At 39.4% G+C, this 72,089-nt stretch overlaps 1 protein-coding gene across 10 annotated transcripts; it reads right to left on the bottom strand.

Moving 5' to 3' along the window:
- Positions 1–16,345: 16,345 nt before the first annotated feature.
- On the bottom strand, positions 16,346–63,364 carry TRIM36 (tripartite motif containing 36). 10 transcript variants are annotated; one of them, XM_070569527.1, is made up of 11 exons: positions 63,063–63,201; positions 50,211–50,445; positions 41,991–42,011; positions 40,890–41,215; positions 38,526–38,672; positions 34,565–34,660; positions 31,329–31,582; positions 30,979–31,103; positions 27,430–27,720; positions 18,234–18,531; positions 16,346–16,791 (listed from the first exon to the last, which is right to left on the bottom strand). In XM_070569527.1, exons 1-11 carry the CDS (start codon positions 63,123–63,125, stop codon positions 16,437–16,439), a joined length of 2,211 nt encoding a protein of 736 aa, XP_070425628.1. In that variant the 5' UTR covers positions 63,126–63,201; the 3' UTR covers positions 16,346–16,436. The 10 variants fall into 10 exon arrangements, with proteins under 10 accessions (XP_070425628.1, XP_070425630.1, XP_008512119.1 ...); XM_070569529.1 differs by lacking the exon at positions 63,063–63,201 and adding an exon at positions 52,492–52,836; XM_008513897.2 differs by lacking the exon at positions 41,991–42,011 and having other exon boundaries at positions 63,063–63,364.
- Between the last annotated feature and the right edge of the window lie 8,725 nt (positions 63,365–72,089).

Raw genomic sequence — 72,089 nt, 5'->3', positions numbered from 1 at the left:
TCTCCTTATTCCTTACTAGTCAATTCCCTGTTACTCCAATCCCTGGAAACATTAATATTTATACTTAACTTTTTCTTTTCAAATTACTGTGTGATTTTTGTCTCCTGGTTGGACCCTGACCAATACAGATGGTCAGAAGGAGGAGCCATTTTAACACACTTGCTCTCCATGGTAACAAAACCCAGATAAGCCTTTTGCCTGGCTTGTTTGCTGAATTAAAAAACTGAATATGATATCCTGACATTGTATACAGAATTTAACACCAGTGATATTTAATACAAGGTACATAAAAGATATAAGAAGATTGTCTTCCATGAAAGACAATAGGTTCCATATGCTAGTGGCAAGATTCATACAGTAAAGTAAGCAACCACTTACCATAAATGTGAAAAAACATTTTAAGCCAAAACTCATGACTGAAATGAGCCGCTGCTTCTAAAGGTGCCACCATCTCTACCTTATACTTACATAAGGTCGCAGTCCACACCTGTTTTTCAACCAATATCCAAAAGCACAATAGTTAGTTACAGATTTCTCTCACACTGTAATTATCATTAATTCTTTTGAGCACCCACAAATAAATGAAAATCAGGGCAATAATCTGGGTCTTTTGGGCAGCATGAAAAGCTCAAAAGTTCTCAGCTGTGGTTTGAGTTGGGGGGGGGGGTGCTTGTGGCTGGGCTGCATCTCAGCACTAGGGGGCGATATCTTCATTTAGAATCTGCTCTCCACTTGCGCGCACACACAATAAATTTTTGTTGTTACTTTATCTCTTCCTATTAGGGGATTTGTCTGATTGAAGGGGAGAATCCAAAGAGAACATAAAAGAAAATAAAATGCCATCCAGAATTCACTTGGGTACTGTAAAAGATTTGCTCTCCAACTATTTTGAAAACTCTCGAGAGTAGTTGCTTAATTCTGATTTTTACCTGGGCAGCTAGAACTTGTGATTTCCGGTGCAAATGTCTCTGTAAGCAAAACCCAAAGTCCTTATCAGCCACCGCTGTCATTTGCCTATCAACCAGTGATCAAAACAAAACTTTAATTTTTTTCAAGAATAAATTTCACCCAGCCGCTGTGAATTTAAAGGCAGGGACGTAAAGTTATGTAAAATTTCTCCCAGATTTAGTTAAACGGAATGGTTCTGTAGTAGGGAAGGAGTGAGGACAGGGAATTTGTTAATTAAGCGTCATTACAGGAACCACAGGAAAACAGAGTCTTCCTACTCCCCCGGAGCTTGGAGAACATATTCCCATTTTTCCGGGGTAGTGAGCCCTCCTCCATGTCTAAAATTGCATAAAATACAGGGCACCCAGCTCACCACTGAATGAGGCCAGGTTGCTCTTTAGGAAAGCTCTATCTAGAGAGAGTAATTATGAGACCTACGGAAAAGTTAAAATTTATGATACAGTGATCTATCCACTTGTCAATTAAAATTGTTAACATTTTTTGGGCATTTATTTTTCTCCTAAACATATTACTCATTTTACCTTCACAGCAACTCTCAATTCCAGGATTTAATGACTTGCTCACATCATTCAATTTGAGTGGAGAGAGTCCGACACCAAAACTGATGTGTTAATCTCTGTATTACGCTGCCATCCAGACATCTAAGGGTCAGAAAATGCTAAGTAAGAGGGGCCTCAGAGGGTCATCCAGTCCAGTGAAACTTTGTCTTCAAATGAATTCTTATGCAGAATTTCAAATTTAAAAAAAATTAGAAGGTGACATCTTTAGTTAGATGGTGTGAGGGAGGGGACTTCAGGCCTCACCCATTCAGCATGGCCCCCACCCTCATCAGCTCTTGTTCTGCGGACCGTGAAGCACCCTTGGTTCCCACCCAGCAAGGTACATGAACCATAGTTGCAGCTCAACTCCCACTTCGAAGATGAGGGAACTGAAACTTTGAGAGTTACTATTTAGATCTTCCAGATCCAGCTCTGAGGCCAGAAACAGGGGTCTGCAAGATTCCCCAAACATTGCTCTTTCCAGTGAAGTTGTATTTAGAAACACAACAGAAGCAACAGAAAATGATTCCTCTGGGTGGTATAAAAAAGAAACTTCTCCAACAGGAAGAGGTGAGGCTCTGTTTCCCCGAGGGAAGCTCAGCTGATTCCTGGTACACAGCTCACCTCTGAGGGGATTGCAATTTACATCTACGTCATGGCAGTTACACTGAACATTCACCGTATGCCAAGGGCCAGGGCGGCTGCAGAGGCTTCTAGAGTTATTTACCGCACGGCAGTACTCAGCTCAGGGCTTGAGGAGGGGCCCCAAAACTCGGCCACTCCCCCTGCCAGGAAGGAGTGGCTTTTCCTAAGTGACACAATGGTGTCATCTGTACCCCCCAGGCAGTATCTGTGAGGAGGAGGCAGCCTTTTCTAACTCACACAAAAGCACCACGTGGGCTAGCTGAGGCCCTGACAGTGAAAATGCCTTACGTGGTTTGTCTTTTTGTTGCTGTTGTTGAGGAAGATTCGCTCTGAGCCAACCTCTGCTGCCAGTCTTCCTCTTGTTTTCCTTGAGGAAGATCAGCCCTGAGCTAAGGTCTTCCTCTAGTTTGTATGTAGGTCACAGCCACAGCATGGCTTAGCAAGTGGTGTGAGTCTGTGCCCGAGACCCAAACCCACGAACCCAGGCTGCCAGACTTGACCACTATGCCACAGGACCGACCTCCTGGATTATCTTGTTTAATCCTCATTTAGTCACTACAACTTATGGGGTGGCTCCTAGTATCCCTATTTCACAGCTGAAGAAGTTGCCTTTTCTAGGTTTCCCATGTTACACAACCAGTGAGTGGGAAAGCAGGAATTGAACCCAGGTCTCTAGTGCCTAAGCTACTACCAAGATGTCCTGGTGCAAGCAAATGAAAGCTCTACGGTCACCAGTGTCAATCTGACCCCATCATAGTCACATACAGTCCCAGTGAGAACAAGTGCCATGTGATATTTCCAAAGGCCCCATATGCACCTTCTTCTCACCTATGCTCCAAAATAAGTATATAAAAATGAAACCAAATAAATTGGTAGGCTGGTGCATTAGCTATTTCATTGTGAAATATTACATGTAAGAAAGCACATAAAACTGTAGACAAAAATAATCCATAACCAAGCTATAAATGAAAATTTGGGTGAGTTTATTCTGAGCTAAAATGTGAGGACCATGGCCCAGGGCCTTTCTTCCCAAAGGAAGAAAGTGCACCAAAGAAGTGGGGTGTACAGAGTGGTTATATATGCCCAAATAGGATGTTTCACATATGATTGAAATGTCCCTTTTACAATAGTCGCAAGACTGCTCTGTTGGCACAGCGATTGATGGAAACAGCAGGTAGGTCTGCTATCTTGGTGGACACAGCAGGGTGGCAGGTCTGTTGTCTCAAGCTGGGTGGTCGCAGGTGAGCTGGGTGGTCAAAGGTGAGCACAGCAATCAGTTCCTAGCCTAAGGAAAGGTGCTAACCCTTAAGGAAATGCCAATGTTGGGGGAAGTTGCACACCTTTATCTTAAGGCCATTTGTTCTTGCCATAGTAAATGTTTAAAGCAGATATACAATGCATGCTCAATAGCCACAGTCAGGCCCTTTTGGGAAAAACAAAGTCAGGCCGAATTAGGTTTACACCAAATGGCTTCCTCATATACTCCAATATATCCTATTGCTTGCCATCTCTATTTGTCAAAACAAATGTATAGTTTAAAGAATAAATTAAAGTGAACACTGCTGTGATCACCACCCAAGTCAAGAAATTACCAGCACGTCAGAAGACACCTCCCCACCAGCTCCTTCCCAGTCATAACTTCGCCCCTCCTCCCTAGAGGGAATCCTACGCTGACCTCTACAGTAATGGTTTGTCTTTATAATTAGATACCCACATATACATCCCCAAACAATATGGTTGTCATTCAGTAGATATTCCTTGAGCATCTGATATGGGCCAGGCTCTGTTCTAGGCACTTGAAATAATAATAATAAAGATCCTTCCCATCATGGGGCTTATGTTCTAGCAAACTTAAGTTGTCTGTTTTTGAACTTGATATATCATGCCAACATATAGCACCTTATATCTTCTGCACAATATTGTGAGATTCATTCATTTTGTTGTATGTAGTTGTTCGTTTTCATTGGTTTCTAGAGTATCCCATGTACAAGTGTTTCATAATTTATTTCTTCATTCTATTGTTGATGGACATCTGGGTTGCCAAGCAAACCACAGAGGAAACTCACCTTGAAAGGTTATTCAAAGATCATTGTTCATAGAAACCATACAACAACCAAAGGGCAACATTTTATCACCTAATCCAAGATATCGGTCTAGCTCAAAAAACAAAATTGTTAAATTATCAGACAAAGCCCTTTTTTCCCTTGAACATACGCTGCATTAACAGGACACTTAGCACCAGAGAACAAAAGATAGAAAACAGATGAAAAGAAATCTTCCTTCTTCAATCTAACAAGATCAAAGGAGGTGCTCATGTAATTGAGGGAGCCAACAAGTCAATTCTACTGGGTGAGAGAATTGTAAAGTAACCCAAGGGCTCTGAGGCAAAGTGGGACTTTGTAACATTTGTTCCCAGTTTGTGATGGTAGGAGGAAATTAATATTCATTGAGTACTAATATGCTAGGCATACATTACTTCATCTAATCCTCAAAACCCTACAATACAGGTATTTTTTTCACTTTACCAGATGAGGAAACTATGGCTCTGAGAGGTTATGCAACTGCCAAAGTTACTCCCTAGTAAGTAGGAGATGTGCAATTTAAACCCAAGTCTACCTCATTCCACAGTTCTTTACATTGTACCACAATCCCTAGGCAGTGGATTCAAAAAGCACACCAAACGAGAATATTGTTGGCAAAATCCAGGAGAGCAACTGAGTCAAAATTTAAGTGACACTGACAGGAGTTGGGGAGGTGGGGAGGATTAACCATGGAAGCCATTATTCTTTATAACTTATGTTTTCAGAAGTGGTATCGTAAATTGCTAACATGATTTTCTGGTACATTTTGATGAACCATTGAGGATACCAAAAGAGTCTGCTATCTAAATTCCCTCTCTGACCCACTATTCTATCTTTTAAAATATTTTTAATAGCTCTTCTCTTAAAATGAATTTCCTAGTTGGGGCGAGCAAGAGTCAAGGGTTCTGGGAAATTGCAGCTTAGTTTGGAGGTACCATTGATACATCAAGTGTCCACTCCAAGCAGGCAGTTGTATACATGGGTTTGGGACTCAGGAGAAGGCTAGGCTGGAGACAAGAAACTGTAGAACCACCGGCAGATCAGTGGTTACTGAAGCCATATGCAAAGCACCTAAGGGTTAGGATAATGTGAGAGTTAGGGCTCTACTATGTCTATAGTGTTAGCCAATTAAGAGACTGGAATTACGAAATCCTAAAACCCCAAAAGCAAATACAGATGATCTAAAATGACTCAAAATCCTCTCCCAGATGTCATCTGAGAAAAATGAGTGATCTAGATTCTCTATTCTGCCTCTAAAGATTTAATTCATCTGTTTATAAGAGATCTGATCTGTAACTAGTTAACTCACATTCGTAATCATATCTCTTAGTAAAGGAGACCAGGATAGCCACCCTAATTGCAGTTGATATTTTAATAGTACCTATAAGAACCTAATCCTTCAGCCTGAGTTTGTTTGTCACACTGCACCCATCTTTTCTATTAAGGCAAGTGTGGATTCCGCAGATGTCTAAATCCAAGTCAAAAGTCATCTAAAGGAGAACAGCTTAGTGATTACCAGAGAAGGGAGTGGGGGGAGGGTGAAAGGGGTAAAGGGGCATATGTATGGTGATGGATAAAAACTAGGCTATTGGTGGTGAACACAATGCAGTCTATACAGAAACTGAAATATAATAATGTACACCTGATATTTACACAGTTATAAGTTAATATGACCTCAATTTCAAAAAAAGGTGAAAAAAAAGTTATCTAAATGCCAAAAGTTGTCTAATGTTCTTATTTACAGGGAATCTAGACTGGAAAGAGTTAGAAACATCCTTAGAAAAATGGCCAATTGGGGACAAAAGTGTCAAACTTACAGGTCTCTATAATCTAAGAATATTAAGGTCCATAAATTAAGTATAGGTTAGTCAATTATGTTCCTAGATTAATTAGGAACTGACATAATTGATTCAAATAATTGAACTTTATTTCATCTATCTCCACCATCAAAATATTTTGGACCATGCTCAATGTGATTATTTCTTTTAAATCAATGCTTCCTTCATTTCGATTGCCTCTAAGTCGAACCATACGTAAGTAGAATGCTGAGACATGGAAAGGAGGAGGTTCATATAGACTGGAAGCCTTTCGAGTTCCACAAGTGACCTTTTAAAGTAGAAAATAATTTTGTTCTCAAACTACATACAAATGAACTGTGAGCAGGTTGAAAAACTGGAGAGAGGTTATTGTGGTTCTTGGTTGAATTAAAATAATTAAACAAAAATCTTTGGGGAAGTTAGGGAAATTATCTCAAATAGAACTCAAATGAGGGTATGATGGACTAAGCGAATAATGAATTAAGACAGATTTGGGGGCACTATCACCAAAGGACACACATCTCTACTAATGACTGGACAAGGTGCTCCCTAGAATAATGCTACACTTTGTAGACAATGGGATTTTCGTTGTACGTCCATCTTAGAATCAATCACCCAAATCTGAAAATTGCCTATAAACGTTACTTCTTACCACCACAATCCTTGTCAAACCATTTGCATTACCTAATTCACAGGAATGAAGAAAATATTTAAAAGCTTTGAAAATATTTAAAAATTGAGTCTACCAAAGATATTTAAAAGATTGAGAATTTCTCATCTTCCCAATTCACTATAATCTCTTCAAAACTATGTGAGCCTTGAAAAACTCAAAGGCTTTCAGAGGCAAGGAGAGTAACAAAGGTGTGAAGTGACCCCATAATGGAAGAGCACACACCTGCCTCAAAGAAGAAAGGCATTCAAACTCGAGTTTGTTTTTTGTTTTTGTTTTTTTTACAAGATAGATATTTTTCCCATTTACAGATGAAGAAACAAAACATGTACAGGCACATTCCTCCGGGAGTGGCCACTTTGAAACCCCTGTACCAAGGACATTCTTTGAAGCATTATCTATAAAAGCAAAGACTAGAAAATCTATCCAATATGAAATTCTATACAGTCATTAAAAACTTGTTTTCTAAGAGTTGATAGAATCTATTTTTTCAATTATTGTCATCATTTTATTTCGCAAACGTTCCTCAATATTTAAATGAATTTAATAAGGAAAGTTGGATAATGGTTCAATGTTTAAATTTTTGGCTAAGTTTTGAGTTCAAATCCCAGGTCTGCCACTGATAAGCTTTGCGACCCTCGGCAGGTTATTTAGTCTCTTTCTCAGTTTCCTCATCTGGAAAATGGGTAAAATGATACACTCCTAGGAAGGTTATGAGAATTAAAATAAGATCTACATAAAGCAATTAGCACAGTTCCTGGAATACACCAGTCAACAAATGGTAAACTTTGGAAATAATTCTTTCTAACAAATCTTTTAGCTCATTGTGGATATATTTTGCAATTAACTCAATATAGTATTATCAAAGGCCAAGGGTCAGGATCAAGCAAATTCTACTCAAAACACATTCTGGAAAATCCATGCTGAGATTGGTTGGTTTGTTTTCAATGGTTAAGGCGCCCTATAACCCCTGCAATTAATTTGGGAAGCTCAAACTCTCTCTCTTACAGTGTATGACACAGTATTTTGAGAGTTTCCATGAAATGTGTGTCCAAGCTGATTCGAAGATTCTGTAAGAGAGAATTTTGGCCTTACTTGTAAATTTCATGAGGGTTACCTCAGTCGATAGTTCCCATTTCAGTTGCACCTGGTAAATTTTCACTGAAAACTAATTTTATGCTCTTATATCTCCTATCCCAGCTCCCCAGCCATCCGTGCACAGAGGAATCTCTGTTCTCCAAAGCCCAGCTAGTCATACTGTGATCTGTGGCTCAGCAGCATGGGCTTCACCTGGAGCTGATTAGAAATGCAGACGCTCAAGCCCCATCTCAGTGCTACTGAATCAAAATCTGCATTTTAACAAGATCCCCAGGTGCCCCTTATGCATGTTAACACTTGAGAAGCACTGCTCCACAATGCATGCTGCTTTTTAATTAACAAGACCATCAGCAGGTTCCAGGAGCCACAGAGGAATCTATCATGAACTGAGTTTACCTGGACACTGATCCTTGCCACAGACACATAAGTCCTTTTCTTTTATGTTTTATGAGCTCTTGCTCATTATTATGTAATAACAAACAAACACACCTGGACCATATTATCTTGATCTCACAGAAAACTGGATTTACTTCTTATCTGACTGGCTGAATTATACCTCAAGTTAATTATTCATATACCTCTCCAGTTTGGTTTTGGGCATTATAAGCAAGTAATAGCAGTTGAATATACTACTTACGATTCCCCTAGTACAATTTCATATTCAAATATATTCTCATCATTTGTAGAAGATCTCTTATGAGGTTAAGTACTGTTTTCAGAAATGCTGTTTAAAAGCAGAATGTCATGTGACGCCACCCAGCGTGAGTACTTACTACACACCAGGCACAGTGTTAAGTACTTTGCATACATTATCTAATTTACCTAAAGTACACAGCACTAGAGCTATTTTACAGATGAGATGAAGCTCACAGGTTAGTAACTTGTCTAAGATCACACAGCTATTAAATCACAAACCTCAGATAGAAATCCACACCAGAACTCCACACTCACCCCTACAACTATGTACACACGTTCCACAGAACACTCTCTCCATGAGATTCAAAGTCGATGGGCACTAATGCTGCGAGAATTCCTGCAGTCAAAAATAAAAACAAATATCTAACTTTACTTACAGAGTTTACCCAGACTTATTTGCTCATGGAGTCCTCTCCTTTCCCCTAAACCTATCAACTATCAGATCGCCCTGTAGACACGTACTGCAAAGCACCAACATTTACAACATTCTTAAAATGTTTTTAGAATTCCCTGTCACACAACAATTTTAAGGCATATTAGGCATGCTCCAAGAAGGAACTTAAATGCTTACATGTCAAGATTCGGGCTGAACTAGTAACCCAAGAAATTTTACCAGGAAAATAATTTCTGGACTACAACTATTTCCATATGGTCAGATGTGCTTTGCTTGAAAAATAGAGGAATCATTTACGGTACAAAGAATCTAAATGGGGCAAATAAATTAAGGTGTTATACAGCACTTTGAAACTCTCAGATTTTATCAAATATTGAATCCATTCACTAAATACATAAAAATTCAATTTGTGATTTTCCAAGAAGTTATCTTCTGCCAAACATAGGTACATCTACACACTATGCTATAGTTTCATCATTAAAAAACAAACAGAAAAACAAAACCTTTGTTTTTGCTTAAGAGTCAAGGAGTTATTTCCCAGGGTGTTATAAAATGAAGATCCAGAAAAGATACTAATTATTATGGATCTACCATTCAAAAAATAAGATTTTCTAGTTTCAAGATGGCAAAGTCCTATCCAACTCTTCCTCTTGAAAGTCACCCCAAAACAGAAATGAACAAGAAACCAAAAAGCAGACTCCAACTACAGTGCAACTAGGAGACGTCTATCTGGGACATTTATCAGCTGAGAGACACTGCAAACTATGTTGAAAAGAGAGCAGATGGAGGAATGGGCAAGTGACTTAGAGAAGGAAGGTCAAATGTACAAGCCTGCAGAGGGAGAAACTGGGGAGAAGAAAGCCAGTTTACCCACACAGATCCCCAGACAGCCTCAAGAATTGCAGGGACTATGTACCCCAAAGGCAGAGGTGAGTCACAGGGCTGAAAACCAATGGAGATTCAAGGAGCCGGGATCCAGCAGTGATGAAAACTGGGTAAAAACCCTGCCCTTGTGCAGCTTAGAATTTAGAGGATGCAGACAAAAGTGAAATTTATAAGTGCTTTGGAAAACAGATAAAGCAGGACATGAGGAGTATAGTGTTGTGGTGGTGGGGGTGGGGCACGATTTAAGTAAAATGGTTAGTGATTCTCATTGAGAAGATATCTGAGAAAAGACAAAGGTGAGGAATATCTGGAATAGGTGTGCACATTTTTAAAAGGCTCACTCCAATTTTTTAATTGAGAAAAAGCAACAGTGCAAGGGCTTGAGGTAGAAATTGTTGGTGCCCAGCCATATCTGGTTCTCTTCTTCCTGGGCACTCAGAAGGTAATAGTTCCATGCCTGCCAATTTAGCACCATGCAATTAGTCTAGCTGATGAAACATGATTGGAAATGATGTACAGAGGCATGAGTAGCTGCTGGGACTCCTCCATGCTCTTTTTCTGCTCTTGTAAATTTAGAAACAATGTGCTAAGAAGTTGGCATCACAATGTAAAGAGCCTGATCCCTGTATCACCAGTAGAGGAGAGACTTTACTGATCTACAATAGATTTTGTGAGAGCAAAAATAAATTTTGGCTAAGTCCAAAGGTTTCAGGATTTGTTAGTCATAGAACTTAGCTATCCACTAACACATGGCTGAGGAAAGGAGATCTGATAGGAAGCTGCCACAAAGATCAGCTTAGAATGTTGGTGGGAACAGTGGAGGTGGGAGAAGTTGGATTGTGGATATTCTGAAAGTAGAGTCAACAGAGACTGGAAGTCAGAATAAGGAACAGTTAAACCCCATCCCTCCAGCTTCCCAGCTCTACTCTACATTATCAGATGACTACCCTCGCTCCCACCTCTCCTCTCCACCTGATCCACTATGACCACCACCAATCACTTCCAAAGACAGGAGGTAGAGTTTCTGAAGAAAACTGGAAAAGTTTCTTACTCATGGACAATAAATACATAGAAGAGGTCACCCCAGCCTTCATTCCAAGCCTAATTCCTGAGGACCACTTTGCAGACAGTAGACTGAAGGGTCTTTCTTTAGAAAACGTGAATATCCCCAGAGAAAAGAGCAGCAGATCATGTGATGGGAAGCCAAGAAAAGCCACTTTATGGCTTGATTAAGTCATAGTGAAGTCCAACAGTCAAAAAGCCCTATTCACAAAGCTATTATTCAGCCTTTAGTGCCTGTCTTTAATAGAAATACACAGCCAAAAAAAGCCCAATTATTGAGAAAATCCCCTGACATCAAAAGCAGAAACAAAACTATGGAAAACAAAGAAATAAAATAACAGAGGGAGCAAAGAAAATGTCAAAGAAGTAATAATTTAAAGTCTAAAAGTAGTAAGAAAAAAATACGACATCAACGAAACAAGAACAGGATGCTACCACAAAGGATAAGAACTTGAAGCAGTCTAATATGTCACTAGTAGGAGAGTTTCAAAAAGCTAGTGATGTGAAATTAAGGGGAAGAAATCACCAAAGAAAGAATACAAGAATACTTCTCAGAACTGAAGGGAATAACCAAATGCCCAGAATATGAAATGCGGGAAAATAACCCACACAAAGAAACATAAAATTTCAAAACACCAGAGATAAAAATAGGAACTAAAAGCTTCCAAAGAGGAAAAACAGGTCACATCCAAAGAATCAAGAATCAAAATGGCATCATACTTCAGTAGTAAGACTGGGTGCTAGGAGACAACAGAACAATGCCTTGAAAAATAGGGAAATCATTCTGAACTGTTAAGTGGGAGCTTAGAATAAAGAAATTTTAGAACATGCAAGATTTCAAAAATTCTTCCTTCCCTGAACCTTCTCTGAAGGCACTGGAGAATATTCCACTAAGTTGAGGACATAAACCAATAAAAGAAAGACATGGGATTCAATGTAGAAGAGAGGGAGAGGTATTGCTGGGAGAAGGGCAAAGGAAAGCCGCAAGAGCGCTGAGTATCAGGCCCAGGAACGAACCAGTCCATATTGGAGCTGGATGACAAAGACTTCCAAGAGAGATTCCTCAGGAAAAATAAAAATACAGAAACATGTTCGACCTGAAGAAATGTCACATTAGAGGCATTTTATAGAGTTTTTGACAGATCCAGGAAACTTAGCTGGAAATCCAAAGAAAATCAAGTAACAGAATAGGAAATTATTAACTCCAAGAAAAAAAAAATTGTACAAGAGATATAGACATAATACACCTACTTGGCTAAATATGGAATAATACGTAGAGAATTAAAATCCTAATTTAACATTATAGGATACTGACAAATAATGCCTAATATTATTAGGAGAAAATGAACAGCATTGATACAAATACAGAAGAAACAAGAGTGAATGTCACTGACTCTTACGAGCTGGATAGGCTGGAGGCGGGGGATTGGAAGTCTGCCGGGTTTTGTTATGTCTTTTACTATTATTTGACTTTATAAACTCTGCATTTGTTATTTTGGAGATATACAGATTATAGGTATTATTTTGAAGAGGTATAAAGTATTTTTACAGCAGCTAACAGTACTCACCACCCTACCTAGGAAAGTTAGAAAACCAGTGTTGCTTCAATAGTCTTAAGATCACATGGCAGGTATACTATTCCAAAGGATATTAGCTCTACTCTTAGAACACTCTTGTCTTGGGAGATCAGGACTTAAGCAGATCTCCAGAAGCAAACATATAATCTGGCTAGACTCAAATGGCATTTGAACCACATGCCAACATAAACACCAAGGAACATTTTTAGGTCTTTTAAAAGCATGCAGTGGTGGCATTTAAAAAACAAACCATTGAGTTCAGATAGGTTAACAAAAGAATCTAGGGGAAAAGAGAAGAATTTTATTTGAAGGTATTTTTTAATTAGCCACAGTCAGTCAGACTATTGTCGATAATTCATGTACGGCACATTTCAATTTCTTTCCATGTTGACAGTATTCTACATTCTTAGGCATTAGTCTAGCCAGAACTTTAAACATAGTTTTTTCTTAACCATAGCACTTAATTATTCTTCCCTATTCCAAACAGAAGATTTCAGACAAGAGACGGCAAACTCAAAAGAGAAGCAACTGCATTAGTCTCATAGATGATTTCATCATAGAATGGCCAGCAGGGAAGAGAAATACCAGAAAGCTGAAAGGGAAAAGTCGCATAGCCTTCTGTCTTCAAGACAGTTCCCTTCATTTTTAACATTTCAGAACATTATAAATACCCTCATTTAAGCAGTCAGCACAATGGCCAATAACCTCCCTTTTTTCCCTCAAATACCCAAACTCCTTCCCACTTGTACCAGTTATTGTCCATTTAAGCCACCCCACAACCACCACCCGATCCCCACTTTCCCCTTCTCTGCCCCAGGAAGATCCCCCCTGCTGCCTGCATCTCAAGAGCCCTTGCTGGCTGGCTGCCAGCTGGGTTTGGTCAACAAGCAGCACCAGCAGATCAGGTGGAGGATATTTTTGACTCCCTCCCCCTGTCCTGGCACCACATCTCTGGCCATAGCTGCTTCCCGTGGCAACCCCAACTCCCACCAGGCAGCCCTTCCTTCATGTTCTCACTCTCCCTGAGATCTAGCAACAATATTTCCCCTTGTTCTCATGCTCTAAAGATCATAATGGCTTTAGGCTGTGGCTAGCCTTTCCAGTGCCTCACCATCGCTTGTTTCTTCCTTTAAGGTCGCCCATATCTCTAAGCAATCCTGTCACGAACTTCTTTTCAGCTGAACCATCTAGGGTGAATTCTATTTCCTGCCAGAACCCTGACCACTTCTTCACTCTACCTAGCATGCTCTTCACTTAGCTCCTTGTATGGCCAGGTGTCAAACTTAGGTCGCCCTCCCCAGAGGGGCTTCCCTGACCAGAAAATCTGGTATTGGCACCTCAAGCACTCTCTAGTCCCTTCCATTTTTATCATCTCTCTGTCCCAGAAATTAAGCTCCTAAAAGCAGGAACCTAGCTAGGCTGTCTTGTTTACCCAGCGTCAGCACAATGTCTCATAAACAGGAGTTAAGAACTTTTTGTGAAATGAATGAAGTAGTTCCAAATCAAGCTTAATAAAACTAAATTCCTTCAAGTTTATTTTTTAAAGCAAAAAAGTCCCAAGAAAAGCTCCAATTCTCAGGATGTTGTTCCCATTAACAAGCAGCTGAAACTCCTCTAAAATGAATGCATATCTGTCTGGTAGCGTATTCTTGCCTATCATACTGGTTCTCAATTGTTTTCTGTGGCAATATGATTCATTATATTCCCACATGGAACACTCTCAGGGCCTAATCAGATGATGGGTGATGGCAAAGATTTAAAAGCCCAGATTGTGTTCACTTCCCAGGGGTCGCTCTGCCTCCTACCACTTTCAAGAAAGCAACTGTGAATATGAGAATTAAGTTATTATACAGCATCATAGGCATACCTTTGAATCTACTCATTTTTTTTTTAATTAAGACCTATCGAGCATTAGCAACAATTCACTGAGATCCACATCTACCAGAGCCCCATAACCCAAGGGTGAATGTGAACTAAAGGACCACTCCTCTAATCAAATCTGATCTACTATGATCACAAGAGAGATGCTCAACAAACCGATCAATTAATTTAAGTAAATCATTTTCACGTTAAGCTTTTCTAATCACTTCCACAAGAATTAAAGCTTATAAATAAATGCCCCAAATAACTTTATATAAATCTTTAGCTCTAAGTTAATATATTCAGCTAAACATCTTTTCTTAAACAAGATTTCCATTTTCCTTATAAACATACTGAGAATTCCTGGAATGCAGATTTCAATGATGACACTTGACCTACTTTTAATTTTTATTAAAAATGAAAGAAATCCAGGAGAACAATTTATATACAACTATACAATGTTTTAAACAGCTTTCCTATTCCTATTAAAGCTTTATATTTAAAATGTCTACATGATATGTGCTTACACAGGCTTGAGACTATCAAACTTTACCACACACGTGACTTCAGCAGCTTTATTGCACAATGATCCACATAACACTGCGTATTTGTTTAGTTCAGCCTCTGTCATAAAGTGCTACTCCCACAGGTGGGAAAGTAACAAAGCCTACTAAACAAGAAATTCTCCATGATATTTTCTACTTGGGTTGGGGGAAAAGCTAATTTAGTGCTACCAGCCTGAATAACAGATTTCCATTTTAAAAAATATATAATAACAAAAACTCCTAAGAGTTTTGTTAGTCTATTAAAATACGTGAAAAGCATTCCAAAATGATTAGTGCTTAAAAGGCATAACAGTCTAGTTTCCAAACATTTTAACTTAAAAAAAAATAAGCAGTTTAAATAAAATCACCCAAGAAAGAACACCTTTTAAAAATGAACATAAAATTTAGATAAAATGTATTTCTTCAAATTAAAAAAAACTTTTAACTTTTACAAGGATACATACAGTCATTACATTTTATTAATTATTCCTAAACAGTTAAATTTGCGTATTTACTTGCTTATATTACCAACGCTTATTACCAAACAAGAAGCAATAGAAAATGCTGGACAACTGACCAGTTAGTTACTCTGCATTTTATAATATATTTAATGACATTAAAAATATATCATGAACTTTTCAAACATGTAAACCTTAACCAGGACAATCTGATCTGTAATACGTGGGTCAAAAAATGAAAATCACAAGACACAATGAGAGAGCAAAAGAACAAGTCTGACAGATGTCAGTGTATCTTCACTAATATCTATGAAAGTAATTATTTGATATAAGCTCAAACATTCTCACAGAGTAACTAAGAATAAAACGTTTTCTGAAAAAAATCATATGAAGTGAAAAGCTTCATGTGTTAGCTGAGAATTTAGTGTTTCCTGCAAGAAACCACGTTTACTACACATGCAGGTATGGGCATCACAGCTAAGGGAACTTCTAAAAATGTCCTTAAGAAGACAATTTGTGGTCTTAAAAAAAAAAAGCAGTATTCATTTTCCAGGCGATATACTCTTACTATTAGCTACACACATGAAAATACATAATGTTTCCATTTAAATATACTACCATTTCTATGGCCTTTTTCTTTTTACCTGTCTATATCTTTGTTTTCCTATTAAAAATGAATGCAAGACACAATGCTTAGTACTAATTTCTATCCATAAGGCATTTAAAAAATATCTTCTCTTAGGACATAAACATGATATAAAAATGAAAAACCAAACACAAAAGAAGCATAATAAATACTTTTGTATCCCTCCCCCCAGAACAAAGGAATGTAAGCACCAGCAACACCAGCTGACATAAATAAATTAGATTTCCTGTTCATGAAAAGAGAAAGACAATCCAGTTGCAAAGTTAACTATTTCAGTGTTAACTGGGAAAGTGTCTTTTTCCTGCCGGGTATGAAAGGCAGAACAATGACATGGAAGAGGCAAGGCTGTTTAGGTTTCCATGTTTTACGAAGAAACACGCAAAAAACAAGACTGGCAACAGAATACTTGGATGATATGTAATTAGTTACAAAGATTAACACCAAGGCATTATTTTGTTCACATTCTTCATCCTAAGTCACATCAGATGCTTAAACTACATGTCCTTTTGGTATTCTAGATATTTTGCTGTGATGGGTTCTTCAAGTTGAATTCCTCCACTGCCCATTAACGCAAATGCTGGATACATCGTATGCGAACAGTCCACTTGGCGCTCATAAAGGCATTTCATGTGATCCATGTCATAGAAGCCCACTTTGCCTTTATCATAGTCAAGGAAAATCCCTATAGTTGTTGGCATGGGAAGAACTCTATTTTCAGGTTCATTAGAAGAAGTAGGTGACTTAGGTATAAAAAATTTCTTCATGCCTATGGTAACCAGTGTAAAGGGCTGCGAAGAATCAAAACTGGCATCTTCGCTTCCGCTGTCATGCCCACTGTCTTGCTCGTATCTAAAACACAAGACACAAACACTAAGTGGAATCTTATCCATATCATCATCCACAGGCCTTCATGTACCTTCAAAACATTTTCACAAGATAATAGACATTGATTTCAAATTAAAATAAATTGTACATCAAAAACTTTCTATTAAAACATAATCAATCAAAAACATAAGGACTACGTGTTGCCATTTAGAGTTATACCATAGACAGCCCCAAATTCTCTATCATAAAATATCATCCACTTTTACCCAGATATATACACAGATGAGAACCTAAAAAATAATTAAGAACTTTGGCCTATCAAAAATAAAGCAGGGTGAGAGGGACTGAAGGCACTTGTCAAAGATTAAATACTTACAGCACACAATCACACATAAGAAAATGCACAACCAAGATGTGTGCCCTATTCCAAGGAATTAGCGGACCAAGTAAAATAAATGGGTGCTGCAAAATGACGCAGAAGAAAAAAGCATATTGCACCCTCCTCCTAAGAACCGTATTTCCCGGAAGGGATTTCTACATGGATCTACAGTGTAAGCAGTATATGAAGGGGTTTTTTCCCCCTCTATTATAAGACAGTAGCATCTTGCGGAAAATTTTGCTACTAAGCTCCTTCCATTGTTTTCCCTATGCATAGTTTGCTTGTTCTATATTGGCGATCATAGTACATCAACAATTTTACAGGTTTTTTCACTTCTTTCTCATGCTAGAAATGTTTTAAACATTATTAATATTAATCTGTCAAGTGGACATGGCACTGTGCTTAATTAACCATTTCCCTATTACAATTTTCATTGTTATTTCAATTTCTCATCTTGGCGCAAAAAGTTTTTCCTATCACTCAGACTGTTAATCTGGGATTTCTGTTCACCTAAGTGGTCAAAAGTTGTCTGTCTGGGGAGTTCACCTTACACCATCTAAAAGAACTAAACTGTACAATCTCCATTAAATAGTCACTCTCTTAAGAAACTGGAATTCTTCACTGTGGAAAGATGTTTACAATGACCCAATTTTGTAAAGTACTTATGGGAGAGTTTAAAGAAACTGTGTCCCATGATAAAAGAACAACTAATATCAACTGTGAAGTATTGGAATCGAGGCATTTCACTATAATCGTCATTTTAATCAGATAATTAAGGTAACTGATGTGAAAGACTTCAAAATTTAAAACTGCAAAGCTGTATTGCAATCATGAGGTATCCAAAACAGACTTATTTCCTCATGGCATCAGAAATTAGTGCTAAATGTCATTATTCACTGTGTGAATACAAGACGGTCTGACTCCTTTTCTCAGCCAGTCACATATGTAGAGCCACAATAACTGAATCTAAGAAATGTACACTCTAAATGTCCTAAGTAAACCAAAGTCCATTTTCAGTCTTAACTTGCTGAACAAGGATGTTTACTTTAAAAGAACTCTCAAGTTCTACATCAATAAAAGACTCTACCTTGGACTAACAGCATCTCGGGGAGAACGGAGCCATTCTTGTAGTTTATCACTGGAAGCAACTCCCACCTTTACCAGGTATGAATACGGTTCCACACGGAAGGCCCAGAAGTGCTTCCCTTTTGTAATTCCAGTGTCTCCAATGATGTAGTCTAGGCTTGTGTAGTAACCCACTTGGATACGGTCTGCAGACAGCAGAAGGTTAAACCCAGCTCTGCTCTCCACACGGTCTCTCTTCAGGTTCAGCAAGAGGTGCTCATTATTATAGCCACATTTTTCATCAAAGAGGAAACTGAAAACTGTAAATAGAGCTTACAATTAGTCTGAAAATTATTTATTAGCATTTCTATACTTCATGGTTTAATATGACAGGTTTTTCGAGTAGAAATTACTGAAAAGAGACGTGAAGAGGAATGTATCATGATACCCTAGACAAACCAAAACCTCAACTTACAAATAACTTCCAGCAAATTCTCATTATCCGAAAATCTCCAGAAATCTCAAAGACAAAAGAAAATATTTTTAATGTATAAGAAAACTGACGAATGCAGTTCCTTAGAATAGAAACAGTAAATTAATCCTAAATATTTTACACTATTGGATCTGTCCTTTTATCCCTAAAATAAAGGGTTGTATATTTTCATAATTACCTATACATTTTCTTAAATATTTATTCCAAACTGTATAAAGTTGGAAAATATCAGCAAGTTTAAGAAGGTCTCCTCCTTATCAATCAACACAGCAGACATGAGAAACAGGGTAAAACAGGTGCAGGCTGTGGTGCAGAGACCCAGGCTGGAAGCCCTGCTCCAGCACTGAACTAGAGTTTAACCTAAACTTTCATGTCTTCAACTACAGAACAGAGATAACACCCCTCTCACAAGTCCTATCAACTCAACTCCATCAAGCATAATGCTGGCTTCTAGCCCCAAAACTGGAAACAGATGCCTCAAATGTCCATCGATAGAGAAAAGAATAAAGAAAATGTCATAAATACATACAATAGAATATTATTCAGCCTAAAAAAGGAAGGAAATTCCAATACAAGCAACAACATGGATGAACATTGAAATAAGCCAGTCACAAAAGGATTATATGAATCCACTTATAGGAGGTACCTAGAACAGGCAAATCCACAGAGGTAGAAAGTAGCATAGAGGTTACCAGGCTGTGTGGGGAGGAGGAATGTGAAGTTATTGTTTAACAGGCAGAGTTTCAGTCTGAGAAAATGAAAGAGTTCTAGAGACATGAGTGGTGACGGTTGTATGACATTGTGAATGTACTTAATGCCACTGATCTGCACCTTAAAAGTGGTTAAAATGGTAAATTTTAACTAGATTATATCACACACACACACAAAGTGTCTGCTAGCAAACTACCATTCTCCATATACAGGCTGACGCTCCTCCTGGTACTGCCTATTGTCCTGGCCTGATAATTCATGCTTTCTTTCAATCTCAAAAGTCTCCCAGTTTGCAAAATAAATCTAAATGGCCACCGTGCTTAATACGAATATGGCTTCTCTCAGAGAAAAGGAAGACAACTTTTAACTTTCCTTCGCTCCTTCTCCCTCCACTGCGTTACTCAAAACAGCAGCTACTTTCAGGTTTCTTTTTCTTCCGCTTAGTCAGAGAGACTAGGAAAAAAAGCAGAAACTGAGTAAACTATAAAATATTTACTTAATACTTGCAAATCTATCCTAAAGCTCTCTATTGGACTTTATTAAAATTCAAGAAAAATAATTTTAGCCAACTTTATTTGTATCCTAATTTTTTTAATTAGCCACAATGTGCATGAAAAACAAATAGTAGACAAAAAGGGAAGGAGGGGCAGATCACACAAAATATGGATACAGAAAGCACTAAAAATGGGCAGGGACAATGGGGTCTAAACACCCACTGAAGGAACTTCTAAGACAGTGACTAACAGAACAGAGCAGCACTTCCTGCCAACCAGAATGAGAACATCTTTGGTTCTAAACGTCCCTTGTCCATGGAGACACTGTAGTGAACACCAACTAACCTGTAAGTCATTCTTATTCTATATAAATCTACAGGCCCTCTACAAGTAGTATGTCAGTGGTTTTTAACTTGGAAGGAGGAAGATGGGTGGCTGGGCAAGAGGAGCTCCTAGAATGGGGAAAAAGGTATCCGTGTGGTTCTAATATATGCTTTTACATCCCCATGTGCCAGGAATCACTGAGTTGGAAAATACAGACAAGTCAGAATCAGGTTAATCAAAATTATATTTCATGTTATTATAACAACATATTTTTAAAATATCTATCTAGAAGTGACGTCAGCAACATGGCAGAGTGAGCAGTTTTCTTTGTCTCTCCCCCTTCGAATTACAACTAATTGGACATTAATCAGTCAACAAAGGATATCCACACAGCATCTCAGGACGCCTGAGACACCCATGCTGCTATACATCAGAAGGTGGATGGACTCCCCTGGGAGGAGGTGGAGAGAGGTGAAAACCCTCCGACCCCCAGACGGCCTAGTACCTACAAGCAACTTTCTACCAGCAGACATGCTCATAGCATCGCCACGACACCAAGGGCAGGTGTGTGCGTGCATGGCGGAGCAAAGGTGGAAACAGGTGACTACAGCCCTACCTAAGCCCCCTGCGATTGCCCCTTAGCCCGGGGGAAAATCCACGGTCCCACAGCAGCCGCAGGGAAAGCCTCTGCACAGTGTTAGTGGAGAGGCCCCGCCTGGCAATCACAAGGCTGGGAGGCCCTGAGGCAGAAGTAGCACAGGTGGGTGAGCTAACCACAGACTGCAGTAGATACCCATAGCTCTGCTGTGGCCAAAAGTAGACAAGTGAGATCTTGCAGGCTCTGACAGTGACAGAGCTGTAAGTCTAGGTGAACCTGCTCCCAGCCACTGTGAAAGCCCATAACACCACTGCAGACCCTAAAGAGGGAGTGCGTTGAGGTGGTCTGTGACAGTAGGCACCAGCAACCTGAGGCCCCCTTGCGATTGTCCCCACAGCTGACGAGAGACCCCACAGGGCCACTGTGACCACGAGGAGGGGCCCAGGTCCAGTCAGCACCAGCTGACAGGGATCCTGGTCAGTGCAGATTACACAGATGCACCCCGCACCCCCACTCCAGCAGAAGTAAGTGGAAGCAGTAACTAAACTCTATCTCTATGCAGAGGCACAAATCCACACCATAAAGCAGTATAAAAAAATATATTAAATCTCCAGAACAGAAGGAAAATGATAAGTACCCAGAAAACAATCCCAAAGACACTGAAATCTATAACCTACATGACAATGAATTCAAAATTACCATCATTAAAAAACTCAGTGAGTTAAAAGATAATACAGATGGACAACTCAACAAGTTCAGGAGCTACGTCACAAAAGAGCTTGATACTATAAAGAAGAACCAATCAGAAATATTAGAGATGAAGAACACAATGGAGGACATTAAGAAAAATCCGGACTCTCTGAACAGTAGGGTCGATAATATGGAAGACAGAATCAGCAATTTGGAGGACAGGAATATAGAAATGCTGCAGATAGAGGAGGAGAGAGAATAAGACTAAAATCTAAATGGTCACCCTACTTAATACGAATGAAGAAACTCTCCGAGAAATGAAGAAACTCTCCGAGAAATATCTGACTCAATTAGGAAATGCAACATAAGGATTATAGGTATCCCAGAGGGAGAAGAGAAGGAGAAGTGGGCAAAAAGCCTGTTCAAAGAAATAATGGCTGAGAACTTCCCAAACGTGGGGAGAGAGATGGAATTCCATGTGACAGAAGCTAATAGATGACCAAACTTTATCAATGTAAAAAGACCAACCCCAAGGCATATAGTGTAGTGAAGCTTGCAAAAGTCAATGACAAAGAGAAAATACTAAGGGCAGCAAGGCAGAAGAAAATAACCTACAAAGGAACCCCCATAAGGCTGTCAGCAGACTTCTCAGCAGATACCTTACAGGATAGAAGACAGTGGAATGATACATTCAAAACTCTGAAGGACCACAACATGCAGCCAAGAATACTCTATCCAGCGAAAATATCCTTCAAATATGATGGAGAAATAAAAACTTTCCCAGATAAACAAATGTTAAGGGAGTTCATTGCCACAAGACCTCCCCTACAAGAAATGCTCAGGGAGACCCTCATACCTGAAAAATCAAAAAAAGGAAAGGGGTTACAAAACCCAGAGCTAAGGAGATAAGTAGAAAGACAAAATCAGAAAGTTACAGCTCTCTATCAGAACAGGTTAGCAAAGGCTAAGCATAACATTAAAGATAAAAGGAAGGGAAACACCAAGAATCAATATAATCTTGTGATTTTAACCACAAACTCACAACACAAGAAGGAAAAAAAAATCTGACAATAACAACTTAGAAGGGGAAGAGGCAAGGGATGGAACGGCTTAATCTAAGGAAATAAGAGGCTATCAGAAAATGTACTATCTCATTTATGAGATGTTTTATACAAACCACATGGTAACCACTAAACAAATAACAAGAATAAAGACACAAATTACAAATAAGAAGAAAGCCAATATAGAAATCTACCTACCTGAATTAGTAGTCCAAAAATCATGTGACAAGAAACAAAGGAAATGCAAGAGAACCGGAAAACAAGCGATAAAATGGCAGCATTAGGCCCCCACATTTCAATAATCACTCTAAATGTAAATGGATTGAACTCTCCAATCAAAAGACACAGAGTGGCAGGATGGATTAAAGAGCAAGACCCAACACTATGCTGCCTCCAGGAAACACACCTCAGCCCCAAAGACAAACACAGACTCAGAGTGAAGGGATGGAAGGTGATACTCCAAGCTAATAATGAACATAAAAAGCAGGTGTTGCCATACTTATATCAAAGGAGATTTCAAAGCAAAACAGATAAAGAGAGGCAAAGAGGGGCAGTTTATAATGATAAAAGGGACACTCCACCAAGATGACATAACACTTATAAATATATACACACCCAACACAGGAGCACCAAAATATGTAAAGCAACTATTAACAAAACTAAAAGGAGGGGGCTGGCCCCGTGGCCGAGTGGTTAAGTTCGCGCGCTCCGCTGCAGGCGGCCCAGTGTTTCGTTGGTTCGAATCCTGGGCGCAGACATGGCACTGCTCATCAGACCACGCTGAGGCAGCGTCCCACATGCCACAACTAGAAGAACCCACAACGAAGAATACACAACTATGTACCGGGGGGCATTGGGGAGAAAAAGGAAAAATAAATAAATAAATAAAAAAAAACTAAAAGGAGGCATCAACAACAATACAATAACGGTACGGGACCTTAACACCCCATTGACATCAATGGATAGATCATCCAGACAGAAAGTCAACAAGGAAATTATAGAATTAAATGAAAAATTAAACCAGATGGACTTAATAGACATATATAGAACACTCCATCCAAAAACAGCAGGTTACACATTCTTCTCAAGTGCACATGGAACATTCTCAAAGATAGACCATATCTTGGGAAACAAAGCAAGCCTCAACAAATTCAAGAGGGCTGAAATAACAGCAAGCATCTTTTCCGATCATAATGCTATGAAACTAGAAATCAACTACAAGAATAAAGCTGGGAAAGGGGCAAAAATGTGGAGACTAAACAACATGCTACTGAACAAACAATGGATTGTGGAAGAAATTAAAGAAGAAATCAAATATTATCTGGAGACAAATGAAAATGAAAACACACCATACCAACTCATTTGGGAAGCAGCAAAAGTGGTCCTAAGAGGGAAATTCATTACAATACAGGCCTACCTCAATAAACAAGAAAAATTTCAGATAAGCAATCTCAAACGACACCTAACAGAATTAGAAAAAGAAGAACAAACAATGGCCAAAGTCAGTAGAAGGAGGGAAATAATAAAAATCAGAGCAGAAATAAACGAAATTGAAACAAAAAAGGCAGTAGAAAGAATCAATGAAACAAAGAGTTGGTTCTTTGAAAAAATAAAGAAAATTGACAAACACCCAGACTCACTAAGAAAAAAAGAGAGAAGACTCAAATAAATAAAATTAGAAATGAGAGAGGAGAAATCACAATGGATACCACTGAAATACAAAAGATCATAAGAGAATACTATGAAAAACTATATGCCAACAAATTGGACAACCTAGAAGAAATGGATAAATTCTTAGATTCTTAAAACCTCCCAAAACTGAAGCAGGAAGAAATAGAGAATCTGAATAGACCAATTACAAGTAAAGAAATTGAAACAGTAATCAAAAACCTCCCCCAAAATAAAAGTCCAGGCCCAGACGGCTTCTCTGGAGAATTCTACCAAACATTCAAAGAAGATTTAATACCTATCCTTCTCAAACTATTCCAGAAAACTGAGGAAGATGGAGCACTCCCTAACATATTCTATGAAGCCAACAACACCCTGATCCCAAAACCTGACAAGAACAACACAAAAGAAGGAAAACTACAGGCCACTATCACTGATGAACATAGATGCAAAAATCCTCAACAAAATTTTGGCAAACTGAATACAGCAATACATTAAAAAGATTATACACCATGATCAAGTGGGATTTATACCAGGGACACAGGGATGGTTCAACATCTGCAAGTCAAACAACATGATACACTATATTAATAAAATGAGAAAAAAAACCCCACATGATCATCTCAATAGATACAGAGAAAGCATTTGACAAGATCCAACATCCATTTATGATAAAAACTCTCAATAAAATGGGTATAGAAGGAAAGTACCTCAACATAATAAGGGCCATATATGACAAACCCACAGCCAACATCATACTCAATGGGCAAAAACTGAAAGCCATCCCTCTGAGAACAGGAACAAGACAAGGGTGTCCACTCTCACCACTCTTATTCAACATAGTACTGGAGGTTTTGGCCAGAGCAATTCGGCAGGAAAAAGAAATAAAAGAAATCCAAATAGGCAATGAAGAAGTGAAACTCTCACTGTTTGCAGATGACATGATCTTATATATAGAAAACCCCAAAGAATCCATTGGAAAACTATTAGAAATAATCAACAGCTACAGCAAAGTTGCAGGGTATAAAATCAATTCTCTAACAACGAACTAACAGAAAACGAACTCAAGGACTCAATCCCATTCACAATCGCAACAAAAAGAATAAAACACCTTCGGGTAAATTTAACCAAGGAAGTGAAACACCTATACAACGAAAACTACAAGACTTTCCTGAAAGAAACTGATGACATAAAGAGATGCAAAGACATTCCATGCACACGGATTGGAAGAATAAACATAGTTAAAATGTCCATACTACCTAAAGCAATCTACAGATTCAACGCTATCCCAATTAGAATCCCAACGACATTCTTTACAAAAATAGAACAAAGAATCCTAAAATTCATATGGGGCAACAAAAGACCCCGAATTGCTAAAGCAATCCTGAGAAAAAAGAACAAAGCTGCAGGCATCACAATCCCTGACTTCAAAGCATACTGCAAAGCTACGGTAATCAAAACAGCATGGTACTGGTACAAAAACAGGTGCACTGATCAATGGAACAGAATTGAAACCCAGAGATAAAACCACACATCTATGGACAGCTAATCTTCAACAAAGGAGCTAAGGGCCTACAATGGAAAAAAGAAAGTCTTCTCAACAAATGGTGCTGGGAAAACTGGACAGCCACATGTAAAAAAATGAAAATTGACCATTCTTTTTCACCATTCACAAAAATAAACTCAAAATGGATCAAAGACACAAAGATTAGACCTGAAACAATAAGTCTCCTAGAAGAGAATATAGGCAGTACGCTCTCTGACATCAGTATCAAAAGGATCTTTTTGGACACCATAACTCCTCAGACAAGGGAAACAATAGAAAGAATAAACAAATGGGACTTCATCAGACTAAACAGCTTCTTCAAGGCAAAAGAAAACAAGATTGAAACAAAAAACAACCCACTAATTGGGAAAAAATATTTACAAGTTCTATATCTGACAAAGGGTTAATCTCCGTAATATATAAAGAACTCATACAGCTCAACAACAAAAAATCAAACAATCCAATCAAAAAATGGGGAGGGGACATGAACAGACATTTCTCCAAAGAAGATATACGGATAGCCAATAGATACATGAAAAGATGCTCATCATCACTAATCATCAGGGAAATGCAAATCAAAACTACACTAAGATATCACCTTACACCTGTTAGAATGGCAAAAATAACCAAACAAAAAGTGACAAATGTTGGAGAGGTAGTGGAGAAAAATGAACTCTCATACACTGTTGGTGGGAACGCAAACTGGTGCAGCCACTATGGAAAACAGTATGGAGATTTCTCAAAAAAACTGAAAATAGAAATACCATACGACCCAGCCATCCCACTACTGGGTTTCTATCCAAAGAACTTGAAATCAGCAATTTAAAAAGTCCCTGCACCCCTATGTTCATCGCAGCATTATTTACAATAGCCAAGATGTGGAAGCAACCTAAGTGCCCATCAACTGATGATTGGATAAAGAAGATATGGTATATATATATATATATACAATGGAATACTACTCAGCCATAAAAAGGATAAAATCGTTCCATTCACAACAACATGGATGGACCTTGAGGGTATTATGTTAAGTGAAATAAGCCAGACAGTGAAAGATGAACTCTGTATGACTCCACTCATAGGTGGAAGTTAAACATATAGACAAAGAGAACTGATTGGTGGTTACTAGAGGAAAGGGAGGGTGGGGGGAGGGCACAAAGGGTAAAGTGGTGCACCTACAACATGACTAACAATAACGTACAACTGAAATTTCACAAGGTTGTAAACTATCATAATCTTAATAAAAAGTTAAAAAAAAAATCTACCTAGATCCTATGTTACAGAGATTTAAATAAACTGATTAAAAAAAATACAGAATTATACTATTTAAAACTTGTAAGGTAGCATTTATGCTATTTTAACTCAATAGCCCTGCTCATTCAAATGTCTTCCTTTCACGTTTTTCTGTAACTGATGTCAGTCGAAAGTCTAATCCTGTTCTCAGCCTACATGGTGAAAATTCAAGTATTCAGTCTATTTCTAAATCCTAGCTGAGAATGGAATCTACTCTTCTATAATCTTTTACAAATGAGAGCTGGCTTAAAAGTAGGCTGCATGGAGACACAGACCAGCTTATATGTTATCAAGGTCTCTTCCAATTCCATCCTTTTTTAATTCCCAGTATTCACAATACCTGGGGCTGGAGGAGTATGAAGAATCAATTCTCTGCTGCAAGGACTACAGATGGAACCCTTGTAGGCTCTTACTCTGAAAGCATAGTTGCAGTTGTTATCAAGCTCTGAAATCATTTTACTTGTGCCACACACTTCTGTCTCATTCCAAGACAACATTTCTTCATCTCTGTTAATCTTCCGATATTCAAGGACATAGCTATCAGCTTTATCCTTTTCTGGATGGTGCCAACTTATCAAAGCATTGTTATAAACTCTGCTCTCTTCCTCATTGATCTCTGGCACATCTACGCCTGAAAAAATTATGAAATAGAAAACAATGTTAAAATACTGTTATTTGAGAACATTTATTTTTCCTCAATAAAAATGATGTATTTGACAATACTTAAATGATTTCCATACTGTCCAAGAATTTTCTAAATTTATAATACTATGTATAAGAAAAAGAATAACTCCGGCATTATTGGACAATGAAGATATGCAGTTTGCAGATAAGCTAAGTGAAATAAACCGGACAGAGAAAGACAGTGACTTCATGATTCCACTTATACGAGGTATCGAAAATAGTCAAATTCACAAACTCAAAGACTGGAATCGTGGTTACCCGGGGCTGGCAGGAGGGAGAAATGGGCAAGGTATTCATCAGCAGGCATAACGTTTGAGCTAGGAAGATAAGCTCTAGAGATCTGCTGTACCACGTTGTACCTACAGTCAATTGTACTGCATCATATACTCAAAAGGTGTTAAAAAGACAGAACTCATGGCAAGTATTCTTACCACAAAATTTAAAAAGAATATACAATAAAATAGAGATTTAAAAGGTATGTTTGTGTTTATAACTGAAAGGAGAAAAAAAGAACGAAAAATAAGACAAAAATTAAAAGATCCAATTTTAGCTTTAAGTATTATATTAATTCTGAAATACCATAAATTAAAAATTTTAACCATATGCCTTCAATTTCCACCTACTGAATAATAACCCTGTACTTGAATTTTTTTATCTGTGTCCTCCAGCAAATAATTATTTTAATAAATATTTTAAAATCTAAGTTTGGTGAGTATAACAAAAACTTCAATGAAACATTACACAATTTTCTTTCATATTTTCTTCCATAGAGTTGCAAGGCAATTCAAATAAATGTTTCTTGGTATAAACATCATACATATCTTTGTAAGAAAATCAGAAACTACATAAACAAACAAAAAAGTTTTAATTAACTCAAAGATAATCACTTCAATAATTTTCTATAGATCCTGCCAGTATTTTTCTCCCAGTGGCATTCCATTATATAGATGGATCAACATTTAACTATTTTCAGAAACATGTTTCTAATTTTTCACTAAAAATATGACGATTAAAATACTGCAGCTAAATCTTTGTGCATATCCATAATCCTTTCCATAGAGTAAATTCCAATAAGCTTAACTGCTTGGGTCATATAAGCTATATAAGTTATAAAAGTTATATATAAGCTATAAAAGTTACACACACCCACACACACAAACACACATTTATATCAAATCACAGAGGAGAATATGAAATGAAAAGCAGAAGCCTCCCTCTCCTGATCCCCAGCTACATATACGCAATGCGAGAGGATGCCTGAGTATGGTGCACTGATGCAACCGAATGTTATGCAACCATAATGAGATCTGAAAAGTCATCCAAAACACATTTGCAAGTGAAAAAAAACAGCTAGTTACAGAATAACATCACTAGTATGCCCCACCCCACAGCCCTTGCTTTTCTTTTTTTGAACCACAGCTTACTAAAAAATGTGCATGAAGGAAAAAATGAGGAGATCATCTATCAGCCGGAAGCTGAGTGACTACTTTCCATTCTCACCCATCGTTTTACTGGTTCTTTGTTAGACATTGGCATAACACAAGATTACCCACCTTCAACCTCATCTTTCCAGAGTGTTTTGGGATACCCGAGGGAGGGAGGACCTTGTACTCCTAAGTAAACTAGCATGTATATGAAAAAGAATTCAAGTACACATTTTGGGAAAAAAGGGGGAGTACAGTATATGAAGTATAACCAGCATTTTAAAGAGTAACAAATATTTTATATTTGGAAAAACAAGACCATCATAATAAATGAGATAAGTATATATCTGAAAGGAGATTCAGGTACTGATTTGAAAAGAAAGGAGGTCACAATCCTTCAGAGTTTTTAACCTATTTTGTTGTTGTTGTTGAGGAAGATTTGCTCTGAGCTAACACCCGGTGCCAATCCTCCTTTTTCTCTTTTGCTTGAGGACGACTAGCCCTGAGCTAACATTTGTGCCAATCTTCCTATACTTTGTACGTGGGACGCTTCCACAGCATGACCAACAAGTGGAGTGGGTCAGCGCCCGGGATCTGAACCCACGAACCTGGGTGGGTCGCCCAAGCGGAGCACGTGGAACTTGAACCACTCCGCCACAGGGCTAGCCTGAGAGAGTTTTTAACTATTAACAAGACAAATTTCCTTAGATTGAATGTACAAATCTACACATCTCTATCTACATGGTAATTAAACTGTAAGTATACCTTTCTAAGGACTATAATTGTTCACCATCCCTACAAGAGAAATCTGAGGGAGATGAACAAGGTGAGAAGAGAAGAAGGGAAGGAAGACATCTGCAGGAGAGCAGCAAAACACAAATACAACAAATGAGCTACGGGCTCAATTATGCCTCCTCTGAAATTTGCATGTTGGAGTCCTGACCCCAGTACCTCAAAATGTGACTGAATTTGAAGAGAGGGTCTTTAAAGAAGTAATTAAGTTAAAATGAGGTCATCAGGGTAGGCCCTAATCCAGTATGCCTAATATGACTGGTGTCCTTCTAAGAAGAAATTTAGACACAGATATGCAGAGGGTAGACCATGTGAAGACACAGGGAGAAGACGGTCATCGTGTGCAAACCAAGGAGAGGGCCCTCAGAAGAAATCAACCCTGCCCACAGCTTTGTCTTGGACTTCTACCCTCCAGAATTATAAGGAAATAAATTTCTGTTGTTTAAGGCTGCGGTATTTTGTTTTGGCAGCTTAGCGAACTCATACAGCAAGGTAAACACTTAAACATCTTAGTCATTTTTAGCTCGAAGACACCATTTCCAGGTTTCTGCCTTATAGAAACTCACGGACCTGTGCACAAAGAAACACAAAGATGTTCTAGACAGCCCTGCTTACAACAGAGGAAAAAAAATAGAAACAAACTGTCTCTCAGCGGGGAAATAATTTACATAATAAAATGCTATAAAGTTAGAATACAGCTTTAAACCAGACCCTCAAGTATTAACATTTATCTTAAACAATTTTTTTAAAAGCAATTTAAAAAAAGAATCTGTACAATGTGATACCATTTACACAATGTTTAAAACCACAAAAACCAGTAGAAAATAGTTTTTGTGCATAAAAACACAGCTATAAAAACGTAAATGGAATATGATGATTCAGGGCAACAGAGATGCTGCTTTGTAATATCAAACTGAAAGGACTCTGTTTTTTCTACATAATGAAAATTCAGACTAAAAGAGTGAGGTTTTGCCATTACTAAAACTTACCACTAGAGAAAAAGGACAATTCTCCAAGAAGTTCTGTTTGTTTAGATGTATTAACAACATAGTCTTCAAAAGAAGTCTGAGCCGCAGGTCTAAAGCTCTTCAAAGATTCCGTAGCCTTCTGAATTCTGCAGACAGATATAGTACATATTATACAAAAATGACTTTTGAAAAGGAAAAGCAGAAGAAATGTTTGTAATGTGATTAACAAAAGAAAACTACACTCAACATTGACACGTGAAGCAAGAGGCTCTGCACGCAACGCAGCATCACGAACCACTCGAGGCCAAAGCTGAAACACACACAGCATTTAACCACATTGCTGGAGAGATTCTAAGTTAAAAGTGAACTACCTGAGGTGGAGTTGCTTTGCTGTCTGCACAAAGCAAGACTGATCTGTCTCCTTAAGCACTTCTTGAGCATATCCCACAAGGCCACTGTTCTCGAGAAGCCCCTGGTATTCTTCCATTTGAGTCTGAAATTTGTCTAATCTTAGCTTCTTAGAAGCATCAATTGCCTTCAAAACAGATGATTTCCTCTCTTCCAGAACTTCAAAGAGCTTTTCAAAATGTGTAATTGCTTCTTCTTTAGCCCTCTCTCCGTTACACTATTATAAAACAAGCAAAGCATTATCTCATCTGCTAAATCCAATGTCTCCTCATAAAATAGCCAAAACAACAAAACAAACCCAAATATTGTACTGAAAAAAATTTCATCTGACTCTGAAGTTTTCAGAACAATATTTGGCATCAAATACACTTAGCAAGGAACGACTGGCAACTTTTATTTAGACATACTTTGTAATTTTATAATATTGTACTTTCCTTAAGTTTTTAATCTCCAATGTCCAGCAATAAACAATTTATTCAATTAAATAAGAAAACAACTTTCAATTTGTATACAAAGGAACTTGAGGCAGAAATTAAGTGATTTAACCAAAGACACAGGAAAATACAATTCTGGAGTTTTTAATTCCTTTCTAATTCAGGAAAATTATGACACTTTCTACTCTATTCCAATTTTTTTAAAAGTTAAACTACAGCCATGAAACTCAGAAAAGATGACACCCTTTACCAAGATATAAAAATGTAACTCTTATCTTCAAATTACTATTAATTTAATTATAATTAAAAGCTGTATGGCCTTATGCAAATTAACTTCATGGTTGAGTTTTTCTCTTCTGAAAACTGGGGATAAGAGAAACCATTTAGGTTTTTTTGAAGATTGAAAGAGATTATTTACATAAAATGCCCACTACAATGTCACACATTCTGAATAAGCATTATTTTCATTGTACATGCAGTTATTCCTCTACTTTGTCATAAAATGATCCTATCTGTGGTGCTTAATAAACATTTTGAATGACCATAAAATCAGAGATCAACTTGATTTTGCAAATAAGACCAGCAGAGCACTCATAAGCACTTATCTTAACAGACTCATCTGCAGCAGCCAACAGAAAAGAGTCTTCAAAAACATTCTTGAAAGCTGACAATATATGGTAGAAGTGCACTGTGCGTTTTCCAATGGCTTATAGCCAACATTTACAACGAAAGGAAATTTGTTCCAGATTGTTTCTCTGTTTCCTAACCCCAACAGCCAAAATTTCTTTAAAATTGGGGCAGTGGGGAGAAGACAGAGGGTGGTGACATTTTGGTAGTATTTTATGACATCACAACATTAAATCCATAGGTAAAAAGGAGATTTTTCTTTCTGGCTAAGTATAATTACAGATAAAAAGACAGTGTCACAACTGTCACTGAGTTAAATTCAAGAATAGAGATGAATTCTCTAGTGTTGAAGAAAATTCTTACTGATAAACCTACAAATGCAGCTTAGGTCAAAGATACAAAAAGAAGTTAAATAATTTCTCCAGGATTCCAAGGAATCAGTGTCTATATGAAAACTTGACACCTGAGTTCCTCAATTTTCAACCCAGTGAATGACAAACTCAAACACAGGTACTGGGTTTTCCTTATTTCAGAAGCAAAGGACAGTGTGACTGAGAGAACCGGTAAAGACAAGCCTGAAATGACCAAAGCTACAAGCCCTGAAGCAACCTGCCACCTAGGTGATCATTTGCTAAGTGCTGGAGGACTACACCAACTGAGTCTGTCAACCAGACAAACGTATGAAAAACAAAATCCCAGCTTTTTTTTTTGCAGGGAAAGATTCACCCTGAGCTAACATCTGTTGCCAACCTTCCTGTTCTTTTTTTTTTTCCTCTCAAAGCCCCAGTACATGGTCGTATATTTTAGTTGTGAGTCATTCTAATTCTTCTATGTGAGCCACTGCCACAGCATGGCAACTGACAGACGAGTGGTGTGGGTCCACAATGGGGAAGTGAACCCGGGCCACCAAACGGGTGAGCACCAAACTTTAACTACTAGGCCATCAGGACTGGCTCAACCCCACTTTTAAATTACATGGAAAAACAACTTATTTAGGGTGATAAATGCAGTCAGTGAATATCAGAAAAAAGAACATTAAGTGCAAAAGCAATACTGGTAACATGGTGCTAATTTACATAATCTCTCAATAATTTCAACCCATTTTTAAAAACCATTTTCAAGAAGCAACAGTCTTATATATTTAATTACAACTTTTAAAGTGATCAGAAGTAATGGCTCTTCAATTTATTTCAAATAGAGAGAAGAAATAGGTATAGTCAGTAAAGAATATTTGGAATTTTAAAACAACCTAGTCCTATCCTGTTTTACTATATTTTTTAAATGCTATCAATTTTTCTAATTTTTTTATTGGAAATACAATAAACAGAAAAATGTACATGTAATGGAGAGACTGATGAATCTCTGCAAGCACACCCAAACAAACAGCATCCAGATTCTATAAAAGAACCTCACCAGTGTCCTAGCGGCCACCCTTACAACCTTTCCAGGCACTAATCCTCCCGCTCTTCAACAACTCCTCTCCTGAACAATATAAACCAACACGGTCCAGTCTCACCTTTATGGAATCACACAGTAAGTACTCCTTTGTATCGGGCATCTTTCTTTCAATACTATTGCAAGATTTATCTACATTGTTGCATATAATTGTAGATATTCATTCTTACTGCTATTTATATTACATCATTGATGGGCATTTGGGTAATTTCCACTTTGTGGCTATTACAAATAATGTAGCTATGAACATTCTAATTCATGTCTTTGGTGAACATATGTCAGGTGTATACTTAGGAATAGCTGGAATTTTAAATAAACCTGGTCCTATCCACATATAGTATGTTTTTCAAATGCCATCTGTTAATTCTGGAAAATACAGATAACTGTAAAAGCTATCATCTCCCTTATATTGCTATTTTTGAGTCCTTGTTAACTGCCACATAAAGAGTTAGTCGTTCTTTGCTCTGTGCTCCAATATCATTTAATCACTACTTCTGTTGCAGCACTGATCATACAGCATAACTTATTTTGTACATTTGTTTTCCTAGTCCCAGAAAAGCAGGGGGTGAAATCTAACACAACTTTGTCCTCTCAGCTCATCTAATACCCTCAGGATTTTATAAATGAATAAGTGAACATCTAGATGAATGAATGAGAAATACGCAAGCCAGTTTATCACTTACCTCTGTTTCTTTCATTAACAAGTTTAGTTCAGAAATTTGACTCTTCACCTGGCTCTCCTTGCCAATAAGGTAATCAATATCCTTTGAAAGTTTTTCCTGTTGGAAATTATTAGTAACACAAATAAGCAGAAATATAAGTTTAACAAAGGCCTTAAAGAATTTTTTTTTCAGAGTACTCATCCTCTTTGTTAGCCTGTGATAAACAGACAGTAAAATTGACAAACAGTAACATCAACTATGGTGATTATCCTTATTAACCCAAGGTAAACAGTTACTTGCCTTGAGCACACAGGCCCAAGGATATACGAGAAAGTAGAAGAAGGGTGGAAACAAGAACAAAATAGTGAAGCTCAGATTATCAAAAATCCCAAAGACACTAATAGTACATTTTTGTTGTCTCATCATCACTCCCAGGACTCTTTCTCTAAGTCTTCTAAGTAAATGGAAGGGCAGAAATTCAAACAGTATTTTCTTCCATCAGATTTTACAATTCACTCACACACAAAAACAATAGGAACAGAAAAAAAGAACCTTCCAAAATAATCTTCATAGCCCATCCCAGCCTAGATGGTCATTAAATAATTATACGATAAACAATATGAAAATACAGATTTATAAAACAGAGCTTATTAAGCTTCCAGAGCTTAATGAACAACTTGTTTACAAAGCAGTCATTTGAGAATCAGTAAAGTTTACCATAGAGATAACGTCACAGGTTTTGGTAAGATCTCTAAGTCTAGCCCAGAAAAAATAATATGTAATATGCTGAAGTATATTAAAAAGCAAACAAAAACCCTGAAGTACTTTGGGGTACAAAGTTCTAACAGACAAATGTATTCAGAGTCTAAAAAGAATAAGAACATCCAGAAAACACCTAAGGAGGTGCAGCCCTGCCTGGAGGACCTGAGCATTTCTCTGTCACTGCTGATGATCTGAATGAAAAGAGGGTAAGAAAAGAAAGGGGCAGAGACCCAGCTTTGAGGAATTTAAGAAGTGAGTCTCCTACCAATATTATCTTCCTCTTTTTTCCCTTAGACCACATAGCAGGGTAAGAGAACGGATGCAGAAACCAAAGTGACAGGTCTCCGGCAGCACCTGGCTCTAATTCACTGAACACCCAGCAGTCAGACACAGTGAGTTTCCTTGATGGCTCGCTGGAGGGACAGAGGAAGGACCCATGAGGTAGAGGAACAAGATTTCTGAGGACTAAAGGCAGGACAGGACCAAGAAAGAAACTGTAGGATGTTAGGGATAGGAAGAGACATAAAATCTTGTGTCTTAACCCAGCATTTTACAGATGAGGAAACCAAAGCTCAGTGAGTACAAATATCACATAGTCAGTAGCTGAACTAGACACTTCCTCAGTGCCCAGTACTAACCATCATTCCTTCCACGGGGCCTTCCGCAGCACCAAGCTGCAAGGAAGGTGACAGTTCCTCCCATGCTGCCCTGTCAGGCCCATGCTGGAACCAGAAGTACCGCGTGCAGGGGGTTGTACTCCTTTTGGCTACAGCAGCAAAGAGAAGAATTTGTAAAACTACAGAGGCCAGGCTTGTCCTACTTCAAGGTGCGCGGGCCTGTGTGATCTTCATTAGCTCTGGGGAAACTGACTCACGCTAGCATTTGAGAAGCACTGCTCTAGAGGAAAGCTTTGAGCAATTTTTGGGTCCTTGAGAAATTAGGCTTTGATGAGTTCCTAGAGAACTGGGGCCTACTATATCCAAAAGATTTAAAACTGCTTCCCCCATTAGACGCACTTCCTGAAGGAAGGAGCCACGTCTCTTCATGTTTTACTTTAATGCTCAGTCAATGCCTAGTGTCAGTGTCTGGTGCATGTACTTTTTGGAGGCCTATAAACAAATGGACACACTGATTCTTGGTTAAAACAGATCTAGTCTTAACACAGATTGCCTAGGTCCAATGGGACGCAGAAGAGAAATGATAATATAACATATATCATGGAGCCCTCCAGCTTAAAATCTAAAACCAAGTGAAAAGGAAGGAGATCTAAGGAGATCAGTTTGCTACTTTTAGCAAATAGCAAATCTAAATAATTTTATTCTTACTAAAAAGTGAGTAAATTAAGAAACCTATTATGGAGTCTATTTAAAAAAAAGGCTGAAACATAAGTGAGAGAAATTAACACCAGAACATAAAGAATAACAAGTGTATACTGTAGTCAAAGATTTATTCCAGGTAACAGAAAAAAACTGGGGGACAGCTTGTGTAAGATCAAACCAATAAGAAACAAAAAAACAAGGTGTCAGAGTTAAACGTAATCAGCAAACAGTGGCACTGCGACTGTGGGGCATAATGCCCCAGCTTACTGTCTGAAGAGGCTTCTGAAGCCTGGTGCAGAGAACTCAAGTGGAGCTGAGGATCTACCATGAGTTGAGGAGAGGAAGTTGGGAGTCCAGGGAGGCCAGAGTTTATACAACACCTAACAACAATAGCTATAAAGAGAAAGAACTCTGCAGAGGTACAAGGGGGCCCCCTCGCCTATTCAGCAGAGCACTGATTCATTCACATGTGTGAGGAAACCGTCAGAGGCCATGGACAGTAGCACCCAGAAGGAGGAGAGGGAAGAACTCCAGGAGTTCACACAGGCTGGGAACAGCACCTGTTCCCTACCAGCCAGACTAAAAAATAACCCTCAAAATTCACAGGGCATCGGGAAGAGTACACAAAGGGTTTTACTTCAATAGTCAGGTAAGATTGCTCCGAGAAGTAATCGCCACTCAGTCCTGCCTAAGGCAGCTCCAAAGCAAGACCCGAAAGGAACAAACTGTTCCCAAGTAACTTAATCGCACACCAGAAGGAAACTCAAGAATATCTGGAGAAATGCAAAAATATCTAGTGCCCAAGAAGGTAAAATTTACAATACCTGGTGGCCAATAAAGAATTGCCAGGCATGCAAAGGAGGAGGGGAATCATAAGAAGAAAAAATCAGACAAAACTGACCTGGTAATGACACAGACAACAGAATTAATAAACAAGGACAATAAAACAACCACACATATAATTCACCTGTTCAATGGAGAAGGAAGACTGAGCATGACAGACATACAAAATGCAAAATATAAAATTGTACGTACATATGCAAATTACATATAGGCCAAAAAGTGCGTACACATATTGTTAAAAATTGAAACAAAAATTAAAATGGGTGTTAGATTTACGGAAGAATTAATTCCTTTTTAAAAAGGAAAAAGGAATGGAATAAAAAATAGCATTATATCACTGCCTACTTGGCTGTAAATTATCAACCAAATTTGCAAGTTTTAAAAGGGCCACATACAGTCATGCATCACATAACAACGTTTTGGTCAACGACAGACCGCATCTATGACGGTGGTCCCATAAGATTAGCACCATAGTGCCTAGGTGTGTAGTAGGCTGTACCATCTAGGTTTGTGTACATTGCTCTATGATGTTCACACAATGACAAAATCACCTAATGACACATTTCTCAAAATCACCTAATGACACATTTCTCAGAACGTATCCCTGTCATCAAGCAGGGCATGACTGTATAAGCTTACCAGACAGCAAGTAACTCAGTTTTAGATAGTACCCACCAGAATAAACAAAACAGTTTATACTAATTCTACAGGCAAGCAACAAGAATCAAGTGTCAAAATAGCTACTGTCTTTCAAAGTGTGTCATTCTCATATACACACTCGGTATCACAGGCATTGGGCTCACTGGCGACCATATGAAGTATCCGTCGTCCCGCTCTCTTTCTCAGAGTTCAGAACTAGCAGATCACTGTGGCAAAGAACTGCCTGGTCAGAAATACTAACCTCATATTAGCAGATCAGTAAGTAACACTTTGGATGTTCACTCATTTCAGTAAAACAGACCACACAACATGCCACGATTTCAAAAGGAAAAAGTTAAAGGTATAAAGTAAAATAAAGTTACAAGGAATCAAAATTTAGTTCCAAAAATAAGTCCCACCTTTAAGGTTTTGTAGGCACTGCTCATGGTAGTCACACGGTGATTGGAATGATTACCACCCAACTTACAGAGATGACAAACTGGCCTCCTACATAATTCACAGTACATGTTGATTCTCTCTGTTTCATGTTCTGGGCACATTAAAATCTATTGAGGAAAGAATAAAAGTGTGATTAAGGGTCTTCATAGCTTACATGGCACTCAAAAGTTTTCAAGTAATGGGATAAAGTCCCAAAATGCAAAGATTTGCTTTATAAAATCACTAAATAAAGCCATTTAAATGAATGAAAGTGTGAAAAGAAATAAAAGTGTTTGGTACATCATATGAAAATTCTCTACAGTAGAATCACTGTTTTTCAATTTGAGGGTTCAAATGGTCAATAAAATACACAGATGTTGTCATCTCCCCTAAACTTGATGATAAGGTGAAAATTTCACTGCTATGAGACTCAAGTAAAACGCTTAACCAAGCTAGAAAGGCCCCTGGCCACAGTGACTAGGCAGCTCTTAATGATCACGATCAATGTTTTTATAAGGTACCATAACAAATAATTTATGAGAACCATGGCCTCATGATCCTCACAGGACATCTGTTACTAAGAGAGTCTTGGAATACTTTAGGATATAAGCTTCCAGATGCGTTTGCTTTTACATTTTAATTGCACACACACTGACCAAGTTCAGAACTGTGTTTTTCTGATTTAAGTTTCTACCTTTTTATTTAGTCTGTAAACTACCATCATAGCTACATTTGAAATTTTACATAAAATAACTGTTTTCATTTGGCAGAAGGGGAGAATTCCTTTAAGCTAGTGTCGTTAATGAAATCAAAAAGTTGTCCATGATTCCAATAGGTTAGATTTTAAGTAACTATAACTCATCTGATAACTGAGAGACATTAAAAAAAATTTCTTCTCAGGATATAAAGTCCTGATTCCGACGAGGAGGCACAGGAGAAAAACAACTGGAAAAGATTTCTAAGTATGTTCAAGTTCCTACATTCTCAAAGTCACTACATTAAAAATAAAATAGAAAGTTTGCCTTTCTCAAAGGAATGATCACAAGAACTCAAAGTTACAGGAAAATATTCTATAGGATACACAGACACTTTTTTAGAATTTTTTATAGTGAATAACACTAAAGACTTGAAGGAAAAAAACGTTTTTTTCTCAACGTACCTATTCATATGCCTTTGGTTCTCTCTTATCAATCTGATATTTGCAAATAGAATAAGACTCCAATTTATACTCAAAATTTTTCAATTTCATGAAATTCTTAGCTCATAAAAACTCAAGCCCAATATAATTCAACTAACAACCATAGGTTCTCTCATGATAGAATAGTATTAATCAGTTTAACTCATCTTTTACAAGAAACAAAACACCAGACGGAAGTCATAAATTTTTAAAAATCTATGACCTTAAGCATTTAAAATGAGATAAGGACCATAACAGAGGACTAGAAACTATTTGATCAATCTATTGCCACACTGACATAGTTTGAGAAAAGAGTCATCAAAACGTGGGCACATAGACTGTTTTTGTTTTAATCTACCTGTCGTCCTACACTACTTCATATGATGTCAGAAATGCTCAGCTCACAGCTTCAAAATAACTTGTGGGATCTTTTCTTCCATTTTTCTATTACAAATTAAAGGTTTTATGTTCAAGAACACAAAAACAGATTTTCAAACTCACAAGTTATTAGATTGGAATAAGAACTTTAAAAGAATCAATTACAGTGTTTTTATCTATATAAATCAGAAAGCAGTATAAGTGAAGATATCCATGAATCATTCTGCTTTTCAGTTACGCAGCAGAGAAAACAATACATAAAGTTCTCCTGAACGTTGTTATAGAAAGTACCCAGAATATTTAAGAAATGCAAATTCTACTTCAGACGTTATATAACCACTATATCACAAGCTTCAAACTGTTAGGCTGTAATTAGTCTTATTTATTCATAGTACTTAGCTAACTAAAAATGTCTGAAAAATGTTTACCAATTAAATCTTTTAGATAATTATGGCTTTATCACATTAAAGCACAAAAGCTCTTTAACTTGAATAATTTCAATCTTAGAGAGTACATCTGAGATAAGGTAACCTTTATTACTCGGAGTTACCATTAGGACATTCAACTGTGTCGTCTGACACTGTACTGTAACAGAGTGAACGGTAATATTGCCTTCTAAGCTGTGGGGCTGTTTAGCAACATACTAAATAACCTCAACTACTAGGCCTTAATTTCTTGTACCAGCTTCTCAAGTCAAGCAAGTTCCTTTCTTACTGTCAAGTTCTAGACTGGTAATAATTTCTCTTATAAATTAAGTTTAATACTCCAACTTAATAAACACTTCACTTACCTTGGGTCTAAAATTAGTGGTTGGGCCCACATACTCATGCTGAGCTTTTACAGTACCCCAAGGATGATAAATTTTAAAGCATTCATTGCAGTAGCTTGCACTACAGTCCAGGCAACTTTTTGTGGATTCTTGAGGTGGTGGTTTACACAGGTCACACATAATGGCTGTGGCCGCCCTGGCTGCCTGCCGGTATCTTTCAACAATAGTTTCCAAAGTGAAATTTCGAAACAGACCGCTGATTCCTCGTTCTCCAAGATCCACGTCATGCTCACAGCCAGGGCAAGGAAAAGTAGTCGTCCTAGGGGTCAATGAATTGCGCTTCCAGCCTGTGTAATTAGCAAGTCCTTGTTTAGTTACATCAGCAGGAAAATGAATAGAGTGAGGGAAAAAAGAGTCACGTTTTGGAAAGATATATATCCACAAATATTTTCCAAAAATATAATACTCAAAGTGGCTCCACTTGAGTCAATTTATATTCTGGAAATGCTTTTTTAAGAAGTTTTTCCTTGCATACAGAAGACAATCCCAAGTTACTAAATAGTTATTAAATCAAAGAGGAAAGGAAAATATTCTATAGTAAATCCCACATAAAAATCATATTAAATCAAACAGATATATGGACAAGACAGGTAATACAATACTACACAGGGTCAGGATCTTTTGCAATTATATAATTAACATTTACAGTTATTTTATATATTATATCCAAAGGAAATTGGCTTCCACTTAAATGAACACAGCCTTGGCTGACTGATAGGAAATGAATTCATAAATAAAAGAGCAGGATTCGTTAACTCAGGGTCCACGGATACACTCCAGAGAGAGCCAAACAGTTCTGTAAACTATTTGAAATTATAGGCAAAATTTTGCATCTATGTACCTATGCATATTTTCCGGTTAAAAAACCATAGCTTTTATCAGATTCTCAAAGGAATATGTGAGCACAAAAGTGTTAAGAACCACTGCAAAAGAGGGTTTCCCACTGTAGTATTGTTTTATTTGGAAACATTCAGTAGGCAAATCAGTTAATTGAGTGCAATCTATAAAAGAGTGAAAAGCTCATTCATAGACCCAGATCTAGTGACACTAAGAGGGACCAACCATTTAGTATCTTCTTTTGACCTGAAACAAAGAATCATTAAGATTACTTAAATTCAGTAAGCCAAAAGTTACCCAAAAAGTATAAAAAATAATTTTATAATATATACATAATACAATAAATGACCTTAAACATCACACTTTTGTTCAGCCTTATCCTGATTTTAACAAATCAGGAAATCAAGGCATGACAGACCTTATCCACAAGTTCACAAGAATCTGGGGCTGTCCACTTCACACAGGTGCGTGCCCACCATAGTCCCTCCTCTCATTTATGAATCTGTTCTTAGAGTTTGTAGTCCTGGTTGACCACAAAATAACTCCCTAAATATAAACACAAACTTCTTAACCTACAGCCTTCTTTTATACTACCATGTATCCAGTACCAAAAATGAATGGTTAAACTTAGCACACAACATTTATAAAAGGCCTTTAAACAGCCATATTAATAGTGCCTTGGTACATTACTACCATCACTGAAAAGACTGTCTCAAAAGATGTCTGGCAGGGCCAGCCCATGGCATGGTGGTTAAGTTTGTGCACTCCGCTTCAGTGGCCTGGGGTTCACAGGTTCGGATCCTGGGCGCAGACCTAGCACTGCTTGTCAAGCCACACTGTGTGGCAGCATCCCACATAAAATAGAGGAAGATTGGCACAGATATTAGCTCAGCGACAATCTTCCTCACCAAGAAAAGGTCTGGCATGATACACTATAGGTAAAATTTAGCAATCATCCCATGCTATTAATCATTTAAAATGACTTTACATCATGCTAAATGGCATTGAGCCCTGAAAGCTACTTATACTATAAACATGCAGAATATTTTTAATATTTTCATTTAAAAACATTTTTAACTTTTACATTTTTAAACATACAAAAAATGCATATACCAAAAAAACCTGCCCCATAAAAATCTGAAAATCCAAAATAAAATATATTCTTGTAATAATTCTAAAAACATGCAATACAGTCCAAAGTATTTCACACCACAGCAGGCATATAATGAAACAAGCAGCAGAGCTACTTTTAAAACACATGCCAATGAAAATTCCATTTAGTGAAAAAACAAGCCAAATAATTCTGGAAGTGATATAGTGCAGTGGTCAAGTTTAAACAAATGGAAATTCACATTTAATTGCATGCTTCCGCTCATGAAATAGGTGCTAGAAATTAAAATGGATAACTAATCTCAACAGTCAATGTTTTTAAAAAGTGGGTTATTATTGGTTTTACAAATTGAAGGTTGTGATCAATCAAGTAAAGGGAAAAAGAAATGAAATCATGACAACAAAATCATGCTTTAACTTGTACACTGGTGACACCCAGATCTTGGGCTTCATGTTCAGAAATTTCAAAAAAGATGTTTTGTCCCTTTTCTGTAAACCTCTTTCAAACTATTTTTATAATAAAAATCCAAGTGTAAAGGATCACACTGAACTTCTTAAATCAGACAAAATATTTCATCAATACATCTTGGCTATTTTTATAAACAGACCTAAAAGCTCTCAAATGTTTTTAGAACTTATATTTTATTTCATCTGTCTTATACTTCTACCATTGTTTTCATAAAAACAAACAACAGAATATATGTTCAGGGCACTAAAGAAAACAGGACAGATTTAAGGCCATTCTGGGAAGGAAACCTAATTAAAAAAAAAAATCAAGACAGTGGAACTAAGAATATAGTGTAATAGAGTCAACTTTTTACTCTCTATAGTTGTGCTGTCTAATACAGTAACCATTAGCCAAACTGGCTATTTAACTTTAATCAAAATTAAATTAAATTAGAAATTCAGTTCCTTGGTTGCGCTAGCCACATTTAAAATTCTCAACAGCCACCTGTGGCTAGCGGCTACCATACTGCACAGTGCAGGGTGAAACATTTCCCTGATCGCAGAAAGTTCACTGGATAACAGTGCTCTCTAGAGAGAGATAATGAGGAAGAAAAGCAACGATGGCTGAGAGAGGTAAGGAAGCAACGTAGGCCAAGCAGTGCAACTTCATATGTCAAACAGTATGCAAATTGTTTGAATACTGTCACCCTGCAGAATCAATTCTTTTCCCCACATACCTTTATTCCAAAGATAGATTAAACAAGTACAAATCATGACACAATTTTAAAATGAAGACTCTAAAAAATCTTCAAATTGGTTTATAGTAAATCTCCAAAAAAGAGGGCTTTCAGTCATGTCCTACCATTTAAATATCAAACTGAAAATAAAGCATTTCAAACCAGGAGTAAACTCAGCACTAACAGGTCCAAAACGTCTGCCAGCTGCGTCCTCTCGCCGCACATTCTGGTGGTAACAGCGTCCCCACTATTACCACCTGGCTGGTCAGGGGCTACCTTGCCCCAAGCTCAACACTCATGTCGGGCTTCTCGGTGTTTGGCAATGGGCTGATGTCTTCTACTGCCACCCTAATGTTTCTTTTAGCACATTCTGACCATCTGATGGCCACCAATTGCATTTACCCTTGAAGTATTATTAGCATTTTCAACCTGCAAAACCTTTTTCTTAAATGCTGTCTGAATCAAAAAAGGATAATAAGCAATTAACTTATTTTAAGCAAACTGCTCCTACCTTTCCTTCTAATTATTAAGTTGGAACACTTAAAATTCTCAGGGACTCGCCAAAGCCTATAAGAGGAAAGATCACATGTGGCATATAGAAGCAGCTGTAAGATTCTAGAACAGATGCATGCATGTAAGGAAGACAGAAAAGGGATAACATTTCAAGTGTTTATTTTCTTCAATAAAACATAAGGTATCACTAGCATTCGACAAAAAAAGTAGCCAATTTTACTTTAAAGGTCAACTGGAGTAAAAAAAAAAAAAATTATAGTAAGATAGGTCGGCCTATCTTTCATTCAGAATCAAATATTTCAGAAAGCCTAAAAAAGCAGTGTGCATTATTTACCCACAAATGGGTAAGATCTGTGTTAAAACTGAAATACTTTGAAACATTAACAAAGAAAAGACATCATAAGCATAAAACAAGCAAAGATTATGCTATTAACTACAAAAATGATCAATACCTGTAAACAAACTTTTAAATACAGAAGGAAGTACTGGCTTGTTTAACCTCCCCAAGGTAGCGAATGTGGCTGTTAACACAAGCTTCGTTCCACTAAGCAAATGAAAAAGACTTTTAAGGTAACCTACATGAAAAAAGCTAACAACAGGGGTATGTCATTTTCTTCAACAATATCTTGTCACTTATATTGACAAAATACAAGCTCTCAAAATCAGTGCTCCCTTTAGAAACATCAGAACTTGCTTGGAAATTTAGTCCTGTTGACCTTTAAGTCCTCTCAGCCCAATTCATTCACCTTCGACAAAATTTTGCAGACTTGACCACTGATATTTAAAAACCTTATCTACACGAGGTTATTTAACTCTAACACTATACTGCCTGCGGCCACACAAGCAATAAAGCGTTTTCTACCTCTCCACCCCCAAGATCTCCTCTGCGAAGCTGTGAACAATGAACAGAAAGCTGGATTTAGAATTTAATTTCAAAGAGAAGATTCACAACTTGTTAACAAAAGATAAAGCAGTAACTGTGTCCTGCACATAACACAATTTTTGAGTTAACGGTAGAAGAACGTGTTTTTCCTGGTACACATGGTATTTATGAAGCCATCACTGTAAGACATTCATCAAGCTCATCTCCGAGTTCAGAATTAATCACTGTTGGCACAGCACTCAAGAGGCCTACACTTTACCTTATAGATTGGTATTTTTGAACAATCATATCTCTAACTGTTGAAAATACAAAGTAAAATCAAGCATCTTTTGTCTGATTTTTTTTACTGATGTAAAGCAATACTATAAATAAACATTACTAAAACTGACTATATTTTTCTGATGAAAGGAGATGCAAAATGAGGGGAAACCTTGCAAATATATGACCAAAAATGTACAGCAATATACCTCTTTCATTTTTACATAATTTAATATACTATTGTGTTATACACACAAACCTTACTTGCCTTTCAAGGTACCCTTTTATTCTAAAAATCTGTCAAATGTCCAATGCATTGCTATCCAAAAGGAATATGTGAGCCAAAAGTGTAAGCCACAAGTCATTTTACATTTTCCAGAAGCCAGATTAATAAAAAAGAAACAAGTGAAATTAATTTTAATAATGCTATTTAATCCTAATATATTCAAAACACTATCACTTCAAAACATAATCAATATAAAAGTTATTAAACAGAACTTTTATATTCTGTTTTTCATTTTAAGTGTTTGAAATCCACTGTGTATTTTACACTTAAAGCACATCTCAATTCAGACTAGCACATTTCAAGTGCTCAACAGCCACTTGTGACTAGTGGCTACTGTACTGGACAGTCCACATCTAATTAATCCCTTATTAAAACAATGGCAACACTAATTTTTAGAATTCTATTCCTCCCACACCAATTGCTCAGAATAGGGTTTCTGGTTTCCTTCCCAAGTATGTCTAAACGATGAAAAATAATAAACCTGCTAGAAAAAAAAGGGAACCCATTCCTTACGCTTGAATTTATCTTTGAATCTATCCTAAGAAAAATTATTGGCAAATGCCCCATAAGTGGTGGGTAAGTAACATTATACTTGTAACACGATAACTTCTACTAGTTTAAAACTGGTGGTCACCAGGAAAGCAATCTTAAAATTGGCATTCATTTGATGATAACCTCCAGGAATGACTATACCTGGAGCCTTCTCACCCTCTGGCGCTCCATCTGTATTTGTTAACTTGCTCTGTATGTTCTTGATGAAGGACTAAGTTCTAATTATTGCACCTCTTATGACATACTTTGTATACTGCTAGGCTACACGCTTCTTAATAAAAGGAGGACTGGATCTATCATGTCATTACGCTTCAGCATTTAGCCATGCCTGGTAACTAGGAGGCAACTTAAATATTTGTTGAATGAATGAATGGAAATGGTACTCTATAAGGCATAGAATTTCAGGCCTGGAGAAGATAGGGCAGTTGACATAACAACTGGCTTGACCTACCACCCAAGGCAGAAATCCCCTCTACAGTACTTGCAAACAGTGGTCACCTATCCACTGTTTAAAACAAAGACTCCATGGGGCTGGCCGAGTGGTTAAGTTCGCGCACTCTGCTGCAGGCGGCCCAGTGTTTCGTTGGTTCGAATCCTGGGCACGGACATAGCACCGCTCATCAAACCACATTGAGGCAGCGTCCCACATGCGACAACTAGAAGGACCCACAACAAAGAATATACAACTATGTGCCGGAGGGCTTTGGGGAGAAAAAGGAAAAAAATAAAATCTTTAAAAAATAAAAAAAAATAAATAAAACAAAGACTCCAAACACTGATGGCCCAAAAGCTGGATGGGGCAGAGTCAAAGGTGTGTTTTGGCTGCCCAGGCCTCTGTGGAGCTGGCATCATCTTTTTAAATAATTTGAATTAACTGCCAACATTTAAAAAACAGATTTCACATCAAAACTACCATCAGGTTTTTGTGGGGGAAAGAAAGAAACAGTAAATCCGACAATCTGGCACCCCCAAACCATATGATAATTCCCTAGTGCCAAGTGAGGCTACTGCGACATTAGACAAGGCGTCTATTCTAATCGCCACAGTCCCAAACCACACCCCACCGTCTCCAAAAGGAGAGGCCTAGAGTCAGGTGGCTGTTGACACATGGGCTGCTGGTTTTCTTATAGTAGTTGAGTTCATGGGAAAATAAAATATTTACTGTCTCTATTTGAAACAAGTAAAATGAAAGAGGGACCAGTATCTATTATGCCTAGGGCCCGCTTCCTTAATGTACCTGTTTGGCCCCTGCAGCATCTAAATTTGACCCATAATTTAAACCCTTCTAATGACAAGGATCTGCCCAAATCAGGCAGCCCATTTTATTTGGACAGCCTTAGGTATCTGTTTGCTCTCATGCTAAGTTGAAATCTGCCTTCCTGTTTCCTCTACTCATTGATCTGGAAGCTTCACTGTGAAGATAGTCCGTGTACTACGCTCTTCCACAAGACAGCCATCATATTCTGCAGTCAGCCTTTCTCCAAGTCAAATACTGTTATTTCCTGTAATCGTTCTTCCCCACTCAGGACGTAATTCAATTTAACAGGTTTCTTCCTAAAGAAGCAGGAGGAGCATCTCCGCAATTCTATTTCTGATCTAGATAGTGCAAAGTATGGTGGAATGGATCTCTTGTTCTGGAAAAAATGCCATTATTACTGAATATAAGCCATTATGGCAGGCTTTGTACAAATCTTGTAGTGGAGGTTTGTCATTCAACGGCCACTCAACAAATATTTATTACCATCTACGGAGTACCATGTGAGGTAAGCTCCTGAAAACGATGAAACTATATTTCATCTAGATAACTATATCTCATATGAATCACATATAAAAACTAATCAAATTTTAAGATTAGAACCTACATAAAATACAGGATTTCAAAAAGTACATATGTGAGCTCAGTCTAATTGTAAGTAGACCTACTAGCACAGAACTAAAATTCCTTTGAACAGCCTATGCTCAATGTAGAAAAAGCGCATTTGCCTTCATCAGTTAAGCAGGGATCCCTGATTAGCCAGTGAGGTTCTACCAAGAGAATATCAAGTTTTATCTGGTAGGATGATTTTGAACAGTAATAGTTCAAAATTGTTCAGAATAGTTCAAAATCGTCTCCTTCCTCCTCAGTGCACCAGATTCCCAGCAAGGAGGGAGACACGACAGTGATGACTTCACAATGAGCACAACCCTCTCCGCCCTAATACCCCTAAACTCCCACAATTACCTAATGCTCCTTTTTTTGCCTATATGTATAATTTTTATGTGTGCAAAATATCTTACAAGTAATTAGTGATTACCATCTAAAGAAAAATATGTGTTTAAAATGACATAAGACTACTCTTAGAATAAATCTACTTTCATCCACTCTCTGATGGAGCACAAAGACACGAATGTTGCCCAAGGGCATTCCATATCACAGTGTGGAAGAGAAAAGACAACATTCTCTAAAATGCAAATAAGGAGAAAGAAGTTCTTTTCTAATCAGAAAGGTTTTTTTACAAGATTAAAAAGTTATTCCTATAACAGAGAGAAATGGACAGAGTGGACGAAAGAATTAAACTTGAAACCTCAAAGCCAGGGGCCGGCCCAGTGGCGCAGTGGTTAAGTGCACATGTTCTGCTTCTTGGCAGCCCAAGGTTCGACAGTTCAAGATCCTGGGTGCGGACATGGCACCACTTGGCAAAAGCCATGCTGTGATAGGCATCCCATGTATAAAGTAGAGGAAGATGGGCGTGGATGTTAGCTTAGGGCCAGTCTTCCCCAGCAAAAAGAGGAGGATTGGCAGTAGTTAGTTCAGGGCTAATCTTCCTCAAAAAAAAAAAAAACCTCAAAGCCAAATTGGGAGGAGTTGAAGCCCTGAAGTCTGGTGCTTACAGCGACTGAGTATTCTCCATACAAAGGATGAAGGAGGTGCGGATTTCTACCCAAGCCTCTGCCTCCCCATGGTCCTCACTCCTTTGGCCCTTCATGTCCCAGTGGCTCTGTTCCCAGTGATTTCAAGTTAATTTTGGTGTACATCAATCCTGCAATGGATGCCCACAAGAAAGAAAGTAACACTGTCCCAACAGGAAACAATTTAAACACTGGCTATATAACAAAGGTACAGTATGTGTGCTATTCATCTCATTAGATCTACTTCTATCATTACCACAGGGTTCCAGTACATTTAATTGATGTTCAAAATCCTTATTTTACAAAATGGATTAAAAACAGCTGAAGAAAATAAAATCCTCAGGTAGCCTAAGATGATACCAAATAACTCCTCTAAAAAATATTTTAGGACTAGTCATTATGTAATGTCATCCTTTACTTCTGCAACATTTATTTATATATTACCATACCTAGATGTTTCCCTAGCCAGTACTTCGGTAGTTCATTATTTCATCCCTCCTATGAAGGAGGTCACAGGGTGAGAACACCCCCTACAATACAGACACAGTGAACAAGGGGGTTAACACAAAGTTGGCATTCAACATCCAACTTTAAGTGCATACGGAGACAGTGAGAGTTCATTTTGACATTTTAAAAGGGGGAGGGGTTCCTTGATAACTCAGTTTTAATTTATTCACCTGGAAAGCTTAACTCTCAAAATCACAAAAATAATTTCCCTTTCACTCTTACCACCAACTACCCCCTCCCCACCCCAGAGTTCTCCCACATACCTGGTCTGCTAATTCTGTCAATTTTATCCACGCTGGGGGAGGGGAGCCGCAGCCGAGGACTGCTCTGATTGGAGTTATCTGATCCCACGTCATTGAATGAATCATCAACTGTCAGTAAGAGTTCTTTTACACATTTATGACAGATACTGTGTTGACAAGGAAGAATCAACGGGTGGGTAAACAGCTCCTTGCATGCTGGGCAAATGAGCTCTCTTTCGATATTCCTGATGGTAACCTTAAATTGAGAAAAAGAAATCAGAATCAAACGCTCTTAGTAAACATATTAACATGCTTATACCTCTTGTATAAGTACATGTGTTTACCTTTCCAAAAAGAATTAAGAAACAGGGTTTTTTTAATGGAAAGTTCCTTTGGGCTATGAAATTCTATACCATCAACCCCCGTCAACATCCCATAGCCTAGAACTGAAGGGATATCTGATGGTAAAAACTGAAGCATGAGAAAAATCAGCAAAAAATATTAGGGGGCCAAAATATTTCATCAATTACAAAATTATTAAATCATTAATTCATTGATTTAAGACTTCAGTGAAATCCTAAAAGTAGATTACTTCAACAAAAATTAAGAATATAGCATTAAGAATAAGGCTGTCTTCCTATTTCACACATTAACTCTGTGACTGGCAAATAACAAGAGCTGGTAAAAACTGGGTTAGCCAGTTTGTTCATGGAGCCCTACTTGAAATCTGTTTACAAGCTGAATTATCAGTAATTGTCTACTTTAAATGTGACCTTTTTTCATAAGCTGCAACTGTAATGTAGGTAAAATGCTTGAGGTTCTCATGCTGCAGATCAAGGCTGTTATGTTAACAGCACTTTATGAATATTGAAAGGGTGCAGAGGATTAGAAGGCTCCATTCTAAGTGCTCTCAATACTAAAGGCTTGCATTATTTTCAATGAGAAACATCTAGACTCTTACCACAACTAAAAAGGTTTGATGACCTCATGCCAGTTTTCCCATCCTTTCCCTAGTAGCTTTTCCTCCATGTACCCCAAACTTCAGGTGCTAGGATTCTATATTCAGCATCCCTGACATTTTACTGATAGTCCAGTTTTAAGGTACTCATAACCTTGTACGATCATTTTGACTACTGGAAATAGAAAATTAAAACTGAATTCACTTATTTTAATTAAATAAAAATGTATGCTACCCTATTCCCCCTAAAGTGACACAGGGGCTTTAAGAACCCCTGACAACAGCACTACAGCCAACAGGCTTTATCATTGTCAATGGGTCTTTGCAGTGCTTCTTGCTGCATCACTCAACAAATACTTACTAAAAGCCCACATACATCACGTCACAATTTTAAATTTGGAAGACAGCCACACCTCACAATTCTGATCAAAGAATATAGAATACTCACACCCTATCTCACTTCACAAAGGAACTGACACCTAATTTAAAGGAAAATATTGTTCTGAATGTCTAAAATAGGTTCTCAGACCATATTTTATGGGAGATCTACTTCCCACTGGAAGATCTAAAATCATTTCCATTTTTCTTGTGCATAAGGCAGTATACAAGCTTCTAATCACAAGGGACACAAAGTAATTCTTATCCAAAAGGAAAATGAGTGTTCATTTTACATTCACTGAGAGGAAACATTCTGATGAAGAGAAATGTGGACGTGGTGGCTCCCACAATTAAGCTGTTTCGAAATTAATGAGGTTCGACGGGAAACTAACATGTTCGAGGAATTGCATATTCGACCGCTTCAAACAACAACCCTTGCACCCCGACAGCTGCCGGCGCCAGCCCGCCTCCCGCGAGCAGACGCGGCGGGGAGGAGCTCCGCTGGCTGCGACGGCGAGCCAAGCCGGGCCGGCGGGGACCCGAGCGCCGGCCCCACGGCGCTCCCAGACAATGGGGGGCCGGGCACGCGCGAGGCACGCGCCCCTGGCCGCGACTGGCACCCGACCCCCACGAGCGAGTTAATTATACAGACCGAACCCCATTAAAGACCCCCGCCCGGCCTCCCCGAGGTGCTCAGGTGGGTGATCACCGCACCCGAGCGGCGCCCTCTTCCGGGCCCAGGGGACCCCGAGTCCGACCCTCCGAGGGGCAGAAAGAGGGCGCCCCGGCTTGCGGAACCAGCCCGGGGCGGGGAAGGCGAAGAGGAAACGGGGCCATCACACGGCCGACCCGGCTCCTCCGGAGCAGAGGCTCCCTCCCGGCTCACGGCGGAGGGAAGAGAGAAGCCCAGGAGCCCCGGCGCGCCGCCATCGAGGAGTCGAGCGGCCGCCCCTCTCCCCCGCTCACCAGCGAGTCTGAACCATCCCCCTCCATGGTAGCCTTCTGCCAGGTGTCATCAACGGCAGGGTCCAAACTGGCAGACGGGCGGCGCCGGGCAGGGGCTGGTGGGCGGCTCCCTGCGGCGGCCGTGGAGCCTCGGCTCGGAGCCGGAGGGCGAGCTGGTCAGCTGGATTCGGCCAGCCGACCGACGCGGCGAGGGGCAGGCCAGGGCGGGCGAACGCACAGGCGCGGAGAGCCGAGCTCTGCTCCCTGCGACGGCCCCAGAATGCCGCCCCGCGGCCGGCAGCGGCGGCGGCTCCTGCGGACTGCGGCGGGGCGGGCGGCAGCGCCGGGACCAGGATGGGGCGCCTCGGGGGGCGGGGCCAGGGCGGGGCGCCACCGTCGCCCGGGCAACAGCGCCCACCGCACAAAGGAGGAGGGGCTGCGGGCGGCTGGCTACCCCGCGACTGTGCGGCTGGGCGGGGGTGTGGCGCGGGGTGGGGTCGCCCCCCTTCCGCCGCTCACCCCTCGCCGGGTGGTCGCGGTCGCCCCCTGCCGGGGTAGGAAGGCTCTGAGGGGCGGAAGTGAGGGCCCGGCGGGGGCGGCGGGGGCGGCGGAGGCCGGGGCGGGGCCGGGGTGGAGCCCTCCGGCCTCGCTGACCCAGGCTGCAGCCCTGGCCCCCAACCCCGCGCAGCCCATCTGCTCTTGATTTTGTTTGCCCTGCGCGGTGGCAGAGCGCGGTGCGAGGCATCACTGACAAGCCCATTTTCTGACTCTGGACGGGGCGGTGGGGCCGAGGGCGGGACCAAGCCGCCTTCCCAGTGCGGTCGCACAGAGCACCGCAGAGCCGCGCGCTGGGGAGGCGACCAGAGTGAGAGCCCGCCCACCCCACCCCTTCTGGGGCTGGGGGTTCCCCTGATGAGTCGCTGTCCCTGCCTGGCTCTTCCTCTTTTTCTGGCCCAATTCTTTGGGGGAACTTCACATTCCCCTACTGGTCACCAACCACTCATATGCTGCTTTCTGCTTCTGCTTTTACACACCAGCGCGCGGCGCTGTCACGCACGACACGTTCTTGCCACGAGGCGCGGGGTAGGACCCCTCTCCCGGGTGCTGGCTAGGAATTGAATTCAAGAGACGGCGGCAAGGGAGCGCCCTCCCCCGCCCGGGCAGCCGCTCTGCGGTGTCCCCCCTGGGGATGGAAGGCGCAGGGAAATCGGGACGGCTGCTCCTGGGGTGCTCCGGCACCCATGCACCCACCCGGTGGGTGCCCGTCCGAGTGCTAAGGCGCGCGCTCGCCCGCTCAGGGGCTAGCAGCGTAAAATTCACCTGCCACGGCTCAAGCGCGTTTCTTGTCTTGTTTTCAAGGCAAACGGAAAACAAATTAATCTGGGATTGTTGGAAGCTGTATTATTAGATCATGCCACTGCCTTCCCGGCTGGCTAAATAATTCCACCCTTACGTATAGACTGAGAAAACAAGCGCTTTAAACAGCTGGTGAAGGGACCAAGGAGCTATAGCGCGATATTCTGTTTAGGTTTTGAAATGCTTCCCACTTTTATTTCCCACTTGGGAGAAGTCTCTCGCTGTGGAAAGTTCTGCCGTCTTCCCACAACTCTTTCAGCAGTGGTAGCCTTTTCTCCAGTCAGGCAATTAAATCACGGTGTAGCAAGGTAGAATTAGGAACAGCAAGAAACCATAGCAATCGTCTTTAATGGAATACCCTCACTTTACAGATGAGGTGCAGAGAGGATGAACACCTTGCCAAGTAATGACTGGACTATTCTGATCTGGATTAATGCCCGTTCCGTGGCCTCACGTGCTGGTGTGAAGGCTGCTTCCCACAGGTTCTGAAGCATCCTAATCAGGAGGGAAATGAGGAAAATAAACGCCTGCGTAATTTAGTCACCTATATCATGTACTACATGTTCCCATATAGCGTTTGAAAGCCTCAACCATTAAAAAGGCATTATAAATCAGTTTCCGTTTTTAATACTGGTCTTTGGGTTAAATAATTCCCGTCTGGCTGTAATCTCACATGAGCACACTTAAATAGAGCTTTGGTCCAAAACTAACTCCTAGTTAAACAGAGTAAAAAAGATTAGGCTTCATTAACATGAACTAAAGATAAAACTTGTACAGACAATATTTGGCTGGAAATACATTTGAAAGCCTTTCCATTATGCAATCAAACTTCAATGAGATTCTCAAAGTTCAAAAATGATGTTCACACTCTTGGCAAGAATGTGGGGAAGTAGGCACTTCCAAACTTTTTTGTGACACTAGCTTGGTTCAGTTTATTTGAAGGGAAATTTTGCAAATCCTATTAAAAATTGTAAATGCTTATACCTTTGACTAAGCAATTCCACTTCTAAGGATTTTCCAACTGAAAGACTACTATGCATGCACAAAAACATGTGTACAAAGATCTACTGGGACCTTATTTGTAGAAACTAAATATCTCTCATCCATAATATAGGGCAAGACCATGGAATACTATGCAGCTCTTAATATGACTGTAGTGTGAGAAAGGATTTCTACAATATAGTATTAAAGTACAAAAGCATATGGATTCTGTATGTTGCTACTTTAGCAAAAAAGATGAGACAGGCATGTATGCTTATATAGGCAAATAAGTAAATAAAAGTACATCTCTGAAATAGAGCACAAAAAGGGTAACTATTGTGGAGAAGCAGGGGAGGGAGTCAGGGGTGGAAGACACTTTTCACTCACATTGTATTGCATTGTCTGCACTTTTATAATATGTGCATGTTTTACTTCTAGAACCTTTTTAATGTAATTTAATCCTTGAACATTTTAATCTATATTTATTTAAAGTATTAACTCATAAACTTTTAAAGGCAAAAAGGGAGGAGGGGGATTATTGGTAAGAAGAGAGCAAACATGAAAACCACCATTTACACCCCGGCTCTCCCACTTCCCTAGTCTTTCCTGTCCTCCTTGGCTGCCATGCTTTGGGTCATCTCATCAATTTCTCTCAACACCCATACATCCCAGCCTCCCAGTTATGAAAGATGCCAAACATATTCCCAGTTCCTTATGTTAAAATCCTGTGGGTTCTTTTAATCCTTCTCTCTCCTTCCCCCTGTAGCTCTGGTCAGCCTTCAAATCCTCTTGTTTCTTCTTGTCAGATCTTGTCCCTTCTCATCCTCACAACTAATTCCTCTGCCCACCCTGAGCCTGCCCTCCCCATGCCTAGATTACCATAACAGCCTATCAATTAGGTATTTACAGATGACTTTCCATGTGTGTATCACTGGCCTTACAGCTCCATTTGCACAGGGGCAGAATGAGCTATGGCCCTGGACCACAAGAAGCTTAGTGTAGGAATACAACTGGGAGGGGATGTATGTGCATGTGAACGCATCTGAATGATGGGGGGCAGGGATTATAGCAGGGGTGGTAAACTTGCAATAACACAAAATGAGTCTGGTACAGGATGGAGGGTCTGGAATACAATGCATCTTTTCTGTAGACACTGGGGAGCTTTGAAGGCTTTTAAGTGGGAAATCTGTTTTGTTTTGTTTTTTAAATTATTCTCCCAATTTTCATCGCATATGGTATCCCTTGGTGCCTACCCCTTCCAGTTTGAAGTATCCTAGCACCTCCTTTTCCAATACTTTCTTTTAAAATACAGGTCAAAATTCAACACAAGGAAGCCTGTTCCACACTTATCACCCCAAGTCCACAGACCTTTAGTCTCTTGCCTACATTATGAGATCTTATCTTGCACTTGTTGGTGTTGCTTAATTGCTTAATTAATATCACAGAGGCAGGAGCTATCTCACATCTATCTACTTCATGAAGTCCAAAAGGTCAGGGAAGGATGTCATCAATTTTCTCCAACTTCACCTACTGACAACCACCACTCCCCCTCCCGGCCCCACACACACACATACACACCACTCAGGTTTAGTAAAATAGAGGCTCAATAAATGTTCATTACCTGACATTTAAAATATAAACCTGTGACCTTTTAGGCTATACACTACCCACTAACCTGACCTAGTCTCTTTCCTTACTGACTCCTAATACCCCAAGAGATTAAATTCCTGGCCGAGTCAGGTCCTAATGACCACGGTGCATATTTCAGTCAGTGCTGTGAGGCACCGCTCTCTCTTAATCTGTTCGGTCTGAGACGAAACGGCCAGGGTACCATTCTGTTAGCATGTCCTGAACAAGAAGTAGCAAAAAGGTGATATGGCTACATACTCCTAAATCTTGCCCCCTGTGGGGAACTCCTAGCCATTGAACCACCTGGGTACAAAATTAAGAGAGCCCCCGGACGTAGGAGAAATAAATGAAGGGCAATCAAGTAAATCACAGGGTTTCACAGTGGACTGGCACACGCACTCTCTATGCTGTTGGCTATCAGGAGGTTACAGGTGAAGGGACAATGAATGGCATTTATCAATTATTGACCCAAGCCTCTGACAGGCCAAGCTAACATGTCATAAAGTGTTTCTATGGGAACGACCTCAGGGGAGAGGAGTGGAGCAGGCCAGAAAGTTCAGGTTTCCATTACCTAGCCAAATCCTACTCATCTTTCAAGAGCAGACCTAGAGCCTCTTCCTCATTAGTCTAGTTTTCACTGATCAGCTCCCCTTACTTTGAACTCCTTTAGCACTTATTATCGCTCAGTTTAACACGATCATATACTCTCATTTCTTACACTCATGTTTAATGTTTTCTAAGCCTTATCTTCCCATTCACTTAAGCTTTTATTTGTTTTAAAAGAAAATCCAGTAGGCATTTATCTACTAATGGTAGCACCAGACCAGCAATCTGAAATCTGATAGAGGAACACATTGGTGCTCTGCCAGACATTTTTCCGTTAATGGCAGGAGTGTCCTGGTGGGCAGAGGTCTCTAAGCCAAGCTGAGGTGAACAATATTGGTAATATTTAGAGGTTGTTAGCAGGTCCCCTTTGACCACATCTTATTATTCCTACACTTAGGGTTTCTAGGTATAGTAAATAAAAACCGAGGACACCCTGTTAAATCTGAATTTCAGATACACAATGAAAGTTTTTTAGTATGAGCATGCCCCAAATATTGAATGGGACATACTTATACCAAAAAAATTATTTGTTGTTTACCTGAAATTCAAATTTAATTCTATATCCTATATTTCATCTGACAACTCTACATCCCTTGTTAATGATCACAGTTTAAATATGTGTCTCAAGACCCAAGCCTGTTGTCATAGTAGCTAGATATAATAGCTTTCATTTATTAAGCGCCTACTATGTGCCAATAACTGTATTAGGAATTTGCATAAAATATTCATGAATCCTTTCAATAACCCTGTGAAACAAGTATGATCTTTTCAGAGGGGACAGGTAACAACCACAAACCCTCCCTACCTCCACCCAGAGATTAAGTACTACCCTCAAGGTCACATGGCTCAACACCAAGAGCCAGGATTCAAACCGGGGTCTCCTTCCAGCATCCCTATTGCACGGCCACAGGTAAGAATAAAACAGGCAACTTACAATTTCATAAAAGATACGATTTAAACATTCTTTGACAAAGTAGTTTAAAAGATACTTTTTTTTCAAATCATCTTTTGAACAATGTAGTAAAAACAGAGGAAAATTATAATGATATTTATGACATTAGCTGTTTTCAAATGATATTGCTAAATTCTAAATCTTCTGTTTGCCTTCCCTATTCCCACAACAGGCACATTTTACTCAATTCCAAGATATAAAAAAATTTTAAAGAATACTTTGCAGTGGACACAACCTTGGTATTTTCACCCATTTTAGATTTCAGTCGTGTGAGCAACTACCTATTGAGCCTTCTGAAACAGCTCATTTGGTGGTATTCTAGTTTAGCTCTCAGGAGATGCTTAAGACTTTACATTAGTCTAGATTTGAGGATTTTCTAAACTTAATTCTTGCAGAGTATAAGTATCTTCTTGTCTTACAGGAAATCTTGTGTTTATAAAAGTTCTTGAATTTTTTGTGCCTCAAAGTTAAAAGTAATAATTCACCAAATAATGGAATCATTGCCTGTTTCTCTATCAAAATTAAATGTAGGCTTTCCAAAGCCTCTTTCTTTTTATTTATTTAATAATATTTATTTTAAAAAATTGTATTTATTTAAAAGATAAATATTTTATTTAAAAATAAATATTGTATTTATTTATCAAAATTTTTATTTATTTATTTATTTAAAAAATGATATTTTTTTTTGAGGAAGATTAGCCTTGAGTTAACATCTGCTGCCAATCCTCCTCTTTTTGCTGAAGAAGACTGGCCCTGAGCTAACATCAGTGCCCATCTTCCTCTACTTTATATGTGGGATGCCTGCCATAGCATGGCTTGACACGCGGTGCTAGGTCTGCACCTGGATCAGAACCTGCGAACCCCCAGTCGCCAAAGCAGAGCACATGAACTTAATGGCTACATCACCAGGCCAGCCCCCCAAAAGCCCCTTTCATTTTGCTTAAACTATTATACTCCATGGAAGTTCCTGAACAGTAACTATTGAACTATGAGAAACAAGAATTAGTGTCTAGCTATTTATACATAAATGTAAATATGTTAAATACTCTAAATATGAAGAGGTATACTAAATTTAAATTCTAAATTTTTCTATGTTCCTTGTCATCAGGTCTTCATGATATGATGCTGAAGCCAGGAACCTGAAGGTTACTGTAAATACTCAATAAGAACATGATTACCTTTCAACCTTATTCCCAAAACAGATATAGAGGAAAAGAAGTTAACCTTGTTAATTTGTTGTCTTCTCTTTTAACCCGAGGGATGACTCAATGGTCACAAGGATTTGAGCTTGTTTTGCAGAAGAATGCCTTCAAGGAAGTTAGGATCACCAGATAACCAGCCCCCAGCCACAATGGACACCTGGAAGTCAAACTGTCCTTATCTGGAGTGAAAGAAACACAGATCACCCCTTTGTTTCTCCAAAACCCCTCCTGCCAAGCCCCTTAGCTCTATAAACTCCCCTGCTTTCTTCTCTTGTTAAGGCAAATTTGAGAGAACCTATCCTCTCTCACCTTCTCATTTTGTCCAATTGGAATAAACCTTTCTCCATCTCCAAGCACTGATGTCTCAGTGACTGGCTTACTGTGCATCGGGCACATGACCTTGAGATGAAGAGGTTCAGTATCAACTCCAGAAGAGTGTGTGATGGTGTGAAGGGAAAAGGTGTATGAAGATAAAAAATCAATGAGGCAAATCTTTCTAGAGACCAAAATAGTTTGAAAATACTGCTTTGAGCAATCCTAGAAATTGACCACAGATTTGGAAAGCTCTCTTTCCGTCCAAAGAGATGAGTTACAAAAGAAACAAAAAGGGGCCAGCCCCATGGCCCAGTGGTTAAGTTCGTGTGCTCTGCTCCAGCAGTCCAGGTTTTCGCCAGTTTGAATCGTGGGCGCAGACATGGCACTACTCATTAAGCCATGCTGAGGTGACATCCCACATGGCACAACTAGAAGGACCCACAACTAAAAATACACAACTATGTACTGGGGGGCTTTGGGAGAAAAAGGAAAAATAAAAAAAATTTAAAAATAAAGAAATAAAAAGCAGCTTTCAGGAATGATACAAATTTCTCTTGATAGTGAAATATAAGGGAGTCCATTTATATTGATTTTTAAACCTCTTGATATTAATCATAGATATTAACTGTATTTATGGGGAATTATTTGATGAGCAGAAAGACCACAATGGTAGAGATCACTGTGTGCTTTAAATATTAAAGTGATCATCACAACAGAGTAAAACAAGCTGATCAAGTTTGTCATGCAAGTTTTAGGTTACCCCAAGATGAAAGGCTCACCTGCCACATTCAGAGAACACACAATAAGCTAATTTAATTCCAAATAAACACGCAAAAAACTGCTGCCCTGGGGAAGGCAATGGATTGGAGGTGGGAGTGAAGTTCCACTTTTTACTCTGTAAAACTTTCTATAGCGTTTGAATATTCTGCAACAAACGCATTAATTTTGTAAAATTTTAAAAGCATCAGAAAAAGTGAAAAAAATTATGACGATGGTCAACCCACTGGTCTCAGCTTTGAAGGAAGGAAAGGGAAGCGGACAGGAAGACTAGGGCCTCTGCTCTCCTTGAACTCCATGAACTTGGTGTAATTAGACCACTTTCACATTATTCTTTACATTACAAACCCACACTGCAAAGTGGAACCTAACTCCTCAAAGGAAAATAAGGCAAGTCAATCTCAAAGGTCTGCGACTCCATGGCTAACACTCAGTTATTCAGTGTTCAAATCCTGTATCACACACACATAAGGAGGGTTTTACATGGAGTTGGACTGGGGTGGGGTATGAGGAAAGAGGGCAGGGAATAAGCTTGAGTTGAAATGATTAGCAGGCTACTCAGGACACCCTCACCGCCCCCCACCCCAACCTCGCCAAAAAAGGGCACAGAGGGAACCACCCTGCGTTCTTATTGTGAGAGCCTGTTTTCCAACCTGAGATTTCATAAGGACACCTGGCTCTCTAACTTGGGAAGTCAGCTGAGAATGCTCTCGTGTTTGGGCCAGGCCCATGGCTGAAGCCTAGTGAAGAGGTCTGTCCAGCTGAGAAGGAGGCAGAGAAATTCAGAGGATGAAGCCAGAAGGTTATTTTGGTTTTGTTGTTTCATTACAGTGAGCATGTTGTGAACACACTGCTGATTCTGAGAGGTTTATTTTTGTTTACCTGACTTTATTATAAGAAGTTTTAAGGGTTCACTCATGGTTTCTCCCTACTTGACCATTTAATGTTTATGGGAAGTTCACCTGTCTGTTTCAGAATCACCTGGGGAGTCAACATGCAGATCCCTGGGTCCCACCCCAGAACTAGTCTCTCAGAATTTCAAGTTTTGCTTACTGCTGAAGGAAAGCATTAGCCCACTAATACAATTCTGTCTTATTTTGAGGAAATTCTGATCACCACAGGCCTAAACTCACCTCTCAATCATCCTATTCCGGATCCCATCAAAAATGGTCATTTATTTTGTAGTCAATAAAAGGCATCCTCTTTTCTCCTCGGCCCTGCCCGCCGCCGAGTTCCTGGGCAGCCAAGGTCCTGCTGTGTGCTTTAGAGAACCTGGCCCTCTGACTGCAAGCTTCCTCGCTCAGAGCCATACTTCCTTCTGGACTTCTCCTCTCCCCAGGGACGGTCCCCCAGAGGGTGGAGCGGGCTGTGGTACGCACCCTTGGCCCTGGGGGTGGCCAAGAGGAGGCTGCTTGGGTCGACAAGGAGCTTGGATGTACTGCCCAGGCTGTCCCCACGCATGCGCGAGGGCTCCCCGAAGTTCAGGATGCAGCTCCGGGTAGGAAGAAATCCGGAACGAGGGTCCTCCATTTGTACTTCTAGTCCCGGGCTATAAATGGTACGGGTTTTGTTAATAAGTACGCATTCTATTTCAAATGAGTGTATTCCGTGTTTGCAGAACAGAGAATTCAGGAGGCGCAGGGTTGGCTGGGACGCTCGGCTGGGAGCGCCTTAAACCGGCTCCCCAACCCGGGAGCCCCGAGACTGGTGGCCTGAAGCTGAAACCACTCCAAGCTCTACATCCGCGGAGTTGGGGTTAGTGAGGTATCAGACTGAAGCTTCAGGGGCTCATACCAGGGCTGCAGAATCATCCTCTCCTTGCCGATGACCGCGCACAGAGTCCTTTTCTTCTCGGCGCCATCACCTCTTCTCGAAAGTCCAGGTGCCGACGGCAAATGCAGACTCCGTTTCTCGCTTTCTCGCCGCCTGCGAATCCCGGCGGACCGCGCACCGTGCAGCCTTTGCATTTCCCGACACCTTCCGCCTGCAAACCACTTAGGAGCCCCCCTGGGCACTTTCTCGGATGCAGCGCGGAGACCAGCCTCCCCGCAAGGCTTTCTGCCCAGGCGCGGCGCCACCCGGCCCGGCTGAGGGCGTGGTCGCCAGGCGCCACCGACAGCGCCAACCCGGGTCTTCTAAGGGCTCCGGGACAGGTGCCGGGCTAAAATAAGGCTCCTTAGCATTTCCCCCTCCCCACCAAGAGAAGGTGTTTGAAATGCTCCCGGCCTGGGGCAGCGGCTAAGGACCTAAGAGGAGGTTTAAAAACGCCAAGGCAGGGCGGTCGCAAGTTCTGCTCCTATTTACAGACCAACATGGTCGGACTGCGCGCTGAACCCGATCGTGCCCTCCGGGGCTATGCAGCCGCTGCTCGGACCCTCCCTCCGAGCTCCGCGCCTGGACAGACGAGGTCACCCGCTCGAAGTCACCACCCTTGGGCAGCCCTGGGCGCGTCGAAGAGCGCCTCCCTCGGCCAACGCCCGACCGTCCTCCCCATCTTCGCGTGCTGAGCTTTCGCCCCTCGCCGTCCCGGGAGCTCCCGCCGTCGCCCAGCTGGCCAAGTCGCCCTTGGCTCATTTCAGAGATGCCGCGCAATAAAGAAAAGGCGGCTACTTTGCATTCTGCAGCTGCCCGGACGCCCGGGCCGAGCGCGCGGACCCGGGATTCCAGCCCCGCCCTCCTCGGGCGCTGGAAGGGACCGGGACGCGCACAGCTCCGGGCCAGGTAGAGCCAGGGGTGGGGGCCCCGGCCGCGGCACCGCGCGCCCCGGCACTTACCTTGCCTCTGGCTAGCAATTCCATGATGTAGCCAAATTCACTTATCTCCCCCGATTCAGACATGGTTACGACCCTTCACAAACTCCGGAGGGCCGAGGCGGGTGCATCGAATTTGTTCTTTTTTTCTCCCTTTTTCTCTTTTTAGTCTGTTTTTCCTTGCCAAGCGCCCCGCCACTATGTTGTTAACAAGGAAAAGTGAGAAAGCGGGGAAAAAAGCAAAAAGCAGGGTTGGGTGGGATGAAGGCCATAAAGACCTCCTGGGCAGCCGCGTCCGGTGTACTTGGCTCCGGGAGAGGTGGTCCGGGCAGGGCGAGGTAACGGAACAAACGCGGGCGGCGGCGGCCGTGAAACCCTCGCCAGGCGGAGCCGGGCGCGGAGGCCCCGCCTCCTCGGGGGTCGCGGCCCGCGCCTCCCGCCCGGGGTCGGACGGCTGCGGAGACAAACACCGACACAAAAGCCGGTCCGTCTCCGGCGTGGCGCGGACCCAGCCCCGACACCCCTGGAGGGTTAAAGTGGTCCCTTCTCCGATGCCGGGGAAGGTGGCCGTCCGGAGCTCTCAGCGCGAGGACCAGGAAAGATCCCCATCACACTGTCTGGAGGTGCGAGGGCAGAGAGAATGAATGCAGAGGAGACACAACAAAGGATCTGGCTGCCAGCGCTGGAAAAAAAATAAGTGAGGGCCCAGGAAATGGCAACGCCGCATGTCAAGTCAGCCTTCCTGAAATCCAATAGGTAACAAAGACCAAGCCTAGCGCTTCTGAGATGAGAACAAATACGAGGATTGTATTTTAAACACTCTAAGAGTGTAAGGTCGATTGTATCTCTATATCCTCTTGATATTCAACTTTCCTTTAATTAAAAACAAACAAAAAGAGGCATTCCCCTAAGCAACGTCCTGAACACTCTCACTCTTGGTTATGACTAACTCACTATTCCAATTCGTTTCATTGATTGAGTTCAACATTCAGTGCATGTTTCTCACATTTTATACTTCTTTTTAAAGTGGCAGCCCCCCTAGGAGGCTGCGGATGAAATGGCCTCTCAGTCTTCTCGCTGCTTCATTCACACCTGACAATCTTTGCTTCTCTTGAAAAGAAGACTTGGCTGACCAAAGTCAATCCTGGTATATTACTCCACTCTAGGCAGCCTCTTATCTTTCTTGAAAAGGAGGAAAGTGACAAGGGCCAGAGATAATTAGATTCGACACAAATATAAGATTTACTACAGGAGTGAAACTGCTTTCCTTCAGCAGGTTGGCAGACTTTGCACTGGGCTGAGCATCAGCGGACAGGGTGATGTGTGGAAATGACCCATTTTGCAGGTGCACAGGAGTGTTGGAGGTTTTTTGAGACACAGGGGTTTTCTTGTTTGCCCCTTCTTTTGGTCATTTTCTAATTTCTCCCCTCTGGCCCAGAAAACTAAACACATGCAACAATTTCTTTCTCTCTTTCTTTCTTTCCTACACACCTCTCCTTAAAGCTCCAATAGTATTGGTCCTTGACTTTCTTCTACCCAAACTTTGCTCCTTCAATGTATTACATTCCTCCGTGGGGTGGTGCTGATAGCCTCTTAAAGCAAGCAGCAAATTAATGTGCTGTGTTCACAGTTGGGGCTCACTAAGAGGTAAGACACAATCAGAATGCTTCTTGCTTAGAAGCTTTTTGTCCTTTTCAAGTTCTGTAAAAGCTCCTGCCTGCTCTTTGCTTCTGTAAGGAAAACTAGTAGATTTCACATAAGGTCTGTAGCATCCATGAATGGACTCCTCCCTAATATTAGCAATACTTGACAGATTACCAGAAAGAGGTATTGCTCTAAAAGTGAAAGTTTTTCAAGCCCAGATTGGATTCTGGAACATGATAAAAATCACAGTGTTACAGCTGGACAACCAATCTTACGTCTGCATTACATGCAGGAAGGAGCAAAGTGGACACAAAGGTGTGTACAAGCCAAGTGCTTCCGCTTAAATAGCTTTTCCCCAAATCCCATCCATGAGGACCACATACGTCTCCCTGGTGAGCACTGGGTCAGACCTCCACCCCTAACTGCAAGGGAGGTGGAGAGGGTGAGTACTCTACTCTGGGAACATTGCCACTCTAAACAAAATCAAGGATTTGTTAGTAAGGAAGAAAGTGAGACACATTGGGTAGCAGTTTCTGCTACCGCTGGGGTAAGTCTGTTCAATTTCCTGAGTTTCAGTTTTCTCTTATGTAAAATGACTGGCTTCGAGCTAAATGGTATCTAACCCCTTCCTGCTCTAGATGCTAAGATCTCTGATCTAGGGATCCCTTTGCCATCTGGCAGCACTAGCTGCCACTCTCTTCCCTGAAAAAGTTATTATTGTAACAGGTCTGTCCACCTGATCACTTGCTACTAGGAAATACTCCAGGCCAAATATCTTTGTCAGTTGCCTGGATTCCTACCTAAGACCAAGATGGAGGTGGGAGCAAGGGTCGTGGACTTAGCTGCTATGTGGCAGAGAATGGAATTGCCCATGAGAGTCCAGATCAATGTCCAGAAGTTAGAACCTGGGTTGGGTCCTGAGCCCTTCTCAGAGGCCTGGTGGTAATTGCCCCTCTTATTGTTGTCAGTGTGTGAGGCACTATGGAGCATTAAAGACCTTTTCAAAGATGACAGGCAAACAAAATGAACACCACTTTAAAATTTCCCCGGAAATAATTATATGCATGGACTTCAAAGACACAAGGTCAGACGGTCAACAGGTACCGAACAAAAGTTGCTTTATTATTTCTCTTACTTCTAAAAACAAAATCAAACTTCATTCTCCACAGGAACCAAAAATAAGAAAAAGTTAATTCATATTTCTAAAAAATATAAAATTAACAGATGCTGCTTCACAGGGAACTTCCCCACCTAAGAGAAAGATATTTAAGAGAGGGATTATGTGATGTGTGAATTTCTCACACTGAGAAGACTAGCAATTTTAGAGTCTCTTCCTGTGGAAAATCTGCTAATTGCCAACTTCCATCTAATGGAGAAAATTTATCAACATAACTGCTCTATTGCCCTGCCAATTATTGAAATAATTGTAACCTATAGAGAACCACAGCTTTTGACTTCCTTTTCCTCCACAACACCCTGTTTTCTCCTCCTGATGGTAAACAACACAACATATAATAGTTTTAACAAATAACACTGACAAAATACACATTCCAAATTTTTTTTAGACTGTGGACACAAACAACTGTATTTGTGAAGGTTTAGAAATTGAAATCTATAATGATGAATGTTTAGCAGTTTAATTTAAGAGTTAGAACCTGAATAAGGAAACTAAAAATATCTTGGTTTTAATAAACCCTCATATTTACTTCAACAGTTTTTATTTCAAAAGTGCAAACATAAAATGTGACTTCCTGCCACAAATGCATCCTAGCACCTGTATCTAGAAAGGTCATTTTAAAAACCAATTCTTTTTTAAAAAACAGTTTCTTTGAAGTAAGATTTACATACCATAAAATCCACCAACTGTAAGTCTACACTTTAGTGATTTTTATTAAATTATGGACTTGTGCCACCATCTCATAATCTTTTTTTTTTAAGCATTTTTTTTTAAAGATTGGCACCTGAGCTAACATCTGTTTCCAATCTTTTTCCTCTTCTTCTTCTTCTTCTTCTTCTTCTTCTTGTCCTCCTGCCCAAAGCCCCCCGGTCCATAGTTGTAGATTCTAGTTGTGAGTGCCTCTGGTTGTGCTATGTGGGACACCGCCTCAGCATGGCTTGATGAGCGGTGCCATGTCCACGCCCAGGATCCGAACCAGCGAAACCCTGGGCTGCCAAAGCAGAGAGCAGGAACTTAACCACTGGCCCACGGAGCCGGCCCCTCATAATCTGGTTTTAAAACATTTGAATCTCTCTCCATTTATTTAGATTTTCTTTAATTTCTCTTAGCTATGCTCTATAGATTTTAGTATCCAGATATACTGTACTTCTTTTGTTAAATGTATTGCTAAATATTATTATGAACAAAATTGGATTTCTTAATTTTATTTTTGGGTTGTTCACTGCTTGTATATAGAAATACAACTAATAATTAAATAATGAGCTGTATCTTGCAATGTTGTAAAATTCATTTATCCCATGAGGTTTTATTTGTAGATTTCTTATGATATTATCTGTAAATAAAGAAAGACTTACTTTTTCCTTTCCAATCTGTATGCCTTTAACTTATTTTTCTTGCCTTATTGCTCTGGCTAGAACCTCCAGGATGATACTGAATAAAAGTGACAAGAGTGGACATCCTTGTCTTATTTCCTAATCATTGGGTAGAAGCGTCAGTCTTTAACCTTTAAGCATTGGTTTAGCTACATTCCATAAATTTTGATATGTTGTGTTTTTGTTTTCATTTAGTTAGAAATATTATCTAATTTCCCCATGTGATTTCTTCTTTGACCCATGGGTTATTTAGAAATAGTATGTTGTTTAATTTCTAAATTATTCCAAACTTCTAAATATTTTAGATTTCCCATATTTCTTTGTGATAATTTCTAATCTGATTATGTTTTGGACAAAGACTATCCTTTGAATGATTCCAATGTTTTTAAAACATATTGAGGCTTTTTTATGGTCTAACATGGGAGTCAGCAGACTTTTTCTTAATGGGTGAGGTATTAATTAAACATTTACACTTGTAGCCATTTAGTCTTTTTGACTACTCAGTTCTGCTGTTACAGGATGAAGGCAACCATCAACAATAGGTAAACAAACAGGTGAGGCTATGTTCCAATAAACATTTATTTAGAAAAGTAGGCAGCTGAATAAGCACATGAAAAGATGCTCAACATCATTAGTCTTTAGGGAAATGCAAATCAAGATTGATACTTCACATACCTATTAGGATGGCTATAATGGAAAAAATGGAAAATAAGTGTTGTTGACAATTTGCAGAAATTGGAATCCTCTTACATGGCTGGTGGAAATGTAAAGTGGTGCAGCCACTGTGGGAAACAGTTTAGTGGTCCCTCAGAAAGTTAAACATAAAATTACCATATGACCCAGAAGTTCCACTTCTAGGTATATACCCAAAAGAACTGAAAACAGGGACTCAAGCAGATACTTGTACACGAGTGTTCGCTGCTGCATTTTTCACAATAACTAAAAGATAGAAATAACCCAAGTTTTGATCAACAGATGAATGGATAAACAAAATGTGGTATATACTTAAAATAGAATATTATTTGGGTATAAAATTGAATGAACTTCTGATATATGCTACAATATGGATGGACCTTGAAAACATTATGCTAAGTGCAATAAGCCAGACAGAGGAGGACAAATATTGCATGATTTCATTTATGTGAAATATATAGGATAGGCAAATTCATTGGGACACAAAGATCAGAGAGACTGGAAGGAGTAGGGAATGAAGAGCTATTGTTTAATGGGTACAGAGTTTATGTTGGGATGAGGAAAAGGTTTGGGTATAGATAGTGGTGATGGTTGCACAACATTATAAACATAATTAATAGCACTGAATTGCACACTTAAAAATGATTTTAAAAAATTAGGTGGCTGGCCTAGGGCTGTAGTTTACTGACTCTGGCCTAAAATGGCATCTATTTTAGAGTAACATTCCAGGTGTGCTTAAACAGCATGTGTATTCTGCTGTTGGGTAGAGTGTTCCACGTGGGTAAAGTTGGGTTTCGATGTCTTAATCCTTCCTCCATTCCCTCTTTACTGCATTCTTTTGTGTTAAATATTTTTTAGTGTACCTCTTTTATTCTTCTGTTATTTTTAATGAAGCTTTTGTTTCTTAATAGTTACTCAAGGCATTATGATATAACTGATCACAATCTACTTTTGGTTAATCTTGGCTTAATTCTGGTAAAATATAGCAACTTTACAGTATAGTTCCAATTCTCTTCCCTCCATTGTCATATATATTACATCTATGTTATGAACTCAACAATATGGTGTTATAATTATTGCTTTACACAGTCTAATAAAAGATTGTGTGTTTTTAAAATAACTAAGAGGAAAAAATATATGTATGCAATTTATTTATTCACAAGTTTATCATTTCTGGTGCTCATCATTTCTTACTATCTGTAGTCATTTCCTTTCATTCTGAAAACTTCCTTTAGTATATCTTGTAAGACAATCTGTTAGCAATGATTTTCTTCAATCTTTTTATTACTTTGTAAATCCAAATTGCAATAAAAATCTCAAGGATTTTCCAGGAATTGTCAAGTTAATTCTAAAATTAATTTAAAAGAGAAATGCATAAGAAGGCCCAAGATGATTTATAAAAGAAGAACAATGCTCTAGCAAATACAAAAATGAAGCCATAATAATTAGAACAATTGGTATAAGAATAGACAAAACATAAATAAAATAGAACAGAAAAATTTAGATAAAAGCTCATAATCAAATTTTACATGATTTATATTTATTTACTAAATATTGAAGGTGACATTTCAAATCATTGGTGAAAGGATGGACCAATCAAATGGTGATGAGAAAATCTCTGTACATCAAAAGATACCAAAGTTAAAAGAAATAGAGAGACTAGGAGAAAATATTTGCAACATATACAATGGATAAAGGATACATTTAAGAATACGTAGAGAACCTCCTATCAAACATGACTCTACCAAATGACCACAATAATCTTCCAGAAATTGATCCCAAAGACATGGAGATCTGCAATATACCCAAAAAGAATTCAAAATGGCTGTTTTAAGGAAACTCAATGAGCTATAAGAAAACATAGGAAGACAATACAACCAAATCAGAAAAACAATACTGGGGTGGGGGAAATGGGAATCTAATGTATAGCATAGTGAATATAGTTAACATTACTGTATTATATACGTGAAAGTTCTTGAGAGATCTTAAATCTTAAATGTTCTCATCATGAAAAAGAAATAGTAATTATGTGAGGTGACGGAGGTCTTAGCTAACACTATGTGGTTATCATTTTCAATATGTAAGTGTATCAGCTCAATACATTGTACACCTTAAACTTACACAATGTTATATATCATTTCTATCTCAATAAAGCTGGAAAAAAGAAAAGAATGAAACCTTGGGAAATAGCATTAAGAGGCAGGAAGTGAAAGAAAGAGTCTCAAAAAAAAAAAAAAGAAGAACCTCCTGGAAATCAATAAGAGAAAAATAAATAACCCAATAGAAAAATGGGTAAGGAATATGAACAAATTATTTGTAAATGAGGGAAAACAAAATGACCAATCAACATGAAAAGATACATAACCATAATAGTAACAAGGAAACAGAAATTAAAACTATGAGACACCATCATTCATTCACCAGACTATTGGACATTAAAAATGGCAAATTGAAATGGCAAGCAATAGGATATATTGGAGTATATGAGGAAGCCATTTGGTATAAACCTAATTCGGCCTGACTTTGTTTTTTTCAAAAGGGCCTGACTGTGGCCATTGAGCATGCATTGTATATCTGCTTAGACATTTTGAGATAAAGGTGCAACTCCCTGCCCCTCCCAACATTGGCATCTCCTTAAAGATTAAGCATCTTTCTTTAGGGTGGGAACCGATTGCAGCACTCATCTGTGACAGCCCAGCTGGAGGCAACACACCTGCCAACCTGCGGCGTTCACTGAGACAGCAGACCTATCTGCTGTTTCCATCAATCACTGTGCTGACAGAGCAGCCTCGTGACTATTGTAAAAGAGACATTTCAATCATAAGTGAAACATACTCTTCGAGGGTATATAACCATCCTGTATACCCCCAGTTCTTTGGAGTGCTCTGTTCTTTTGTGGAAAGACTTTCCCGGGTTACAATCCTCAGATTTAAGCTCAGAATAAACTCACCCAAATTTTCATTTATATATTGGTTATGGATTATTTTCATCGACAAAAGAAATGGATAATACAAATTTTTCTAAGAGTGTAAGGAAATGTGTATCTTTAAGAACTTTTGGTTTCAGTATTGAACCAGCTATTTTGGAGGGCAATTTGGTAAGAGTGATTAAAATGTTAAATGACCCAGCAATTCCACTTTTCAGTATCCAGAGAAGCACCCTTCAAGGAGGCATATATTAATACATTAATTGCAACATTGTTTATAATCGTAAAACACTAGAAGCAATTTAATCGTCACCAATAAAGGAATGCTTAAATAATTTATGCTTTACCAAACTTGAGACTCTGTATAGTATATATATATATATATTTGGTGTTGAAAAAAAGAGGAGAAACAGAGGAAGGTAGAGAAAATATTTGGAGAAATAATAGCTAAAAACTTCCCAAATTTGATGGAAAACATCAATCTACAGATCCAAGGACTCAACAAATCCCAAGAAAGATAACCCCAAAGAGGTCCACACACCTAGCCACAAAGCAGACTTCAGCATCTTCTTGCTGTGCTCTCCCATGGCAGAGGGGCAAGAATACTCTCTGGGGTCTCTTTATAAGGGCACTAATCTCATTCATGAAGGCTCCACTCTCACGACCTAATCACCTCCCAAAGTCCCCACCTCCTATTAACATCACATTGGGGGTTAAATTTCAATACACGAATTTTTGAGGGGACACAAACATTCAGTCCATAGCAATATCTTCTAAATGGATATTGCTACTAAGTTGGAAGGAGATGGATTTTCTCTGTTAATCTTGTTTCTGGTCACCTTGTTGGGTTCTCTTATTATTTCTAATAGTTTGTTGATTCTTCTGGAATTTTTCAAAAAGACAATTATATTATCTGCATATATGTGTGCAATTTTTTCCTATTCTTTGCCAATATTTAGAGATTTTTTTTTCTTGTCTTATTTGTTAGAACTTCCAGTGTAATGTTGGATAGCAGAAGTGATAGTAGTCATTCTTGTCTTATTTCTGACTTTAATGGAAACAGTCGTTTGTAGCTGGGAATTTTTTGGGTTAAGGATCTGGGATTAGTAATATCCTTTATTGGGTTAAGAAGGTTCTTTCTATTCCTAGTATGCAACAAAAAAATGTTCATTAGGTAAATAAATTGAATTTTATAAACTGTCTTTCTGGGACATCTACTTACATGATTGTAGGGTTTC

The sequence above is a fragment of the Equus przewalskii genome, chromosome 13, assembly GCF_037783145.1.
Source record: "Equus przewalskii isolate Varuska chromosome 13, EquPr2, whole genome shotgun sequence".
Classification (NCBI taxonomy): domain Eukaryota; kingdom Metazoa; phylum Chordata; class Mammalia; order Perissodactyla; family Equidae; genus Equus; species Equus przewalskii.
This window is presented reverse-complemented; position numbering and strand designations above follow the sequence as displayed.

Coding starts and splice junctions, on each gene's coding strand:
- TRIM36 (XM_070569527.1), bottom strand. CDS start 63,125: ATGTCTGAATCGGGGGAGATAAGTGAATTTGGCTACATCATGGAATTG. Junction 41,216..41,990: donor TCAAAAGAAGATACTAAATG/GTTGGTCCCTCT, acceptor CTAATTACACAG/GCTGGAAGCGCAATTCATTG. Junction 31,104..31,328: donor GCAAAGCAACTCCACCTCAG/GTAGTTCACTTT, acceptor ATCTGTCTGCAG/AATTCAGAAGGCTACGGAAT.